This window comes from Camelina sativa, chromosome 6 (genome assembly GCF_000633955.1).
Source record: "Camelina sativa cultivar DH55 chromosome 6, Cs, whole genome shotgun sequence".
Taxonomy (NCBI): domain Eukaryota; kingdom Viridiplantae; phylum Streptophyta; class Magnoliopsida; order Brassicales; family Brassicaceae; genus Camelina; species Camelina sativa.
Window position 1 is genome coordinate 13,759,226 of NC_025690.1, and position 72,089 is coordinate 13,831,314.

A 72,089-nucleotide genomic window follows, 5' to 3' on the forward strand; every position below is an offset into this window, starting at 1 on the left:
TTTCTGTGTTTCCTCATTTTTGAGGAATTAAAATGTATTTGCAATTTTTGCATGTAGCCAAACAGAATAAGTTAAACATGTATTTGAGGAATCAAAAATCAAAAAATCAAAAAAGCAAGAAGGACAAGTTATACAATTGAAGAGAATAGGTATAGTCAAGAAGCAAAAAATCAAATAATCAACAAAACAAGAAGCATGCGAGTTTATGCAATCAATTAAGCAAAGGAGCTAAGCGACATGGAAGAATTGAAGTGTATGCTCAAGAAAACAAGAAGCATGCAATCACAGAAAGCAGTTAGAATCAAAAGGAGCAAGAAATATGGACTAAATGAAAAGATATATATATGGACTAAATGACTTCTATGTACGTACGTTTTGTATATGTCAACAATAAAAAGAAGCATGCAAGTACAAAACAAGACGCAAGCACAATAAGCATAAGAAGCAGAGGGGAAAGGAAATAAGAAAGAAATGAATAGATGCATGTATGTATATGTGTGTCGTGTATGTCAAGTTTTGTATGTATCAAGTTTTGAGTGTGTGTCAAGTTTTGTGATACTAAGATTTGAGTGTCTATTCTAGCAGGTTCAATTAACCTTATGTAGTTGTAATACTTAAGGTGTCAATCCAAATGAGATGATGTTATCACTCAAGATGCAATCAAAGTATCACAAGTCAATTCAAATAGTGAGTTTATATCTAACAATCCTAGAATGATCAGAATGCAAAACAAAAATGAACTACATAACTAGAAACGAACATGCATGACAAGAAGCGAACATGAATAAGTAAAAGCATAAACGATTCTAAGCATGAGCTAAACAACAAAAACAAAAACAGTCTCAGAAAGATAGAAGTCCTAAGGATGAGAGTAATTGATGTCAGCGGAGTCTCCTAGTCTACAGAGTATTTAACATGCCACAAGCAAACTATCCCTAGACAATGAACATCACAACTTAGCTAATCCAACCTCTTGACAGAAGGTACTCAGACTTAACCACTTCCAAACCTAACTCTCGCTAGAGAAACATGATCAAGCAGACATAACAAACAAGTTCATTCACGTCAACAAACACCCTAGACAACTAATCTCTTAGGTTAGGAATGTAAGTCTCTAGCACTAGCTGGGTCAGACATTTCTCAAACACCTTTCGGGTGTGGAAATGTCTAAGAACTAGTTCCAATTGATCATAGTGAAACTAGAATTTCTAACTCTAGTCCAGAAGGGAAATATACGAATCTAAGCTTAAACACCCTATATACTAAGATTCTCCACCTAATCTATCTCATCCTCAAGAACACTAACACTACTCAAACCCATAAAACATGATACTCAAGAACACTAATCCATAAAACACTAAACCAAGCATGATAAAGTGCATAGAGATGAGATAAACAACTTTTTAGAAGAAATCAAATGCTAAAACTAAAAAGATTAAGAGAAATCTTGTTTACAAACTCAGATAGTGTTTTGGTGGCTACTCATAAACCCTTGTATAAAAGCTCTGTCTCTTGGGTAAAGACTTAAAAGAGTATTTATAGCAAAACATGGAAGACTTAAAAGAGTATTTAAAGTGTTCGGGAATCTTATGAAGCGTGCGAGACGGGTCGTTCTAGTCGCATGTCTGGCATGGTCAGTCGAGTAGAATGTCATCTCTTCCAGGCATGGTGGGTCGAGTGGGATGATATCCATTCCAAGCGTGATGGATAGATTGGGATGACATCCATTCCAGGCGTGATGGATCGAATGGGATGACATCCATTTCAGACGTGATGGGTCGAGTGGGATGACATCCATTCCAAGCGTGCTTGGTCGAGTCGCATGTCGTCTTTTCCGGGAGCGTCGGTCGAGTCGCATGTCTGGAGTAGCATGACTTGAATCCTGCAGTCGCATGTCTGGAGTCTCATGACGTGAGTACTGGAGTCGCATATCTGGAGTCGCATGACATGAGTCCTGGAGGCGCATATCTGGAGTGGTTGGTCGAGTGGATGTTGGTGTTTCTTCCTGGGAGCGCGTCCAAGTTGCATGTCTGGCGTGGTCGGTCGAGTGGAATGTTGTTGGTCCCTTATGACAACTTTCTAAATTTTAGATTTTACATTTTTTTCTATAAAAAATATGGTTAGACTCCCTTATGGGGTGGTATAAACTATTGGAGATGGTATGAGTGTAACAAAACAAAGCATGAGAATCTTTTTTCTATATGAGTAAAACGTTTGAACTTTTAATATATATATATATATATATATATATAAATATATATAAAACGTTGAAACTTAAGGTACTATTTGTTAATCTGTTACGTTGTAGTCGGTAAGGTTACTGATTTTATCTAATACATATCCACGGTCGTCGTGTGATATATGATTTGCTCTTTTAATAAACTGAAATTTGTGATGCATCCTCCTGGTAATGGAAAATGTAGTTTTTGTGGTTTCTTCGGCTCTTCGGTGAAAAAGCTAGGAAAGGATTGTGATATCTCATGTTGATGATGTTTTGATCTTCAGGTAAACCAAAGGATTGTGAAACGTTGGAGCCTTTTAATCAAACAAGAAGATGGACACATGGAGTTACAGGCAGCTTCTCTTTGTCACAAACACTCTGCATTTACATAGGATGCATTTCAAGAATAAGTATGTCCGAGTTATCGATTTTATTTCTCGACCAAATTAATTATCTTTGATAAAGGGTCTTCAATCATAAAATATATTTAGTAATACAAAAGAAGCCTATTGATTTCCAGTCACCTTTAGTTCAGGAATCCAAACCTCTTTCGTCACATATGAGTAGTGATGTTAAAACGGGCGGCCTAGGCCCGTTTAGACCCTGCCCATTTTATTAATTGCCTATTTAAACCTGTTTAAATTTGATGCCCATTTGTTTAAATCAGTTAAAATTACATTGGTCCGTGTACACCCGTTTAGGCCCATTTAACTTATATGTGTTTTTTAAAAATCAAATCAAAACACATAAAATTCGTCGTTGCCAAAAGTCCCAAATAGAGAGATCATAAAAAGGTTAAATCGGCTTCAAGATAATTAGGGTTCCTCAATTTATGTTTCTCCCTCATTCATCTTAGATCATGTTCGTTTGGTGAACCAGATGCAATATCTGGATGCAAATGCTTATTATTGTTTGTTTAGTAACAATTAAGAACTCATCTAGATACAGTATCTGAATACATTTTAAAAACTCATCCAAAAAAAAACTGAATTTTTGGATGAGATTTTTTAGAGAGTTTGGATGAGGCAAACTCATCCATAATTTGTAAAAGTCAAAAGTACCCATATTTTAATTAAATAATTACAAAATATTTTTTCTCAGTTCCAATATACATACAATTCTAAAATTCCAATTCTTCACCCACCAACCCGCAAAATCTCGTTTTCCTACCAAAAACACAAAAACATGAAAACTCGTTTTCCCGCCAAAACTGCAAAATTTTGTTTTCCCGCCAAAACTGCAAAATTACGTTTTCCCGTCAAAACCGCAAAGTTAAGTTTTCCCACCAAAACCGCAAAATCTCGTTTTCCCGCCGAAACCGCAAAATCTTGTTTTCCCGCCAAAACCGCAAAATCTTGTTTTCCAGCCAAATCCATAAAATCTCATTTTCCCGCCAAATCCGCAAAATCTTTTTTTCCCACCAAATCCGCAAAATCTCGTTTTCCTGTAAAAAATGTAAAATCTTGTTTTCCCACCAAACTCGCAAAATCTTGTTTTCCCGCCAAAACCGCAAAATTACGTTTTCCCGCCAAAACCGCAAAATCTCGTTTTCCCGCCAAAACCGCAAAAAAAAATTCCCGCAAAAATCGTAAAATTACGTTTTCCTGCGAAAACCGCAAAATTACGTTTTCCCCAAAAAAATTCAAAATTTTATTTGTTAGCCAAACTCGCAAAATCTTGTTTTTCCGCCAAAACTGCAAAATTTTGTTTTTCTACCAAAAACACAAAAACTCATTTTTAAATATTTATTTAATATATACATATATTAAAATAAGCAAAAAACATAAGTAAATTTAAATCACTAAAACATATTCAACATAAAATAAAGGATTTTTTGGTATTTTACATATATTGTATCCAGATATAGATATCAAATTACAAAACAAATATAATTGAATCCAGATACAATTTATGGACAAATAAATGTTGCGTCCTGATACTGTATCTTGATATTGTATCCAGATATTTTGTCTGGTTCACGAAACGAACAGGGCCTTAGTGTCTTCATCTTGAGCATCTTCCTCTCAAGGGTTCTTTAACCATTCTCAAATTGAATTGAGGGATTAGAGAGACACCTTTGAAAGTGGGATTAGAGAAAGAAGACGTGACTTTCTTCTTCTGATCTCGCCGGTCGAGAGGATTCATCGGGATCAACGAGCAAACGATTGAGTTATCGTGAGTCTCGTGACTCGTGACAGTGGAGAGGATTTGTCGGGATCAACGAGCAAACGATTGAGTCGTCGTGAGTCCGTGACTTGTGACGGTGGAGAGGATTCAGAAACATAAAGAAAAAAAATCAAAAACGTAATCGTTTTAGTTCGAGAATTCTGAAAAAAAAATATCGGACTATCCATTTAAAAATAATTAAGACCCGTTTATAAACGGGGTTAAAAAGATATACCTATCTAAAATTTTTTGTTTTTAAAACAGGTTCGGATTGAAAAGCCCGTTAAGGTCTGCGGGGTTGATGCCCAATTTAACGTCACTACACATGAGGATTGACCATCATATTCATGGGATGGGAGTTGTATCGTATTTACAAAAAGTTAATTATTGAAGGATTTAAGGAGAAGACATGCACAGTCACATGACAAAACTTGAATATATACGCACTAGTTTAAGTAAAAACAGGTGACAACAAAATAAACAAGTAAACATATAATAAAATTCGATAACTAAACAAAAGATTCGTTTTTATTTCTTAACCAATCAAATTATACATTAGCCAGGAATTCCACGTCGGCTAGTAGTTTCACAAGTATGTCGGACAATAGAAACGCATGAATATCAATACTGCCTTCTTCGATCCCACGGAAAAGCACGAGTTTGCCAATAATACTATTGCTCGGTCCAGCACGAACTGCGATCGGTTTGCCCCAACCGAAATCATAATCGTACACTTCAAACCGGGGATAGCTTGAGACAATTACAGAATCCCTAATCATTTTACTTCCAAGACCTAATTTTTGGATCTTCATTTCTCTAACCCAATTATCTGCATAAGTTGTATAGTCTTCATTCGTTAAAGATCTCAACATATTATTTATTTGCAAAAAAGCCCACCCGAGCCCATGATCCTGCAACTCCCCAACTGTGGTAGTAGCTAGCGCGTTATAGATCACATGACCAAAACACTCTTTCACGAGCGGAGGGTTTAGCCTCTGCCTTAGATCCACTGCTACAAAGCAACGCGTCTTTTCTTCTCGGTTTACACCACAGTGTCTAATGATTGATCGCCACATATGCGCCGAGACCGCTTGCAAGGACGAGACTATATGGTCACTCGAGCCAATCTCGTAGTTGACTTTAGCTTTGAGATCAGAAATATTCTATCGCGGGTTAGATATCCCTCATGTGTGATTAGTATATTGTATAGGTGTTTAAGTGCAATATATGTAAAGTACTTAGGGTTTATTCACATGTATGTATAAAAGGGTTATGCCTCCGAATGACTAAAGTAAGCAAATCATTATACAAACTATCAGAGCAAAACATAATTTTCTAGGTGATATGATCCTTTGATTTCTCTTTCGTTTTTATTCTTCTCTTCTTTGACCTTAGTATCATCGATCTTTTCTTATCGAGATACTCTCTAGTTCAACACCATGTCTGGTGGCGACGATGTTTCCTCTGTCACTAAGGAACGACCTGTCCGGGCTGAACCAACACGACGACGGATAGATCCGTATGATCTCTCTTCGGAGGATAATCCAGGTTCAGTTATTTCTCAACCACAGTTGCGGGGTCCTAACTATGACGAGTGAGCACTTAACATACGACTTGCGTTACGGGCAAAGAAGAAGTTCAGGTTTGCGGATGGCTCCATCCCTAGACCTGCTGATGATTCTACGATCTTGAAGACTAGTGGTCGAATAACGCCATGGTCGTCTCCTGGATCAAACTTACGGTGGCTCCGGATTTGAGTAGCTCACTTTCTCATCATGAGGTTGCTCATGATTTATGGACGCATATACAAAAGCGTTTTTCTGTGAAGAATGGACAAAGAGTCCAACGGTTGAAAACAGAGCTTGCTAATTGTTTACAAAAAGGCACCGCTGTGGAGGCTTACTACGGGAAGCTTACAAAGCTTTGGACGAGTCTTGCTGATTTTCAGAGAGCAAAAACAGTGGAGGAGATTGCCAAAGAGAGGGAGGAAGACAAACTTCATCAGTTTTTAATGGGACTTGATGATTCTCTGTTTGGTGCGGTGAAGTCTGTCTTTGCTTTCACGAGATCCTTTGCCATCCTTGGATGAGGCGTATCAGGTGGTTACCCAAGATGAGGAATTGAAGAAGGCGAGTCGGTCTATGAAAGAACGACACGATGGAGTGAGTTTTGCGGTGCAATCATCAACCCGTCCATGATCTCCGACAGTTCTTTGTGACCCAACGGCAGTGTGTACGAGCTGCGGCAGGACTGGACATTTAGCGGAGAACTGTTTCCGTAAGATTGGATATCCTTGGTGGTGGGGTGACCGTCCTAGTTCGAAGGTTCTAACATTCAACCAGTGGCTACTAACGGCATTAGTGGTGATCGTCCTGGTGTGGTCTCTGGTTTGGTTCATCCAAACAACCACTTACTGCTCACGCAAACCAGCTTGTGACTACGGCACCGGTGTTTCACGCGAACTCTGCTATTACCAAAGCTGATCGTTTTGGTGTGAGTGGTTTGACCGACAAACAATGGGAAGCTTTGAAGCATATGTTGAATGAGCGGAACTGTGGCCAGTGTGATCGTCTTTCGGGTAAGATCTTTATTGAATCTTGGGTTATTGATACAGGAGCTTCAAATCATATGACGGGAAGCATTGATTTTCTTGTTGATGTTTGCGATATGGCTCCGGTTTTTATTAAACTTCCTGATGGACGTTATACTACAGCCAATAAACATGGGAAAGTTTCACTCGGCTCTCACTTGGAAATGACAAACGTGCTTTTTGTGGATGGATTACAGTGTCATCTTATCTCTGTTTCTCAGTTAACTAGGGATAGAGGTTTTATCTTCCAGATATCTGACAGACTTTGTGTTGATCTTCCAGATATCTGACAGACTTTGTGTTGTCCAGGACCGCATCACACAGATGGTGATTGGAGCCGGTGAGCAATTGAATGGACTCTATTTCTTTCGAGGAGTGGAGGCTGCAGCAATGGAACGGACCTTGGATACTCAACCCCTGGATCTGTGGCATCGTCGTTTGGGACATCCCTCTAGTACTACTATGGAGATGTTGAAATTATCTGATAGTTCTAGTAATAGTAGTTTGGATTTCAGGTCTTGTGACGTTTGTATTCGGGCTAAACAGACAAGAGACCCTTTTCCTTTGAGTATTAATAAAACTTCTATGGTTTTTGAATTAATTCATTGCGATTTATGGGGTCCTTATCGGATAACAACGATTTGTGGTTCCCGGTTCTTTCTCACCATAGTGGATGATTTTTCCCGGGCTGTTTGGATTTATTTGTTACCATCTAAGTCACTAACTACGTCTACCCTCCGCGATTTCATTTCTCTTGTTGAACGACAGTTTGATAAGAAGGTCAAAACAAATCGAAGTGATAATGGAGCTGAATTTTTGAGTCTTGCTAGTTTCTTTCGGGAGAAAGGGATCATTCATGAGAATTCTTGTGTTGGGACACCCCAACAGAACGGACGCATAGAGCGCAAGCATCGCCATATACTCAACGTTGCAATAGCTTTACGATTCCAAGCTAATTTACCTGTGGAATTTTGGAGTTTCTGTTCTCTAACCGCAGGCTACTTGATTAATCGTACACCGACTGCAGTTCTTAAGGGCAAGACTCCTTTCGAAGTTCTGTATGATCGACCACCACCATTGGCTCATCCACGGGTCTTTGGATGTCTATGTTACGTCCATGATCAACGTCATGATCATGATAAGTTTGCTGCTCGGAGCAATAAATCAGTTTTTCTTGGATATTCTTACGGGAAAAAGGGTTGGAAGGTTTATAATCTTGAGAGTGGAGTTATTTCAGTTTCTCGTGATGTTATTTTTATGGAGATAGAGTTTCCGTATATTGTTGCGTCTACGTCTTTGTCGCAGCTTGTGCTTCCTTTGGATGTTTCGGCACCACCTCCTGCTGATGATTGTTTCGATGAGTTTTTCTCTTTACTGCCTAATGTACGATCCTCACATTCATCACCTTTGGAACTGGTAGTTGTCGAACCTGTTCTGGAACCGGATATCACTACTCCATCTCGTCTCGTTGTTTTGCAGGATACTTCGACGACGATTATTGATTCCACTCCGACTCCTATTGTGCCTCCCTTGGTTACCTCGTCGTCGTCCTCACCGTGTTATCTCCTGTTTTGCCTGCACACGAAACAGAGATTGTCGACTCTGCTGATCCTGCAGCCGAGGTTCCCATGGGGAGAGGCTGTCGTCAGAAATCTGCTCCGGTTAAGCTACAAGATTATGTGACTAACACGGTGTTTGTTGAGTCCGATGGTGACTTTACTGATTCGAGTTGGTATCCAATTGATTCTTTTGTGGATTGCTCTCAATTCTCGGAACACCATCGTGCATTTCTTGCTGCCATTACGGCATGTGTTATTCCAAAAACATATGCGGAGGCCTTCCTGGATGAGAATTGGCGCAATGTTGTACGTGTGGAGATTGATGCTCTCGAGGAGAGTGGTACTTGGACTGTCGAGAGTTTACCTCCGAGAAAGAAGGCTTTAGGGTGTAAGTGGGTGTTCACCTTAAAGTATAAGGCGGATGGGACACTTGAGCGATATAAAGCACAGTTGGTTGTTCTTGGAAATAATCAAACAGAATGTTTGGATTATAAGGAGACTTTTGCACATGTGTGTAAGATGACCACAGTTCGTTCTTTTCTTGAAGTGGGTGTGTTTCGAGATTGGGAGGTTCATCAAATGGACATTCATAATGCTTTCTTACATGGGGATTTAGATGAGGAAGTGTTTATATAGTTTCCTCCAGGTTTCCGTACTGATGATAAAACACAAGTGTGTCGGTTGCATAAATCACTTTAGGGTCTTCGTCAAGCTCCGCGGTGTTGGTTTGCCAAGCTGTCTACTGCTTTGAAAGAATATGGTTTCAAACAGTGTGTGAAGGATTACTCTTTTTTCACTTTTGTTGATGCTAGTACACGGTTGCATGTTCTTGTCTATGTTGATGATCTGATTGTTACTGGAAGTTCACCGCAGGTTATTGATGGTTTCAAGGCTTATTTGAGCTCTTGTTTCCGGATGAAGGATCTTGGCATTTCGAAATACTTCTTAGGTATTGAAGTCGCTCGTAACTCGACCGGGATGTACTTGTGCCAACGGAAGTATACGCTTGACATCATCTCTGACACGGGTTTACTTGGGGCTAAGCCTGCCACTCATCCTCTTGAACAAGACAATCATTTGGCTTCCGATGGTGGTGTAAGTCTTCCTGATCCTTTTCCATATCGACGTTTGGTGGGCCGTTTAATCTATCTAAGTGTTACACGTCCGGATCTTTCCTATGCTATCCATCTTCTTTCTCAGTTTATGCATGCTCCCTACCGAAGCTCATTGGGCCGCACTTCGTGTGGTTCGTTATCTCAAGAACAATCCTGGCCAAGGCATACTCCTGCGTGCTGATTCTGATTTATGAATTACGGCGTGGTGTGACGCTTATTATGCTACTTGTCCTCTCACTCGTCGTTCGCTTACTGCTTGGGTAATTCAGCTTGGTGGTTCTCCGGTTTCTTGGCGGACACGGAAACAAGAAGTGGTCTCTCGCTCCTCGGCTGAGGCCGAATATCGGGCAATGGCTGAAACGGTTTGTGAACTGCTTTGGTTGCATGAGTTACTTACTGCTCTTGGTGTTGATTGTGCCTATCATATCCCGTTACATTGTGATAATCACTCTGCTATCTATATTAGCATGAACCCGGTGTTTCATGAAAGAACAAAGCATATTGAGACGGATTGTCATTTCATTCGTGACGAGATTGTTCGTGGTGTGATTGTTCCGCAATATGTTTCTACGCGGGAACAACTTGCTGACATACTTACTAAGGCTCTTGGTCGCAAGGAGTTTGATGTTTTTAACGGCAAGTTGGGTATTTGTGACCTCCATACTCCAACTTGAGGGGGTATTGCGGGTTAGATATCCCTCATGTGTGATTAGTATATTGTATAGGTGTTTAAGTGAAATATATGTAAAGTACTTAGGGTTTATTCACATGTATGTATAAAAGGGCTATGCCTCAGAATGAATAAAGTAAGCAAATCATTATACAAACTTGGTTTCTTCACATATTCCTCTTTGTGAAGTGAAAAACTCTCTATGTGAACATCGGAGAAACTTCACGGCTTGGTAGTGGTGGCGTCTCTGTCTCTGAAACCGGAATATGGATAGGGTAATCCATTGCGTCCAAGAACCATCCTTTTCGGGCTAGAGGCTGATCAAGATTCTCTCCTTGACCATCATTAGAGCAAATCTTTGACCAAGTGATGAAGAAGTTCCACATCGAAGCACCGTGACAGATTTAGCTACGGCATCAAATCTTTGACCGAGACAGATTTAGCTACGGCATGAATGAAACTAGCACCAGAGCCGTTGCAATCGATGTGAAACGACACCGTATCGTCTTCATGATTTTCCACTTTGCTAAGACGAGCAGAAGAAAGAGACGTTTTTAACCGAGAGATGAAATGGGTTTCCGGGTCGGGTTTGCGGAAGAGAATACCTCTTTGAGTATAATCACCATAGAGAAGATTAAGATCAAATGGAGTTAGATGGATCTTTTCACGACCCTCTTGGTTTATGATTTGAGGTCGAACAATGTTCGAGGAAATAAGAGTTACGTCTGCCATTTTTGGTCTGTAATCTGAACCCAAAGCTCAAGATTAGGAAATTGAAAACGTAGAATATTAATGTAATTTGACACCATCGCTGAGTAGTGAGCACCATCATTTATCATAGAATATATATATATTTTTTTTTGTCTATTTCACCATGCGGATAGTACACTTTTTGTTTGATAATTGTCATTTATGTAAAGTTTTTCTAACCTGGCTCAATCAGTAACAACCCACAACTTACAAGATTCAATTTATTTTATATAATTTAACGACTTATGTGCCCTTTTATAATTTTTGTCGTTGTTGTTGTCCTTTTCGATGTGTGCGTATTGTACATAAAAAACGTGTTTAAAAATGTCAATTATTGAAAGGCAGATGAGTGTTGTGAGCCTGTGACCTGACATGACGTAAACGACACCATGCGTCTTGTAGAATGGAGGATTCACACAATCAACTTGTTTAGGGAAAAAACAAATTCACTTAACATTCTCTCTTGATAACAAGATTCAGCTTGAATAGAAAAGAAACTGAAAAGCTAACATATTTTTAATAATTTTTGCCGACGGGGAGGCGATCACAAAGGCGATTAGGATTTTTTATTTGGCAGCCAAGTTTGATGGTTCTGGCGGATCCGCCGCCTCCGACCACTGTGGCTGGTACGCGGATGGTGGATTCAGCTCTTCAGTTGGATGTTGAGGGGAGTCAGGAGAGTTCTGTTAATGTTATGTCCTCTAAGGAAGGGATCTCAGCTAAGGTTTCCACGGGGTTGGTTATTGGTGATCAAAAGTTATGGCTAAAGGCGGCGCAGAAACATACGTTCACGAAACAGGCTTTCGTTGTTACAGAGGTAGAGGGAAAGCAACGTGTTGTGGTTATGAGGGATGTGTTTATTGATGCAAATCCACTATGGGAGGATTTTGTCATTGGCAAATTTCTTAGTGAAAAAGCTTCCCATGTGGGGAAGATCCATATGATTGTAAATAAGATTTGGAGATTGGGTGATAAATCTTCACTTATTGATGTCATAGTCGTTAATGAAACCACTGTCAAATTTCGTGTGTGTAGTGAGAGTATCAGGAATCCAATTCTAAATCGTGGGATGTGGAATATTGGTGGTATTCCAATGATCCTCTCTAAATGGACGCCTTTCGTCGAGGAAGCACAACCAGCACTGAAATTCGTTCGATTGTGGGTTGTCTTGAAGAATGTACCACACACCATGTTTACTAACAAGGGATTGCAGTTTCTGTCTAGTGCAGTGGGTACACCCCTACGATTACACCCAAAAACAGAGGCTTGTTCTAGCTTTGAGGAAGCACAAATTCTGGTAGAGGCTGACCTAAACAAGACCTTACCAGTTGAGTATCACTTGGCTGGTGAAGAGGAGGTGGAGTAAGATATTGTGGTTAAATACTCGTATCCTTGGCTGCCTCCTCAATGTAGTCAGTGTCATAAATGGGGCCATGTGCAGACGGCTTATCTAACAACAGCGGTATCGACTGATCTACCTGTTTCTCCAAAGGCTCTGGTGGAGCAGGAACGAGTTATTCCTCCTCAGGAGGTTACACGACAGTCTGTAGAGGCAAATTTGAACAGAGTCGAGGCTCTTGTGATTGACATTATGGGAGCAGGGGGAGATCAGGAGTGGATAACGCCACAAAAAATGGGTCACAAGCATTTGTCTAGTCCGAATAAATGATTTTCCTGTTGCAGTCTAGGGAGGGAACTCTGTTATCTAACTCTTACTCGGTTTTGAGTGAGAGGGATGAGGCAGAGGCGATAGAGGATGAGGAAGAAGAGGAGGTAACAGATGTTTCTAAGGAAACAGAAGTGAACCCCCCAATCTATGCTTTCGCTGGTAGTTCTCTCACAGCTCCTGTTGTCCCTACTTTACCTGGGCAGGCTGACTCTGGTGCGCCTGTGGTGGGAAAACATGGACGAGTAGCAAAACCTATTGTCGCTATGCGGGAATCTATCCCACGTGCTTCAAAAAATGCTCATAAATTTGTTACCAATCCTTCTACTCAACCTCTACGAGTCCAGAGTAGGACGGGACCCCAACTATAACTTATGTCAAGTTTCTTTTGAAATGTTCGTGGTTTCAACAAAATGTCTAAACATTCCGTCGTTCGAGATTGGGTTAAGAAAGGTACTTTTCAGTTTGGTTGTCTCTTCGAAACAAGGGTAAAGGAATCTAAAGCAGCAGATATACTTGCTTTGGTTTTTCCTAATTGGTCCTATTTAACTAACTATCCCTATAATCGAAGAGGAAGGATCTGGGTAGTATGGAATTTAAATGTTCGTCTCACACCGTGTTATACAAGTAGTCAACTGATCACTTGCTCGGTTCTACTGGAAGGTGCTGAAAAGGAGTTTTTTGCTTCTTTTGTGTACGCAGCTAATGGTGTTGAAGATCGAAAAGCGTTGTGGGAGGATTTAAAATATCACCAAGACTCTCCATTGTTCCGTAACAAACCATGGATGGTCTTTGGTGATTTTAATGAAATTTTGAAGGGGGATGAGCACTACCTATCAGATATCCAAAATACTATGTCACAAGGAATGCATGATTTTTAGGCGGTCGTGTAGCATTGCTCCTTCAGTGACTTACACTCTCACGGTCCGCTGTACACTTGGTGTAATAAACGTGAGTTTGGTCTTATATGTAAGAATCTTGACAGGGTTCTTGTCAACGATGTTTGGCTGGCTGAGTATCAACAGTCGTATGGTGTCTTTGAGGCAGGCGGCTGCTCAAATCATTTACGATGTCGCATTAAAAAGGGGGGAGACAAACCTCGACTGCGACGACCATTTAAGTTCTGCAATGCTTTGGTAGAGGATGAAAATTTTCTGCCAATGGTCAAAGAGTTGTGGGATGATACTGAGAGTTTGTTTCACTTGACTTCAACACTATACCGTTTCTCCAAAAAGTTAAAAGCCTTGAAACCGCAGGTAAAACAGTTAAGTCGTGATCGTTTGGGTCATATGGAAAAAAGAGCTCGTGAAGCTTTTGCACATCTCTGTACTTGTCAAACAGAAACACTGCAAAATCCTACTAATCAAACAATGCAGAGGGAAGCCACTGCTTATAGTCGATGGCTGTTTGTAGCAGGGTTGGAGGAAAAATTTTTGAAGCAAAAATCTAAGCTACATTGGCTTAAGGTTGGAGATGGGAATAATAAGGCTTTTCATCGTGCAGCTAAGGACCTTGAAGCACGTAATGCGATAAAGGAGGTTAAGTGTCTGGATGGTAGCATAGCGGATACGAAAGAGACAATCAAGCAGGAGGCGGAGAGATTTTTCTGTGAATTTCTGGGACATCAGATGCCTAACTACCAAGCAATTGATAAGACTGAGCTCTCGACTCTGTTACTATATTGATGCTCGAAACTGGATCGGACAATGTTGGTGAAAGATGCCACGGAGGAGGAGATACGAGATATCGTATTCTCTATGCCAAGGGATAAGAGTCCTGGTCCTGATGGATATAATGTGGAGTTTCTTAAGGCAACTTGGTCCGTCATTAAGAGTGATTTTGGTGCTTCGGTCCAATCTTTCTGTAAGTTTTGTTTTTTTACCAAAAGGTGTAAACACAACCATTCTAGCTCTGATTCCCAAGAAGAAAGAAGTGAAAGAGATGAAGGATTATAGACCCATTTTTTGCTGCAATGTGACATATAAGGTGATCTCCAAGCTTCTTGCTAACAGTCTTAAACGGCTTATGCCTGAATTCATTTCCCCAAATCAGTCTGCATTCGTCAAGGACAGACTTTTAATGGAGACTGTCCTCCTAGCTTCCAAGATCGTTGCCAACTATCATAAGGATATTGTGTCACCTAGAAGTGCTATAGAGATTGATATCTCTAAGGCATTTGACTCTGTTCAATGGCCTTTTGTGCTTAGTATTTTTCGCACTCTGCACTTCCCGCCACAATTTATCAAGTGGATTGAGCTCTGTATTACCACTGCATCCTTTTCAGTTCAAGTAAACGGAGAGTTTTTTGGACTCTTTCGCAGTGCAAGAGGGTTGAGACAAGGCTGTTCTCTATCTCTCTATCTCTTTGGGATGTGCATGCAAGTCTTGTCCGCTTTGCTTGATAAAGCAGCAAAGGAGAGACGAGTTGGTTATCACCCGCGATGTAAGAATATTGGTCTCACACACTTGTGTTTTGCTGATGACTTACTAGTGTTTACTGATGGGACAAAGACGTTTATTGAAGGTATTCTTCAGACTTTTCACGATTTTGCAGGCGTCTCAGGACTGAATATTAGTCTGGAGAAATCTACCCTGTACATGGCTGGAGTCACAGACACTGATCAGGCTGCGATTCTTTGTTCCTTCGCATCAGGAACTCTACCAGTCCGTTATCTCGGGTTGCCTATCTTAACCAAGCGTATGACAACTTCCGACTATACACCACTACTCAAGCGAATCAGAGAAAAAATCAGCAGCTGGACAGGACGCTATTTGTCTTTTGCAGGTTATCTACAGCTCATCAGTTCAGTCATTCAAAGTCTCATAAACTTTTGGATGTCTGCTTTCCGCTTGCCAACAGCTTGCACAAAGGAGATTGATAGTATGTGCTCTGCTTTTCTGTGGTCAGGTCCCTCTCTTAATACCAAAAAAGCAAAAGTATCATGGTCTGATGTTTGTATACCGAAAGAAGAAGGTGGTTTGGGTTTGCGTTCATTAAAAGAAGCAAATAAGGTTAGCTGTTTGAAACTCATCTGGAGAATGTTGGCATCGAACTCTTTATGGGTGAAATGGCTTCGAACTTACCTACTTAACAAGGGTTCTTTCTGGTCTATCAAAGAAAACACTACTTCAGGTTCATGGATGTGGAGAAAGCTACTCAAATACCGAGCATTGGCTGTGGATTTTGTTAGGTATGAAGTTAAGAATGGAGTGGGAATCTCCTTTTGGCATGATTATTAGTCGCCACTGGGCTGTTTATTCACTATTGTAGGCCCCCAAGGTACCATAGATATGGGGATTGGTCTCCATGCCACTGTTGCGGAGGCACTCACTCATCGTCAACAACATCATAGAGCAGACCACTTGAATCAGATAGAAGGAGTTCTCATGACAATACGAAACAGAGGACTTTTGGAAACAGAGGACGTGGTCCTTTGGCGGGGGAAAGGTGATCAGTTTAAGCCTAAATTTAGCACAAAAGAAACTTGGGAGCACACACGGATATCTCGACAGAGGCAGCCATGGGCAACTTGTATCTGGTTTTCCCACAGTACTCCTAAGTTTTCCTTTATAGTGTGGTTAGCAACACTAAACCGTTTGACAACGGGCGATCGCACGTTGTCCTGGAACTCACGGGTAGACGCTTCCTGTTCTTTTTGCTCTACGGCACAAGAAAAAAGAAACCATCTATTCTTCGAATGTTCTTACTCTACGGAGGTTTGGACATGTCTAGTTTCTAAGTTACTTCTCACCAAGTTCTCCACAGACTAGGACAGTAACCTGCATCTCCTAGTAGACACTTCTTTGGGATCTGCTACTCTGTTTCTGCTCCGCTATGCTTTCCAGGCCTCGATTTACTCGCTCTGGCAAGAGCGAAATAGACGTCGCCATGGAGAGACACTAATCTCATCTGCTCAGCTCATCCAAACTTTAGACAGACAAATACGGAACAGGCTGCTCTCGCTTCAAGCTGGAGGGAGTTTCACCCGCTATATGGAGAAGTGGTTAGAGTCACGCTAATGACACCATATTATAAAAGCAATCTCTAGTTTCTTATTAACAATAGAATTAACTACATGTTGTACTTGATGTAAAACCTACTTTTTTGAAATAAATTTTACATTTTATTCAAAAAAAAGAAAAGAAACTGAAATCTCTTAAGGAACAAGGTAGGTTTCTCTAAAGAACAATTGAAAAACTAGAGTTTTTACTATTAATTTTCGGATCTTTTTTCACAAGGAAATAAGCGTCTCTATTTACAGTATATGAATTAGCTAGGTCACAAGATAAGTAAAACTTCCAAAAAGAAATCTTCCTCTTCTGTTCGATCTTGTGTATTTTCCTTTTCTGTGAAGGAGGTCACAGACTCACAGTAAAAGTTGTTTTTTTTAAAATCTGCTCAATCAGTAATCATGTGAGCGTCGGTCGTGCAATGTTTTAGATAAATCGATTGCATGTTGTCCACCAATTTAAATAAGTTTCCGACTTCTACCTTTCAATAGTTTTTTTTTTCTTTTTCTTTTGTCTTATTTAACATGTGAACATCGATGGAGAGCGATCGTTGACCCAAATTCCAATGAGATGCTGCAACATGTCCAGACACGTTTAAACAACTATTCAAGCGTATTGGGTAAAATCCGATCCGGCCTAATGTACCTTATATGGTATGGCTTTGATCTTTAGGTAACTGAAATGTTCGAGCTTTTGATAGAAGAATATGGTGGAACATGGGGTGGGCATATATATGGAATTGTCGGCAGTTTCACCTTGTCCTGTTTGTTTTCGTTTGCTTTATACACTTTCTGTGTTTCCTTTCCGTTTTGGATATCAATAAAATGCATTTCAAATAGCAATGATCAAGACCATAACCATAGCCAGAACCTTACATTATACAACAAAAGAGGCAAATATTGGAAGCCAAAGAGTTTTTATGTCCCTAAATCAATCAATTATGCTCTAAAAATTCCATATAAGCTAGTAGGTTCACTAGTACATCCGACCGTAGGGTAGCCTGAATATCAGTACTTCCTTCATTGATACCTGGAAAAAGTGTAAGCTTTCCATTGAAACTACTCGACGGTCCAGATCGAGCTGCAATAGGTTTGCCCCAACCAAAATCATTGTTGTACACTTCGAACCGGGGAGAGCTTGCGATAGCTATAGTATCACCGTCTACTTTACTGCCACTGAATAATTTTAGGTTCTTAACATTTCTAACCCAATCATCTGCAAAACTTTTACAGTTTTCACTTGTTTGCGAGCCCACTAATTTTCTTATTTCCAGAGCAGCCCAACCTAAGCCACGATCCAACAGCTCTTCCACGGTGGTTACGGCCATTGCAAGATAGATCATATTCCCAAAGCAATCTTTCTCAAGCGAAGGATTTATCCTCTGCCTTAAATCAATCACTAGTTTAAATTGTGTCTCTCATTCTTGGCTCATACCACTGTGTCTGATGATTGATCGCCACATATATACTGAAACCGCTTGAAGAGATGGAATTACTAGGTCGCTGGAGACCTCGCTGTTGGCTTTAGTTTTGAGATCTGAAATATTCTTCTTTGTGAAGTGAAGCATCAAATGTTTCGTACTGTGCACGGAAGAAGATTCACGGCTTGGTGGTGGCGGCCTCTCCGTCATTGATGATAAAAAAAAGAAAAAAACAAGAATAGAAGAGAGAGACAAAAAGTATTTTGCTTTATTGCATATTGCTTCGATGTATACAAAGAGATACAGAGGTTTGTTTAAATAGACTAAGCACACATTGTCGTTGCCCTATAGCTGGCAACCCTATCACTGTCACGTAGAGTCTGCAATAGTCCAAAACAATTGTACAAGGCAGGTGGGAGCTTCCTGAAGCCTTCACTTTTGGCAGCTTGTACAGCACACACCATATTACCGTTGCTGACTGCAGATTGAACATTGGCATTGGGATTTGCAGGTTTGTTGTTGGGCTTGATAACACTTGAGGCCTTGGTTGCAGACTCTGTTTTGCTGGGAAGCAAAGTGATCTTGCTTTTACCCCCCTTCAAACTTGAGATGAGTGGAACACCAACTCCAAGTTTGTCTCTCAGTAAAGTGAACGCCTGCTTGGGTAAGGACTTGGTGAATATGTCAGCAATTTGGAGAGCTGCAGGGACGTGGCGAGTTTCAATGTAACCAAGAGCGACTCTCTCTCTGATGTAGTGCCAGTCGGTTTCAAAATGTTTGGTTCTGGCATGAAAGGCCGGATTGGTTGTCAAGTGAACTGCAGAGAGGTTATCACAGTGAAGAATTGCAGGACCTGTTTGAGACACATGAAGGTCTTTGAGAAGGGAAGCAATCCAAGTGAGTTCTGCAGCTGTTTCCGCCATTGCTCTGTATTCGGCCTCAGTCGAAGAGCGAGCAACGGTTTGTTGACGTTTTGCACTCCATGAGATGATGTTGGTGTTGAGAAACGTACAAAAACCAGTAGTAGACCTTCTTGTTTCTTTGCAGCCTGCCCAATCACTATCACTATACGCAAGCACTGGAGGAAAGCTTGTTTTGTTGAGACGCAATCCAAACGTGGTTGTGCCTCTTATATATCTCAGTATCCTTTTGAGAAGACCAAAATCTGCCATTGTTGGTGTATGCATTCGTTGACACACAAAATTGACTGCAAATTGAATGTCTGGCCTTGTCAGGGTGAGATACTGTAATTTACCAGCAAGACTTCGAAAATACGAAGGTTCAGGGAAGAGTTCATCCCCTGTTTTATTTGCTGGCAATTGCAGAGGCAGTGGTGTTGCCATAGGGTTACACGCAGCCATCCCTGCTTGATGTAAAATGTCTTCAGCATACTTGGTTTGGCTGAGAAACATCCCCTCTGAAGTGATCTGCACTTGAACTCCAAGAAAGTAATGCAAACATCCGAGATCCTTCATGGAAAACTGTTGTCCAAGAGTTTCAACAAGATGAGCTAAGAGTTCCTTATTACTTCCTGTTAGGATGATATCATCCACATATAAGAGAAGCACCAGAGTATCACCATTATGATGATAGACAAACAAGGATGGATCAGCCTTGCTACAAGTAAAACCATATTCAAGTAGAAAAGTACTGAATTTATCAAACCAGGCCCTTGGAGCTTGTTTGAGGCCATAGATAGCTTTGTCTAGTTTGCATACATGGGAAGGATGCTGTGGATCTTCAAAGCCAGGAGGCTGCTCCATATAGATGTCCTCATGAAGATCTCCATGGAGAAATGCACTCTTGACATCAAGTTGAGTAATTGGCCAATCTTTTGTTGTAGCCACACTAAGAAATATCCTTATTGTTGCAGTTCGAACAACAGGACTAAATGTTTCAAGGAAATCCACACCTTCCTCTTGATGATACCCTTTGGCAACCAATCTGGCTTTAAATTTGTCAAGAGACCCATCTGCATTAAGCTTGATGCGAAACACCCATTTGCAACCAATGATGTTCATAGTTGGTAAAGGTGGTACCAAGTGCCATGTCCGACATGCTCGTTGATTAGACATCTCCTCACCCATTGCATTAGTCCACCGTGGGTCTTTCAAAGCCTCAGCTACTGTTTTTGGCTCGCTAGGTTTGTGAGGGTTAGCCATGAGTAAGTACTTTGGGTTTGGCTTTCTGATCCCTTCTTTGCCTCTTGTTTCCATCGGATGAGCATTTGCAGGTTGAACTGATTGTTGAGTAGTCTCCTGATTGTCTTCGAGTTGTGCTTCTTCAGAGAAAATCTCAGAGACTTCTGCATTACTGTTATGCTCAGTGATCGATTCCTCTGTATCACTTGCAGAGGAACCCTCAAAAGTTTTTGTAATGTCGTTATGCTCTGACTCCTCTGTTGAGTTTGCAGGCTCCATTTCCGCAACTGATGATAGAGGCTTTTGCAAGAATATTGCCGAAGAATCAGATTGGGGAACAATCATAGTAGTCTGAGTAGCAGCTTTCCAGGCTTGTAACAATGCAGATGAGTAAGTGGGCAGCAGGTGATTATACTTACTCTGAAATGGGAAGAAGCTCTCATCAAAAATCACATGACGACTAATATACACACGTCCTGTTGGAGGATATAGGCACCTATAGCCCTTGTAAGCTGCATTGTAGCCTAAAAACACATATTGCAATGAACGTGGTTCAAACTTGTGAGCCGTATAAGGACGTAAACAAGGATAGCAGGCACTGCCAAACACTCTAAGCGACGTATAATCCGGTTTTTGTTGAAACAGGATTTCATAGGGTGATCGAAGACTGAGTGAAGCAGCTGGTAGCAGATTGCAGAGATAATTAGCTGTGAAGAAACTTTCAACCCAGAACTGAAGTGGGACATGACTATGAAACATCATTGATCGACTCAGTTCAATGAAATGTCGATGTTTGCGTTCTGCAACTCCATTTTGTTGTGGAGTGTGAGGACAGGAGATTTGATGTTTGATTCCACACTGACCAAGATGTTGCTTGAATTTGCCACTGATGAATTCACCCCCTCCATCACTTTGAAAAATTTTAATCTTCTTATCAAACTGATTTTCAACTTGTTTTTGAAACAACAGAAATATGTTGTAGAAATCAGACTTGAACTTGAGTGGGAAGAACCAGCTGAATCGAGAAAAATCATCAATAAATACCACATAGTACTTGAAACCTTGTACAGACTCAATGGGAGAAGGTCCCCAAAGATCACAGTGAATCTTAGCTAGTGGTTCAACTGAAACAGACTCTGAAACTGAAAACGATAAATTTGAACTTTTCCCCATCTGGCAAGGTTCACAAATGGAGTTGATGCTGCTCTTATTGATTGAAATAGCCTTGCTGTTGTGAAGATGCTGGAGAACTCCTTGACTAGCATGACCTAAACGATGATGCCAAATTGAGTCGTCAGTGGCCTTTTGTCTATTTGAGTAGAAGATCTTGTAGTCTTGATTCTCCAGCACATACAGCCCCTCACGTCTTGGTCCCTTTGCTAGAACCCTCATGGTTTGCAGATCCAGAATGTAGACCTTGTGAGAGTCAAAAAATACACCACATGGGTAATCATCACACAGCTTAGATATAGATAATAGGGATTTCTTGACTGTTGGACAAACCAGAACATCATTAAGAGTCAAACTACCTGTAGAAACTGGTAGACTAGTGGAGCCAACATGCGTAATTGGAAGATAATTTCCATCTGCTACCATGATAGAGTCAGTACCTTGATATGGTGTAGCATGTTGCAGAGCAGCTTCAGTTGTGGTAACATGAGATGTAGCACCAGAATCTGGAATCCAGTCTCGACCAGAGGAGTCTGAAACTTGTAAAGCAGCCAGAACTTGAGCCAAATTTTCACCTTGATAGTTGTTGTCAAAACAATTCCAGCATTTAGCAGCCGTATGGCCCACTTTGCAACATATCTGACATGTTGGACGAGTGTTTGTAGCACCAGATTGTTGATTTGAACCAGAACTGACAGCTTGCTGATAGAACCCACGTCCACGAGAAGAGTAGCCACCTCTTCCTCGGTTTGAACCAGATCTATTGTTATAACCCCCACGACCTCTGTAGTTGTTGGTTTGGGATGCTTGAAACACTTCTTGAGTCTGAGCAGCAGGAGTATGGAACACCATTTGAGTAGCAACAACATCATCATCATACGACTGCAGACGAGTATCAAAACCTTCAATTTCATACAGCACTTCAGTAAACGTTGGTGTAGGAATCCGAGACATGGAGTTCTGAATAACCGCAACAATAGGATTGTATTCTCGTCCAAGACCAACCAGAAAACCACAAATTTTTATAGATTCCTCTACTGGTTTCCCAATAGAACTCAGTTGGTCACACACTGCTGTATATTCTCGCACATAAGCAGAAAAGGTTTTACCTTGTTTCCTGATAGCATGAAGCTTGCGTTTGAGCTCAAACTCTCGACTTATGGAGCTTCGGTTGTAGGTGTTAGCCAAGGAAGTCCAAACAGCCAGAGAGGTGGCGAGATTGCAGACACCACCAAGTGCTTCTTCAGTCAGAGTACCATAGATCCAGGAGCGGACTAGTTGATCCGTACAGAACCAGGCTTCATAGGCTGGATTTTCAGTGGCTCGAACTGTGTCACCAACTGTTCTGTCAACGAACTTCGGCGGAGCTTGATATCGGTCATTTATGAAACCAAGCAGTTTTTGACTGCTGAGAAGAGACTCCACTTGAGTTTTCCAAAGACGGTAATTTGAATCATTGAGTTTTAGAGTTACAGAACTTGCAACATGAACATTGGAAGGGAACGGATATGAATCTGGATATTCAGCCATTCTAACACCTGTTAAGGTTTTAATGCTCTGATACCATGATAAAAAAAAGAAAAAAACAAGAATAGAACAGAGAGACAAAAAGTATTTTGCTTTATTGCATATTGCTTCGATGTATACAAAGAGATGACAGAGGTTTGTTTAAATAGACTAAGCACATATTGTCGTTTCCCTATAGCTGGCAACCCTATCACTGTCACCTAGAGTCTGCAATAGTCCAAAACGATTGTACAAGGCAGGTGGGAGCTTCCTGAAACCTTTACTTTTGGCAGCTTGTACAACACACACCATATTACCGTTGCTGACTGCAGATTGAACATTGGCATTGGGATTTGCAGGTTTGTTGTTGGGCTTGATAACACTTGAGACCTTGGTTGCAGACTCTGTTTTGCTGGGAAGCAAAGTGATCTTGCTTTTAGTTGAAACCGGAATATGGATCGGGTAACCATCCTTTGAGAACAAGAGGCTTACGTTTGAAACCGGAACCACCACTCGAGCAAATCTTGGACCAAGTATGAAAGAAATCCCACATAGAAACTCCGTCTGCCACCATGTGGTTGTAACTGTAACCGATGAATACTCCATCGTTCATCTCGATGACTTGTACAACAAGCAATGGCTCGGGTGCGCCATCACAGTTTTTTAAACCGTTGCGGGGAAAGAAGTCATCTAGGAAACAAGGCACAGAACCATCAGGTTGAAGAATATCACTCACCGAGACAGATTTAGCTTCGGCGTGGAGAAATCTAGCGCCAGAGTCATCACAATCTACAAATAATGACACCGTATTGTCTTCAAGATTCTCCGTCTTCACGAGACGACCCGCGAAAGGGAAGTATATATCTAAGGCAAGAGAGAGAGAGAGGCCTTTAGCTCATTAGCTGAGAGATGAGATTGAAACTGGGATCGGGTTTTGGAAAGAGAAGACCTCTTTGAGGACTACTGAATTGAAGAAGACTGAAGTCAAAAGGAGTAAGATGGATCTTAGTTCGACCGGATTGGTTGCTGTTTACGGGTCGAACAATGCTCGACGACACTAAAACTACCCCTCCTGCCATTTTTAGCCTGTAATATAATGTGAAGCTATGAAGGAAAAAAATAGTTTAACATGGCCAATCTATAAAATTACTACCCACATGCCAAAAGCAGAAAGCAAATCTTATCGAATGTATATATTATTATTTATATTGTTGTTTATAAAAAAAAACTACAGAGTTATCTTATTCCGAACACACAAAAAAACATTTTTTTCATGGTTTGACAAAGTCAATTACACTTTTCATGAAATAGCCACAAGGTCATTTCTTGACAATAATGTCCATATAACCAAACTATATTAGTTTGTTTTCTTTTCCAAATGTAATGTAATTTTATTTTAGCTGGTTTTTTTTAATTATACATAAACAAGTTAAAAAAAATTGAGGAGAAAAAACAAAAGGTCGAGATATTTTGTGGTGAAAAACCAATTGTTCTTCATCATAGAGAGAAGTGGAAACCAGAAATTGTTCATGGGCGAGTAGAGTTCTAGTCGGAGTGTTAAAGTTCATTCATATTTAGACCTATGTAACTGACTTAAACATCCTAATAATTAACAAAAAACTTAAAATTATAAGCTTATCAAACTTAAAATATGTTAAAATATGTTAGATTTACATGATTTTTGTGTAAAAAATATTAAAAAGTAAAGAAAACAAAGGATTATGAAAAAACTGAAAATGAGGGCAGCAAAATTAGGGTGTAGAAGAGAGAGCTTAGGTTGAAGATGACTAAAAATTACAATTATACCCTTCATTCGTTGTAGACTTATGGACGTACACAAAAAAATATTATGTACGGACACAAAAAACATTATGTACGTATATGACTATATTGACTTAAACATATATAGAACAACTAAAAACGAACTATACATCATATATGTACATGATTATGTTGATTCAAACGTACACATTCATACCAAGTCTTGCAAAATAAAAGCGCTAAATATCTTGTCATTTTATATTACCTATATATATATATATATATATATATATAGAATGTAATATTTTGTATTATGCAACTAGATATATAGAAATGTTAAATGCACAACGAACCTACCAATGTCATCTTCCTAGATGTTACGCATGTGAACAAGTTTCTGGTTGAGGGTGTTGATCCACACCATAAGGATGTACTGTTGTAGCAATTATCAATGGAAAACCAAGTTTCCACCAAAGGTTTAAGAACTTGATGATTTCTGTAAGACATCTATGGCTGGAAAAAGAGTAAAATTAACCCTAAGTGTTTATGGATTTATTATGTGGTGATAAATTGGAAATCTAGTACACCAATTATTTTGTGTCATTGTATTTATTGTTGTGTACGTATGTTAGAATTTTTACGATGCTATGTATATACAACAAAAACTTAAGTTATAGATCGGATCCGGATTTGGGTTTTCGAGTCTAGAGATTTTGAATCCGTTTGAGATTTTAAAATTATAGATTCAGGTTCGGATTGGATCATGGGGTTTGGATATTTTACCCATGTCTACTCCTACGAAAGAATATGATATGTTAACATGAAATTGGTGATGATGATACAGAAAGTGGAATTGCTCATATTCATAAATATCTCTTTTTTGTTTTGTTTTTTATTTCATTGTCGACAAATATTTTAATGTTAACTCAATTTCAAACTATCAAGTGAACCAAATAAAATTATATAAAATATAAGTATAACTTTGACTTAGCAATTAAATAAATCTATATATATAAAGTTACCTTTTTCTCTTTTCTTGTGCAGCCACGTCAGGTCGTCAGCATATCTTTCTATTTAATTATGCCATATTTTCGAAATTATCCACTAACCATTTCCTATTTTAGTTGGCCCAAATCTCTTTGAAGGCCCAAATCTCTTTAAAATTTACAGATATTGTATTTGGCCTAATAAGCATACCCTTTCCCAAACTCCACTCCGCCGTCTTACGATCGCCGACTCCAACCGTCTTCCCCTTCTTCATTCTTTGTTCTTCCCGTTTTACTTACTAAAGCTCTAATGCATAGAAACGCCACTCCGCCACTCCTTCTCATTGCCTTCCCTGTCTTCCATCTCCATAGTAACGGCTCAGTCTATAACGGAAATTCATGCCGTTCAATGTTCTCTCTTTTAATTCACGACCCACTACCCTTTCTTCAATTCGCGTAAGTTGCAGGCTTATATAATCTTATCTCCTGCAATTTCATGCTGCTTAGATTTAACTTGGTTTTTGAATTCTTCTCTGACTAACATGAATTCCACTGTCTTCACCAACAGATCGTCGAAAGAATGTTCCGTCAATGGCCTGCCCGCAACGTCGGAGGCCAACTCATTGGCGTCGATTTCCTACTCTCATTGATGAGAAGGTACTAAACATCTCAATTTCCCTCTTCCATTATTCTACCTTATTTACTTAATATAATTTAAAGTTGTTCTCTAGAGTACGGTCATGCAAGGGTCATGCAAGGGTCGATCAAAGTCACCCACCTTCCCAAATTCGAGAATTCTCTGCTTGAAGGGGCAATATCGGACTTTGAAGTCACAAGAAGCAATGCCCGTTTAAAGCTCATTGATTCCCCTTTCTCTATACACTTCACACATTCCACTGTTTTAGATGAGGTTGACGAGTCTCTCGGTCTTTTTCCGAATGAGTTTTTTTGGTTTCGGACTNACCGCAACACAATGAATTCCCAATAAGACAACTTGAAATATATACTTTTTTTTCCATTGCTTAGTACTACTTCCTGCAGCAGTACCACTTTAACCTCTTTTCTTTCCAACTCTAAGTAAACCATGGTTCTTACCTAGAGTAACATCAACTTTTCTAGTTGATGAATAATTGCAGAACCTGTCAATATGACTGGTGGAGATCTGGTTTCTATCTTTCCGTCAAAATTATTTTTATTTTGACGAAAGTTATGATCTTGAGGAAGAAAACAACGATGACCAATAAAACAGTTTTTTCCCATGCTGTAAACATTGTCCAGTGGCATCAAAATTGCAGTTTGGACAAGCTGATGTAGTATATGTATTCCAACCCGACAAATTTCCAAGACCAGGAAAATCACTAATTGTCCACAATTCCTTCAACTCTTTTATAAGTGGTTGCAAGTAGACATCAATATCATTACCAGGCATGTGCTTTCCAAGGATAACCATAGAGAGAATCATTGATGTTTGCTTCATTGACATCCATGGTGGAAAATTATAAGGAAATAATATCACTGGCCATATGCTATAACTAACACTCATTGTACCAAAGGGGTTAAAATCGTCAGTCGCCAAACCTAATCTGACATTTCTTGGATCAGATGCAAATTCGGGATATCTTTGATCAAATGCCTTCCAAGCCTCTCCGTCTCTTGGATGTCGAAGCTTACCATCATTGTTACTAGCTGTTGCATGCCATCTCATGTGGGTAGCAGTTTTTTGATGACATGAATAAACGTTGTAGTCGTGGCTTTAGAGGAAAATAACGCAAAACCTTTGTAGGAGCTTTACTTTTTCTCTTCTTTGATCCTGCAGATCCAGCAGATATTGTAGACCCAGCAGGTGTTGCAGACCCATCAGGTGTTGCAGACCCAGCAGATCATGTACTCTTTGTCTTAATCTTTTCTTTCCAACGAGATGCTTTACAAACTTTGCAGATTTTCCTTTCTGCATCTTCCCCCCCAAAACAACATGCAATCATTTGGACATGCATGAATTGACTCATAGTTCAATCCTAATTTGCGAATAACCCTTTTCATGTCACTAAATGAAGCTGGCAATTTGGCATGTGTAAATGCTTCTTTCAGCAAATCAAGCACCAAAGATATCCCCTTGTCGGTAATTCCACACATACATTTGATATGGTACAGCTTCAGTGCATCCTGCATATAGCTCTTGATTAAAATCAGCAAGCAACTCATCAAAACCTTCTCCTTTTTCACAATTTCCACTTGAAGTTGATGGTCTATCAGTGTCCATAGGTTCCTCAGAAGATCCAGGTTCATATCCACCATCAATATTTGTAGTACTATCTGGAAAAAGATCATTCAAGAGAGTCGAAGTTGAATCTACTTCAACCGGAGCAATATCAGAAGCTACTCTTGCATTACTTGTGACACATATATCCTCACCGTGTAGTACCCAATGTGTGTAAGAACTTAAAAAGCCATACTGCATCAAATCACCATCAATATCTTCTCTCGACTTATATTTCACCAGAGAACAACGGTTACATGGACATTTCATCATGGTTGTTGTTAATGTACCAAATGCAAAATCCAAAAAACTTTTCACCCCTAATATGTAATATTGAGATAAACGTGGTTTTTTTTATCCATGACTTATCCATCAAACCTAAAAAATAGATTAGTCTAGTCTGTAAGCTTTAGAAATTAATCAATCAATCAACGAATGAAAACAAAAGGATTATTTCAAAACTAACCATGAGATTTGAGTTTCTAGAACATACCTTAGATTGTGTTAGACAAGAGGAACAAACCCAATTGTTCTTCTACAATAATTCTTAGTTTATGAACTTGAATAAATTTGCACAAAAAAAAAAAAAAAACTTTGAAAAGATGAAGAAGCGTGAAGAGCTGAAGAAGAAGACGATGGGGAAGTAGGGTTCTCAATCGATTTTGAGGATATTTGATTTTTGTTTTAAAAAACCAATATATTTGTATATTCATTTTTAATATAATTAATTTTAACATCAGTTTTTTATTGATGTAAATTTTTAATCGTTTAAAAAGTGATTTCACCAGAAATAAATAAATACATCACTTATCTAAATAATGTAAATTTAAACTTTATATCAATTCTAAGAAACGATACAATTTAATAAAAAGTAAATCAATTTTAACTAAATAATGTTAAATTAGATAATTATAACATCATTTATAGTTAATTGATGTTATGTCATATATATTTGCTTCACTCGTAAATAAACAATTTAAAATTACTTCATTTAGTTGTGTGATGCAATTTAAATGATACAATACAACTAATTTTTTGTAGTGACATGCCAAAAAGTAGAAAGCAAATCTTATCGAATGTATCTATTCTTTTATTTTTCGCCGTACGTTATATTTATTTAGGGCGAATTTGGTGTCTAACCAAAATTAAAAAAAAAAAAAACAACAACAACAACAAAGAATATAGCATACTAATTGATGAAATTAAATGAGTAACCATTGGCAGTTGTAAAAAGACTAAAAAGGACAGCAGAAAGACACGTCCATGGAAGAAGAAAAAAGAAGCATGGTGATGACATGGCAAAAACCTTGATTTTACCCCTTCTTAATTTTGAATGGTAAATTAACCTCTTCAAATAACTGAGTAAATCTTACAATAGTTTTATAAAAAACATAGCTTTTTTATATAACATGATTGGAATTTTTAAAATCAGCTAAAAATTAATTTTAATATTAAATAGTGTTTAGTTACTCCACTTAAACTATATAGTATAGAATAAAAGTATATATTATAAAATGAAACAAATTTTATATAATAAATCTATAGTAGTGGTAAACATGGTATGGTGGTACTGGTAGTACTAGTAGTGGTGGTAGTTACAATGATAAATAGTATTAGTACGAAAAAAACAATGTTCTATATAGAACCCCATAAAACAAAATAATACTATATACTATTTAAGTATTTAACATAATTTCTAATAATTCAATGATAGTGGTAAATGTAGTTGTGTTAGTACCTATGGTAATGAAGATTGTGGTGATGGTAGCTATGGCAGCAGTAGTCGTGGTTGCGCAGTGACATGGTTGTGGTGATAGTGGTGGTTGTGGGCTAGTGGCCGTGGTGAGAATACAAAACTTTTGAGAGACGAGATAAAAAATTAAAAAAACTAACCATTGTCGAGTTAAACAGATGTTGAAATAAAAATGTTATACCCTAAGTGATACAACATACAGAACCCAAACAAATAGTTTAAACGCATAACGACTAAGAAATTTATATTCTAAGAGATACAATAAAGGCACCTCAAACGACCGAATTAATTGCATACCGAGTATTTTACGTTATATCCTAAGAGATAATAATTATGAAAAAATTGGAACTAAAAATAAAGACTATAATCTAAGAAATACAACTTAAGAGAATTTATAAAATGTTCATTTGAGTAATAGCAATTTTCAAACCCAAAACATATGTTTAAAAGAAGTAAAAATAAATTCAAAATTTGTAATTTCTTTTTAAAAATAGAATAGAATATGTGTTTGTTCTATATAATAAGAGACTTCATCATAATCAAATTAGTTTGTTTTAAAAAAATACTTATCATAGTATAAACAGAAAAAGATCTATGTTTTTAAATGAAATTACATAATTTAAATAATTCATATGAAAACTTTAGTAGTATATATATGTATTAAATCAAATGGGGATGGGAAAAAAAAGAAAAAAAATAATGAAAAAGATGTAGAAGAAGACAAAAATGACAAAACTGTCATTAATACATATAATACAAGGAATATGGTAGTTTGATGGTTAGAGTGGTTAGACAATGAATTATAGTTTTTTTGTTGGTTATGCATTGCAATTCCTCATTTATTTATGGGCGAATTTGCTGTGTAACCAATAAAAAAATGAACAAAAAATATAGCATACTAACTGGAAAAACAAAGCAAATAACCACTAGATGTGGAGAAATGACCAAATTCACCTTGTGTGAATTACACACGCAAGGAGCAACAACTAAAAGAAAGAGAGGGTGACATGGGAGAGAGGAGAGAGAATATACTGTAACTATTTTTTTAAATATATGTTTTGGTCTTTTACCTTTTCAGTGGATTTCATATTTATTATTTTAAATGTTGTTTTCAATTTATAATCTTTATAAAAATAAATCTAGTTTTTTCTATTCTATATATCATGATTTGAATTTTTTTAAACAGACACAAACTTAGCAAAGTAAAAAAATAATAAAAGAAGTTTTGATTTACACATATGACAAATGAAATAGTATAGAACTATATAAAATAGTAATAAATGTATTATGGTCGTGGTAATGTTATTTAAAAAGTGTTAAATGAAACAGACAACGTAAAGAGAAAATTTATACCCTACAAGATACATAAAGAACCCAAATAGACAAGTTTAATATATTTTGAAAAAGAAATGCTATAACATAAAAAAAATTTGGCTTAAGTAACTCAACAAGCCAAGTTAAACACATGCCGAATAAGAAACATTATAATGTAAGTAAGATACAAACAATACTATATAGAATCTATCTGAATATAAATGTTATACTATACTACTTTTTATAGAAATCTAAACTAAATTAAAATAATAACAAAACAGAAAATATTTATAAATAGAACATATGAAATGAAATAATATAAAATAAAATGAAAAATGTGAAACAAGCTGTTTTCTAGGAAACATATAATATATGAAACTTAATTTGTCGAGTTTAAAAATTTTCGAAAAAAATGATACTATACCCTAAGAGATACAATATTGAGAATCCAGACTATCAAATTAAGTGTATGCTAAAATTAAATTATTTAATAGAATCTATTTAAAAAAATATAATAAAATGTTGTTATATTCTATATAGTAGAAATAAATACATAATGTTAATTATATATTGCGTTAAAGTTGTTCACTTAAAAAAAAATCAGATAAAAACATAAAAGAAAAAGTCAATTTTTAAGTGAGATTGTGAAATACAAATAATTTGTATAAAATAGATTTTATTGTAAACTATAAATAAATTAATGAAAGATAGATAAGAAAATTGAAAAAATAAAAGAAGAAAGATAAAGGTTAAGGTAGAAGAGAAAATGAGAAAGTATATAACGAGAAGAGAATGGACGTGACTATGTATGTGAGAGAGAGGGGTAGTTGTTCATAGTGTACAATGGGCAAATTTGTCATTATTATAGAAAATACAAAAAAAACTATAAAGTCATGGATATAATGGTTAATAAATTAATTAAAGCTTTTTTTTGTGTTATTGCCAATTTCCCTTTTTTTGTTCCAAACTCAGTACATATTTTTCAAAATGACAAAATTAGCACAAATTTATATTACTAATAAACAAAGGTCAAACAAAATGTTGGAATTGAAAAAATTAGAGAATTGGTGTTCGTTCAACCGGTGAGAGAAAAGTGAGAGAGAACCAGAGCATCGACGGTTTCTATTAACACGACGGCGGAGACTAGACGGATGTCGATTATATTCAAAGAGAATACATCCAACTTTGATTACCCTCAAAGCAAATAGCTTGCGAACGGTGGTGTTGGGGATGTCGGTGGCGCAAAGAAGAGATCTGAGCCACGGTGAGGCTATCATTTGATCGATCCCAAAACCAAGATTTGGTTCCCGTGATGAGAAGGTCTAGTTCTGCCGCAACAGGGACTAATACCACCGCCACAAAGCACTCGACGCGGAAGGTAATCTCAATTTTGGATAATGTATATGAAGCTCTATTGTCAATTCTGGATTATGGTCCTCGATTTTGGATTCCATTCTTAGGTCTCATAGCTTTATTTATTCGATTAAATCATATGTTGTGATTGAATTCCCTTTCTCATTTCCAAAAGTTTCAGATTTCCAGTAGATTGTTGATTTGTGATATGGGTCTCTCAATCATGAACTCTAGTCATTTCCTTGTTTTTGTTTATTTGGTTTCTGGAATTGATAAAATTGTGTTGGTGAAGTGTTTTGATATGGTTGATGCCATCTTCAACCATATCTCTATGTGTGGCTTTCTATGTGTTGTCACAAATTCCATTTTTGTGAAGAAGTTTTGCAAGCAAGGAAAACTCTATGATGTTGAAGCTTATATCCATGTTTTGCTCCCCAATGATCATGTTGGATGCGGTTTTAGTTTAGGCATTTTGGTCGATGCTCTATGTTGTTAGATGGTATCAAAGTGGTGATGATGGTACAGAGACGACGGAGGACGTGACTGAGAGACATGGTGGAAGTATAATAATTTAGAGGTTTAGAGGTAGAAGAAACAAACCAAAGACAATGGTAGAAGTATAATGATGTTTGATTTTTGAATATGTGATTGTATTTCTATTAGACAAGTTAATAGTTGTTGAGGTAGTTGTGATTGAGTTTGCTACATGTTCTCTCTTTAGTTTTCAGAAAATTCAAGAAAGGATTCTACGAAGTTCAGGAAGGATTCCTCAAACTTCTTGAAAGATTTCTTGAATTTCAGGATGACATTCATAAAATGTTTAGAATTCATGATGAAATTCAAAAAGACCTTCGTAAAAAGTGTGGACATTAGTAAACATCAGAATATGCACAAAAATGAAATCTTTACTCTTCATGGATAGAGTAATCTTTGTCATATTAGGCTTTCATAAATGAAATTTATTCATGAAAGATTGAGTGATGTTTAGGAATGGTCCTTTAAAATCCAGGATGGCTTTCATAAAATAAAATAAAAGTGTGAGCTCTTTAACATCTGCCAAGATTCAAACCTGAAGCCTTTATAAATTGTCTAAGAGAGTGTAACCAGTAAGCCAATATGTTCATATGCAAAAAGTATAACAAGAAACATTAATATAGGTTAAATACCAAGCTGGATGCAAACAAAATTATTTAGGTAGAACTAAATGAAGTTTAGGAAAGATTCTTTAATATTTATGATGACTTTCATAAAAAAAATATATATAAAGAGATGGTTAGGACATTGATGAATCTTTGATACATTACCCTTAGTAATGGACTACTCTGTGATTCATTAGGACAAAAGATAAATAAAGAGATTTAAAAACACATTTTTCTAAGTTTAGGAAGGAATTCATAATGTTCAGGAAGACGAACTTGAATTTTATGAAAGTCTTCCCAAATATCTGAAACCAACATCTACATGGCCAACTTTGGATTTGCAATTTGTATGTCTGAAAATGTAGCAAACTCTTGAAGAATATAATCATTAGATGTAGAAAGAGTTGAGAAACTGAATAAGTTGAGCTTGAGTAGTCTTAATCAAATCAATCTTTGTAATCTCCATCTCCTTGTGAAGCATCATTATAACATACTTATAGATGTTTTCAAGCCTTTATTCATCAGTTTATGCTTCTCTTTCCCCATTTCTGCAGCTTCCACCACTGACAATAAATCTTTTCTCTTCCTCATCAAAACAACTTCACCATATCTCTTTCTTCCATCAACCATCACCACCAAATCTTTTTCTATAATGTTTTTATAAAACAACGCACATGCATCTTTCATCAAACCACAAATCACAAACATCCTAACAAGATTACTCATCACAAAATCATCACAGATCAGAGATACGAAGTCACCAGACTCTGTTTCGTCGTACGTTCTCACTGTAACGACAAAGCCCCCGTTGTTGAGTTTGTTTTCCATGGCTCTGGCGATGAGAATTCGTGGGGCTGAAGCGACGATGGTGAAGGAAGGAGGTTTGAAGATGAGGTTGAAAGGTGAGATCTCAGATTTTGATTTAGTGGAGATGGAGAAGCTTCCGTCGATCAATTTAGCAATTGATTGAAGCTTCAGTAGATAGATTTGGCACTTAATTGAAAAGATCTCAGATTGAAATCTTCACCGCAAGCTTCACCATCTCCACTAAATCCAAATCTTTTCAGGAAAGCCTTCAAGAATATGAATTATGTACCAATATGAATTTCAGGAAAGCCAATATGAATTTCATTAAAGCCTTCACGAAGCCAAAAAAAACAAGTATACACACATCCTCACAAAGCATTGATTTCATAATTCATAATTGGAAAGGGAGGTTTTACGTGGACATGTGCTTCCATTATCTCTGCATCACATACGTACACATCAAGACAAATAAGATGAAACTTATTAGCATCATACCCAATACACACATAATTAACTATCTTTTAAGTATGGAAAGAGATCAGTCTATTTGCTGCCTAGTTCATCAATTATTTGAGCCATGAGATGTAATCTTGGTGACTGCAAAGTTCATAAGCAAGCTCGGATAGTAAAAAGCATACAAAAGTCAAAAGAAACGAACCACAACGTTGTAAGAATTTAACTTGATAAATTTTAGAATCAGGACAAAGGGAAGACATATCTCAAGCCTAGAATATGAGCCAGTGTATCAAACATTAGTATACCGGGAATTCGCCGTGCTCAACAAACACAAGGTTTGTTCCCTGAACATTATCACCACCTCAGAATCACCAACACAGGTACATATACAGTAGTAAATTCCAAAATGTTTGAGAGCAGTGTATAACAAAACACTGACGTTATCGTGATTGTGTTTTGCAATGGAACAGAGCGTCATTTCCAATAATCAGTTCCTCGGTGCTCCATCGTAAGGGTCACAAAGATTGAAAACGTAATTAAATTTATCCCTCTCAATTCTGAAACTTTAAACCATAACAATTCCAACAAAACAGAGAGCTTAATACACATATAGATATAACAATCCAACAAAACAGAGAGCTTAATACACATATAGATACAACAATCCAACAAAACAGAGAGCTTAATACACATAGATTATGAATCCAAGAATCATAGATTAGACGGTTTGGTGGTCCGTACAGTCCCACTATAGCAACGAAGCTCACCTTCGCTGAGTCCATTTTCGCGGTCATGGCGGTGGGAATTCGCAGGGCTGAAACGACGGTGGCGGTGGCAGAGGAAAGAAGAGGAGGTTTGACGATGAGGTCGGAATATGAGATCTCAGCCGTGGATCTAATGGAGCTGGAGAAGCTTCAGTCAATCGATTTGGCAAGTAATGAAGTTTAGTCGATTGTTTTGGCACTTAATTGAAAAGATATGAGATCGAAAATGAAGATCTCAGATCAGAATCTTTATCGCAAGCTTGGTCGGAGCTATGACTCTAATAATATCATGAGTTTGATTTTGAAAAAATGAATTTTGTTATTTAAATTAAATAATAATTTGAATATGTAAAAATGCTAGTTTTGGAAAATTTGAGAGTTGTGCTAATTTTGGAAGAAAAACCTAGAATTGTGTTATTCTAAGGTATTTTTCTTTTTATATTGTTGTTTAAAAAAAAAAAAACACTATAGACTTATCTTATTTTATTTAAGGAAAAAAAAGTTAAAAATACCTCATTTGTTTCTATTTTGGGCAAATAATACCTGAATTTTTTATGTTGGAAAAATAATACATCATTTAATTAACTAAGGTAAATTAATATCTCAATTTTTAAATGTTGTAAGTTTAATACGTGTGATGTGTTTTATTATTTTAAAATTACAATTTTATCCTTAAAAAAATTAAATTTCTATTTTCTAAAAAATTAAATAGAAAGAAAATCAATAAAACACAACATTTTTAATTTCCATATTTTTAACTTTATATTTTTTTATTAATTTTATATCTGTTTGATTTTTATATGTCCAAGACTTACGATATTGTCATAGTCGGATTATGTAGCATGCCCAAGACTTATGATATTGTTTTTTAAATCATGGATAAAGTACACATCTGACATTACTCTTGGCTTCCTATTCATAGCAATGAAAGCTATTGTCCATTTTCCTTTAATATCAATATGTGAATCGTCTCCAAATCTCACTTTTCCAGTAATAGAGTGATCAAGCTTGTAGAAATATTGTACATCTCCGGTCATGTGATTGCTAGCTCCATTGTCAAGATACCTAATATTATCTTCAATTGTGTTTATCTCAAACTTACTAGGCACGCAACACTTCTCATTCAAGTAGACTACTTCATGCATCATAAGTTTGTCTGCATTATGTGTATCTTTGTTATCACCTTCTTGCGTCTCTTGAAGCTTAAGCAATTGGTCTGGACAATGTGAAGCATAATGACCCGTCTTGTCACACCTAAAACATGTGATTTGTGATAAATCTCTTCCACCATAGCGTCCACAAACTCTACCTCTGTAGTCTCCGTTAAAATCTCGATTTGGTTGAACCATATGAGTTTCTGTATTTGTATACATTAACTTACCCTCATGTACTTCTTCTTCAAAGATTTGTTCTTCATAGGTTTTCAGTCGCCCCACAATATCTATAAAGCATGTGGTGTTAAGATTTAGAACTTGTTCTAGATACGCCACTATGTGTATATATTTTCTACGAGGAAGACACTTGAGAAATTTTTTAACTATCTTTGATTCTTCTATGTTTACACCCAAAGCAATTGACTTCGAAGAGATTTCAGACAGCTTTTTCATGAAATCATCAATTGTCTCAGAGTCCTTCATCTTTAATCGATCAAATTCACCCATTAGGGTTTGTAATCTAGCTTCTCGAACCCTCTCTGCTCCCACATGTCGAGCTCTAATGGCTTCCCATACTTTCTCTGCCAAATCAAGCTCTCCAACTTGTGAGATGAGACTCTCTGGTATTGATTGTTACAAAAAGGCAATAGCCATGTTGTTCTTCTCGCCATCGAGATCGTCTGTAACAACTTCAACAACCCTTGATACCTTATGGACCTTCAACGCGATCTTCATCTTCATTGCCTATACAGTATAATTGATTGTATTTAACATTGGACATGTAATGGAAAAGATCCTCCTACTTCCTTTGGTTTCGTCGTTGCCATGGTAAGCTCTGCCATAGTTTTTATGTGATCTTGCAAGGCTATGGTACCAAATCTAGAATTGAAAGATTAGAGAGAAAGCAAGTTTATAAAAGAATACTTCTTTTTTATTAGCTTTAGAAAATTACTCAAAACTTAAGCTTTTAAACTCTTTCTCAAAACTCATAAGTTGTGCAACAACCTTGCACCTTCTTATATAGAGAAAGATCTAGACAATTTCCTAATTCAAACAGGCAACTTAACATATTATCAAACCAACTAATCCTAAGCCCATATCTCGGTAGAAATGAGATAACTTCTATTTTAAACTTTTTTCAAGCTTACTCCAACACTAACAACATTGATTAAATAACTTTGGCTTTGATTGGTAACATGACTTAACATTGAGTTAAGTTGAGTTATGGACTTAACTCAAAGTTTATTCAAAAATGTTACCAATTAAGAACAAAACTAAATTTTTTTAAGTTGAGTTTGAATAATCATGTGTTATGATTGATGTACAAATTTGAGGTATATCCTTTGTAAAATTGTTAACTCAAAAGATTATTCAACATCATGGAAATTTTCATGAGTTAGGATGTGGTAAGTTGAGTTAGCTATTTTTTTAATTAAAAAAACGAAAATACAGTTATATAAAACAAAATTTTATTTTTTTCTTTAATTCATATATCAATAAAAAAATACTTTTTATTTTATTTAATGACTTCTTTATTTAGTTATTTTGAATTTCTTATACTTTGCCAATTTTTTTTTTATCGTTTGAAATCAAATTAGGCATAGTTTAAATATCATAAGATTGTAAATATTATGAAATGCATGTAATTATTTTTATTAATATAACTTATTATTAATATATTTTAATTTATTTTATTAATATATATTTTTTATTTTTTTAAATAATTTTATAAAATGTATTCACTAATACTTTTTAATAGTTATAATTATTAATCATTTTCAATTAAAAATATGAAATAATACATACTGCAACATCTACCACAAAAATGTCACCAGTCAGTAATTTTGGTAAAATTGATAAATCATATTCTTACAACAATTCATTACATCAAACTGCTGTTTTTACCACATATTATTTACTGCAAGTTACATCAAATTATAATATTTTGTGCAACTCAACTTCAATAATTCATGTCACCAATCAGAGCCTTTATAGAGAGATTAATCAACTGTGTTTGGCAGTTGGAAGTTTGAACAACACAATAATTAACTGTATTTGGCAGTTGGAGTTTGAACAACATGATACGTAAATAATAAATGTAATATTTGAAAGCAAATGTGTTTTGACTTTAACTAAACATCCACCCATCCCTATAGTGCCGGGGCTGCATCCACCGTCACAATTTATGAGTGTAACAAAAAAGAGCATGCGAAATTTTTCTTGTACGTGAGTGAATAAAACGTCAAAACTTAAGATACTATCGTTAAATCTCTATTACGTTGAATTAGTCAATTCAGGATACTGATTTTTTATCTAATACATATCCATTGTCAAACTTAAATAAACGTTAAGACTGCAACAAATAAAACAGAGCATGAGAATCTTTTCCTGTTACATTCCTATAAATAATCGTTAAAAAATTAATAGTACGACTATTATTGTGTTAACACGACAAAAAACATAACGATTGGTTAATAAAACAATAATAAATATAATGGAAATGAGCCGCCCTCGTGTATAATAACCAGCACGTCGTAGCCTGCGTTATGTGCCGACCGACATGCGGAGCCCGCAATACGCAATACCAAAACTCTCCCCTGATGCTACGAACGTACTGTCGCTGTTACAGAGAAGCTTCCAGAGGCCTCTACAGATACAGGGGACAAAACGGACAATGTCTTGTAATACGTATCACATCATTTACGTAAACACGTAAAAAGTCAATTACTAACGGTATCCAGCCACCGACTACCGACCAATACCATAGGGGGGGGCCTGGGGGCCACTGCCTGTCCTCGTCTCCTTTTGTTTTGTTTATATGGGGCGTGCGTATACGTACGCGTATATGTCATTATGATATGATTCGTCTATCCAATAAACAAATTATTACACGTAAATGAGATCTTGCACACACACACACAAAAAAAACGTAAATGAGACCATTCGATGTTTTTTTTTTTGTTTAATCTCAAATTTTGGATTTTGGATTTTGGTTGGCTCATGCAGTCATGCTGGTAATATATAGTTTTATATAAATGATTATAGATCAATACATTTTATATTTTTGATCGTAGTTCGTTCATCATAAGATGCAAAATTTGATTAATAAACATATAGTTTTGTGTTGCCATCGTGGAAACAAGCTAGCTAACAAACAAAATCAGACGATTGGTGTATATATAATACGATGATTATTTTCATCATTATAGTGAGACAGACGTTATTTATATCAATAAACACTCCAAAAACTGGATCGTACTCAATGATTTAATTTTATTTTTTTTCGTCACTCAATGATTTAATATTCGGTACTAAAAGACGAGTCGTCTATTCTTCCACGACTTTTCTCGAGCTTATCACAAACAAAGCTTTCGGATCTTTTTTTATTTATGAAATAAAATTTTCACCTAGGTTTAGGTTTATACTTTATACTATAGTCAATTATATGTTTAATAATCGAAACAAAATTTCAACTTTAACGCTACGTCGTCATTGATTTTGGGAATTTTCTCCTCCAACTACAAATGCAGCCTCTTTTCAACTCGCATATATATATAAGAGAATCTTGATCAAGAAATCAGATAATTTCCTTGAACCCACTTTCTAAAGTCCTCTTCTTGGAAACTCAACTCCGAAGCCGCCATGGATGGTGGAGTAGCAGCCGCAGCAGTTGACGTGGGTGGCGCAAGGAAGAGAGAAAGACCATTCAAAGGGATAAGGATGAGGAAATGGGGTAAATGGGTTGCGGAGATTCGTGAACCAAACAAGCGCTCAAGGCTCTGGCTAGGCTCTTACTCTACTCCTGAAGCGGCTGCGCGTGCGTACGACACGGCGGTTTTTTACCTCAGGGGACCAACCGCTACGCTCAACTTCCCCGAGCTTATACCGTGTATCGAAAATTCCGCAGCAGAGGACATGTCGGCCGCAACGATCAGGAAAAAGGCGACGGAGGTCGGAGCTCAGGTGGATGCTATTGGGACGACGGTGGTACATAACAACAAACGCCGCCGCGTTTTTAGTCAGAAGCGAGACTTTGGCGGCGGGTTACTAAAGCTTGTTGACTTGAACAAGCTACCCGACCCGGAATATCAAGATGACAATTTGGTGACAAAATAAAGTTCTTATTACATCTTACAGTTACAACCGTGACCGTGACTGTTGCTATCGTACGTGGGGCTTGTGTTATATGAAACGTGATTACGGAAAGATTCCTCTGTTTCGTCATTGTATTGAAACTCAATTTCAACCCGCAAGACAAAACTCTGTGACTGTACATATTATTCTGAGTAGCTAGTTAATTATGAGATTCTTGTTAATATCTATCAATTGTTTGGTAAACACCAAAATTATTATTGTAACGACTGTGTAATACTTCGATTATAATCACATCAAGCTAGTAAAAAAAGTTTGATATTTTGTGAAGAAAACGTGAGTTGATTGGGAGGTTCGGGGGATTAAAGGTTACTCGAAACGTACTAGGCACAAATTTATGTATATACTACCACCCAAAAAAAAATCTAAAATATCTTTAAATTGTGTGTTTGGATAGGTTTATAAGAAAATCTAAACATTAAAAATTGTTAGCAAAGAAAACAAAATAATTTCCCTAATGTTAATTGCATGGAAAAATATCAAAAACATAGACATACACATGATTTATGTCCTTTATACACACGTAAGTACTTGGATAAGATTTGTTTTCTGTCTTGTGGTATGTGGATATCATCTCAGATTAGCCTGAGGTTTAAGATTATATAAGCTGAGCCTGAGGCTTAGTTTCACAGAACAGTATCACACTAGTAGTAGCTAGAAAATGGCAGATTTGGTCCTAATCTCCTCGAGCATTGTTCAACCCGTAAACAGCAGCCAATCGGGTCGGGCAAAGATCCATCTTACTCCATTTGATCTCACTCATCTTCAATATGATTATCCTCAAAGAGGTCTTCTCTTCCCCAAACCCGATCCTGACTTCCATCTCATCTCTCGACTAAAGACCTCCCTCTCTCTTGCCGTAGAGATCTACTTCCCTTTCGCAGGTCGTCTCGTCAAAGTGGAGAATCTTGAAGATAACTCGGTGTCGTTTTACATAGACTGTGATGGCTCAGGCGCTAGATTTCTCCACGCCGAAGCTAAATCAGTCTCGGTGAGTAATTTTGTTCAGCCTGATGGTTCTATTCCCGGTTTCATACAATACTTCTTCCCCGCTGACGATTTCAAGAGCAGTGATGGTATCTCGGAGCCCTTGCTTGCTTTACAAGTCACGGAGATGAAGGATGGAGTTTTCATCGGATTCTGTTATAACCACATGGTACCAGACGGTGCTTCGATGTGGAGCTTCTTCCACACGTGGTCCAAGATTTGCTCGAGTGGTTCGGGTTCAGATCATCAGCCTCTTATTCTTAAAGGATGGTTCCTCGACGGGCTCGATTACCCTATCCATATTCCAGTTTCAGAGACGGAGAGGCCACAGCCAAACCGTGAACTATCTTCCGTAGCCGTTACGAAAGAGGGTTTTTCACTTCGCAAAGAAGAATATTTCAGATCTCAAAGCTAAAGCCAACAGCGAGCTTCGCTTAAGTGACCTGAAAATATCATCTGTTCAAGCTGTTTCTGCGCATATGTGGAGATCTATCATCAAACACGGTGTTCTGAGTCGAGAAAAAGAGACGCATTGCAAATTAGCAGTGGACTTGAGACAGAGGCTGAATCCTCCACTCGAGAAAGAGTGTTTTGGGAATATGGCCTATCTTTCATCAGCTATAGCTACCGTGGAAGAGCTTCTGGATCATGGGCTAGGGTGGGCTGCTTTGCAAATTAATAAAGTAGTGAAGTCACAAACTAATGAAAACTGTAAAACTTTTGCAGAGGACTGGATTAAAAACGTAAAGAACCTAAAACTAGGCGTTGGTGGTAGAGTGGCTGGTGACACTATAGTTATTGCAAGCTCTCCCCGGTTTGAAGTGTATAACAATGATTTCGGTTGGGGAAAACCGATTGCAGTTCGAGCTGGACCGGGCAATAGCATCAGTGGCAAACTTGTATGTTTTCCGGGAATCGATGAAGGAAGTATAGATGTTCAGGCGACCTTATGGTCTGATGTACTAGTTAATCTACTAGCCGACGTGGAATTTGTAGAGAATGTAACTACTGCATGATTTGATTTGGTTGAGAATAAAACATATCATTTGGACATGCACACCAAAAATACTATATAAACCAATCTGGACGAGCAACGATCCAAACTAACTCCATTTTCACATGGCTGAATATTCATGGATCATCCCTTTCATTCCACTTCCAGTACCTATTTTACTAGGAGTTGGATTTCTACTTTTTCCGACAGCTACGCTAATAGCAGTATACCTAATCCAACTCGGAAGAGTCCTTCACCATGAAGATTGTATGCTTTCCTTTTCACTTGAGTAGACAAATTATGTTCTAATTGTTGGGAATTAGTTCGAATAATATTTGATCTAAAGTTGTCGATTTATTATTGGATGATTTTTCTACCTTTTTTTGTTGTAAAACTAATCCAATTTTTACAGATTTAATTTCAAAAAGTTTTTTTTTTAAATCATTTTAATTTGAACATTTGTAAGTTACAAATTGTAACCCAGTAGTAAGTAACAGTAATTTAATTATTACTCATAAATTTAAGTGATTATGACATGATCGTAAACAATTATTTTAGAAAATGTTTGAGACGGGACTGCTTTGATATACGGTATTTTCTTTTTGAAAATATTTTGTCCACAAAGAATTATACTAACGAAAAAGCTAGCTTTGAAAATAAAGTCATAGTAATTTTGATGGTGAGTTTATAGATAGATTTGGTACATAAATCATTCAAACTAATCACTTATGGACATCTCTAGGTAATAATAAGATATAATTACATTGTGGAATAATTTAATCCTTACATACATTGGATAGGATTTGCTTTCTTTCGGCATGTGGTGGGGTGCTATTTTAGATTGGCCATGTTTTATTTTTTTTCCTTCACAGCTTCACATTAGAGACTAAAAATGGCAGGAGGGGTAGTTTTAGTCTCCTCGAGCATTATCCAACCCGTAAACAGCAACCAATCCGGTCGAACTAAGATCCATCTTACTCCATATGACCTTAGTCTTCTTCAATTCGATTATGCTCAAAGAGGTCTTCTCTTTCCCAAACCCGATCCAGATTTTAATCTTATCTCTAGGCTAAAGACCTCTCTATCTCTCGCCTTAGATATCTACTTCCATTTCGCGGGTCGTCTCGTCAAAACGGAGAATCTTGAAGACGAGACAGTGTCGTTTTACATAGACTGTGATGGCTCTGGCGCTAGGTTTCTCCACGCGGAAGCCGAATCCGTCTCGGTGAGTGATTTTCTTCAGCCTGATGGCTCTGTTCCCGATTTCACGAAGCACTTCTTTCCCGCCGACGATTTTAGGAGCTGTGATGGTGTCACGGTGCCCTTGCTTGTTATACAAGTTACCGAGATGAAGGACGGAGTGTTCATCAGTTACTGTTACAACCACATGGTGGCTGATGGAGTTTCTATGTGGGGTTTTTTTTCACACATGGTCCATGATTTGCTCGACTGGTTCAGGTTTCAATCATAAGCCTCTTGTTCTTATATAAAGGATGGTTCCTCGAGGGTATCGATTACCCAATACCAGTGGCGGAGCTAGGAATTCAATTCATCAGAGTCAAAATATAATTTAAGAGGTCAATTATGTTATTAAATTTTTTTATAGGGGTCAATTCTGCTATTTTATCATGGTCAATTTGATTTTTTTCCTAAAAATTTAACTAAATTTAAAATTTCACTAGGGTCAATTGATCCACATGCTTCTACCATAGCTCCGCCCATGCCCAATACGTATTCCGGTTTCACAGAAGGAGAGGCCACCACGGAACCGTGAGCAGAGAACAAAAGAATGGATTTTTCACTTCACAAAGGAGAACATTTTAGATCTCAAAGCTAAAGCCAACGGCGAGGTTGACTCCAGTGACCTGGGAATAGTTTTATCTCTTCAAGCGCTTTCTGCACATATGTGGAGATCAATCATCAGACATAGTGGTGTGAGCAGAGAACAAGAGACGTATTGCAAACTAGTGGTGGACTTGAGGCAGAGGGTGAATCCTCCCCTTGAGAAAGATAGTTTTGGGAATATGGTCTATATTACATCAGCCACAGCCACCGTGGAAGAGCTGCTGGATCGTGTCTTGGGTTGGGCTGCTCTCCAAATAAAAAAACTAGTGAGCTCGCAAACGAATGAAAACTGTAAAAGTTTCGCAGAGGATTGGGTTAAAAAATTTAAGAACGTAAAATCAGGCCTTGGCAGTAGAGTAGATGGTAATACTGTAGTTATCCCAAGCTCTCCCAGGTTCGAAGTGTACAACAAGGATTTCGGTTGGGGCAAACCTATTGCAGTTCGTGCTGGACCGTCCAATAGTATCAGTGGCAAGCTTACTCTTTTTCCGGGAATCAATGAAGGAAGTATTGATGTTCAAGCCACCCTATGGCCGGATGTCATAGCGAATCTACTAGCTGATGTGGAATTTTTAGAGCATGTAACTACTGCATGATTGACTTATTTAGGAGCATACCATCTGGCTTCCGGTATTTGTCTCTTTGATTGTCTAATGTACGAACCTGGCGAAGGTATTATGGTTAATTAGCTTGCCCTTGATTGCTTCTTGAAATGCATTTTATTGATCTCCAAACACAAATAACATAAACTACGAAAGTGTATAGAGCAAAAAAAAAACTTGCATGATAATTTATCTCGTTAACCCCGAAATTATCTGGAAATCCCCAAATTAACAATGAAAAAAAAAAAAAAAAAAAAAAACTGTTTTCATGTGACTGTCGTCTCCTCAAAACCTTCAATAATTAAAATTATGTACTTATGATTTGGAAATATAGTACGCAATGTTGAAAAAGAGAAAAAGAAAAGGAGAACATCATCACTCATTGTATACTACATACTAGATAATAATGAAAATGTGTGAAGCCAAGTTTTGAAGTGCATGTAGTCTGACAACCAAGTTTTTGTGGTATACTAGAAATTAGCCCACGCGATGGGTGGTATATGTATGCAATATTAACTTGAAATATAAAATAAAGTTTCTATTCAATTATATATGAAATGTACAGATGTAATTGTTAATTGTATATGTTTTAAAAAATAATATTCATAATACTACGGTTCAACTACAATTTATAATATATATATGTTATATAGTGTTTTATATAAGGGTCATGAAAAAGAGGAAAGTTAAAAGTACATGTTACAAAATATTTTTGATTATAATATATTATTGAAATTATTTAAACAGTATGTTACTATAGTAATAAGACCGTTACTTATAGCAAAGTCAACTATATATGGTATTTTCGCTAAATAGTTAAGATAAATTATATTTTTTTTCTTTTTTGGAAAATAAAAAACCGATAAATAGTATAGAAAGAAAAATGTAAGATCTTACTTAATTATTTTGATAGATAATTTTATGTTGTCCTATATATTAATTTTATTGTCATCTTTAAAAAGTAATAATTAACAAAATATAGTTTTATATATGATAATTCAATTTTAAAATAATTTATTAAAACAATATCACAAAACAAAAATCTTATACTATAAGTTTATTCAGTTTTATAAAAAAAATCATGAAAAGAAAAGTGTGTGAAATTTAATCTATTTTTTATTTTCTATATATTGTCTCTATTTCTAATCATTTTAATATAAATAGTATACTTAACAATAAATTAATTTTTGAAATTATTGTTTTCTGTTATATCATAGGGTGATAAATCAATTATGTTATGATACCATTATGTTTTTTTATAGTACATATGTTTTAAAGACAATCAAACTGTAACTTATAAATTACTTTTTTTTTTTTGACAACTGTAACTTATAAATTACTATTAAATACAAATTTGAGTTGTGTATTTAATACAATATATATGATTATTGAATATAATGTGATTTTTATATATATTAGAAAATCTTATATATTTTTAAATTAGTCTATCATATATTAATTTGGTTTCAGTTTTTACTTAAAAAGTATGAAACCATTTTCTATTTTTATTTGGTTTCAATTTGTTTATATTTTTTAGTTGGGTTGATCAGTATATTTTTTTAGGTTCTATGGTGTATGATTTCATTATGAAATATATTAGATGCTAATGGAAGGAATATATTTTCGTAACAATGTTGAAAAAAAAATCTAAAAAGCAAACTATGCAACAATTATCTTCTTTTTTTTGAAATAAATTATACACTACATAAGATACAAATAAAATAAATTCAAATCAAAAAATAGAATGTTAAATTTAAAATTAATGAGAATGGCATGTGTCACAAAAGTAGAGTGTCAAATGTCATTATGCAAAGTTAGAAATTAAAAGTTTTGATAGAGTTATATTATTTTAACTCTTTCAAATATTTGCCTTAAATAATATAACTCTATCAAATCTTTTAAAAAAAAAATTCATATTGTTTAAAACTTTGCCTTAAACTATATCTTATAAAATTTTGACACCTCTAATTATTTACAAACATATCCCTTATGAGAATATTTTAAAATGCTAGTTTTGATATTATAAAAATATTATTGGATAATGGATATATGCACTTTTCTAGTTTGCACAAGTGGTTGGTTGAAATTCAAAAGAAAGAAAAAGAAAAAAGGACAAGAGAAAAGTTTTACAACGTGTAACACGCGCAATATTAAAATCCTTACCTTCTCCTATTGGCAAGTGGGTATAATTTTAGCCTAGCCGAGGTTCACTTTTTCTTTCTTCACAGCTTCAAAGACTCACATTAGAGACATAACATGGCAGGAAGGGTAGTTTTAGTGTCGTCGAGCATTGTTCGACCAGTAAACAGCAACCAATCCGGTCGAACTAAGATCCATCTTACTCCATTTGACTTCAGCCTTCTTCAATTCAGTAGTCCTCAAAGAGGTCTTCTCTTTCCAAAACCAGATCCCAGTTTCCATCTCATCTCTCAGCTAAAGTCCTCTCTCTCTCTTGCCTTAGATATATACTTCCCTTTCGCGGGTCGTCTCGTGAAGACGGAGAATCTTGAAGACAATACGGTGTCGTTATTTGTAGACTGTGATGACTCTGGCGCTAGATTTCTCCACGCCGAAGCTAAATCTGTCTCGGTGAGTGATATTCTTCAACCTGATGGTTCTGTGCCTTGTTTCCTAGATGACTTCTTTCCCCGCAACGGTTTAAAAAACTGTGATGGCGCACCCGAGCCATTGCTTGTTGTACAAGTCACCGAGATGAATGATGGAGTATTCATCGGTTACAGTTACAACCACATGGTGGCAGACGGAGTTTCTATGTGGGATTTCTTTCATACTTGGTCCAAGATTTGCTCGAGTGGTTCATGTTTCGATCATAAGCCTCTTGTTCTTAAAAGATGGTTTCTCGAGGGGATCGATTACCCGATCCATATTCCGGTTTCAATGACGGAGAGGCCACCAACAAGCCGTGAATCTTCTTCCGTGGACACTACGAAACATTGGATGCTTCACTTCACAAAGAAGAATATTTCAGATCTCAAAGCTAAAGCCAACAGCGAGGTTGGCTCAAGTGACATGGTAATTTCATCTTTTCAAGCGGTTTCAGCACATATGTGGCGATCAATCATCAGACACAGTGGTATTAGTCAAGAACGAGAGACACAATGCAAACTAGTGGTGGACATAAGGCAGAGGATAAATCCTCCGCTTGAGAAAGATTGTTTTGGGAATATGGTCTATCTTGCATCAGCAGTAACGACCGTGGAAGAGCTGCTGGATCGTGGTTTGGGTTGGGCTGCTCTGGAGATAAGAAAATTAGTGAGCTCGCAAACAAATGAAAACTGTAGAAGTTTTGCAGAGGATTGGGTTAAAAATGTTAAGAACCTAAAATTAGGCATTGGCAGTAAAGTAGATGGTGACACTATAGCTATCGCAAGCTCTCCCCGGTTCGAAGTGTACAACAAAGATTTTGGTTGGGGAAAACCTATTGCAGCTCGATCTGGACCGTCGAGTAGTCTCAACGGAAAGCTTACACTTTTTCCAGGTATCAATGAAGGAAGTATTGATGTTCAGGCTACCCTACGGTCGGATATACTAGTGAACCTACTAGCCGATGTGGAATTTTTAGAGCATGTAACTACTGCATGATTGATTTATTTACTTTGGCTTTCAATATTTGTCTCTTTGATTGTATAATGTATGAACCTGGCAGAAGGTATTATGGTTAATTAGCTAGCACTTATTTGCTTCTTGAAATGCATTTTATTGATCTCCAAACACAAATAACATAAATGAAACACAGATAACTCAAAAAGATGCTTCACCTAGTGAACGCAGTGTTTATGTGACAAGGGAAACTGCCTACATAATTCCATAAGTCCATCCCAAGTTACATCACCTTTAAAGGTAATTAAAAGCTCGAACTTTTCGGTTACTTAAAAAGATCAAAGCCATACCATAAGTCTCGACATGTACTGCATCTCATTGGTACGAGACGATTGCACGATCGCTGTTCACATGTTGTTCAATGAGACAACATAAATAAATTATTGAAGGGTAGTAGTATTATTTAATAAGTGGAAACGTACAGTCGCTTTAAATTATTGCATGACCAATGCTCACATGGTTACCAGCAGGTTAGAAGAAGGACAGCTTTTTACTGTTAAAAGGAACTTTATTCTATTCACAGTACAAATAATTGGTGTCAAAAACAAAATTAAAAACATTATAACATACGTTTTCAACTTGTTTCTCTTAATAATGATTTTAACAAAAGTCTACTCTTCCCCAAACCTTACCCGGAAACCCATTTCATCACTCACACCTCACTATTGAAGATGCAGTTGCAGAGCACTATTGGAACAAGGAACTGTGAGAATACAGGAAGTTGTACCAGGAAACGGATGAGTGAGGTGTGATTAGGAAGCGTAGCTGACGTGTCACTGTCCGTGTATGAAGATAAAGCTGGATTGGGAGAGGAGATATTCGGAGAATATCTCACTCGACAATTAAGGAATGTGAGACCTTGGCGCACAAGTATTTGCCTTAGACGAAGATTCGAAGATCTTTATGTTAGGGTTTTGAGTGTTTTGTTATAAAAGACTAAGAGAAGGTAGTCGTGGTTTTTCTAACACTTTGAGAAACCTTTTGAGAGAGATTGTATACTTCAAAGCTAATCAATCAATAGATAAGGAGGTGAGTGTTGTTCTTCTCTTAGATCTAGACTAAGGGTTAGTTAGATAGAAAGGAGAAGAGAGCTTAGATTTATTCTTGTACTCGTTAATCTGTGTTATAAAAATAAATAGAAAAGCGTTAGCTTGGCGTTTTCCAAGCAGAAGTTTGTGGTGTAAACCTCTATACCTTTACAATTGGTATCAGAGCAGACACCTGATAAAAGTCTGTTTTGTCTTTTCAACAGGTGAGATCTTGCGACAAGAGGTATTGAGAAAACACAAACGTATGTTGCCATTTCGAAGGTTCTGAAACTGGATCCGGAGCACTATGGACATTGGAAGGTGTCAGTCAAACAGGCGATTCAAGGCATTGATATGGAAGCCTGGTTTGCATTTGAAGATGGTTGGACTGAACCAACAGTGAAAGACGACAAAGGTGTGTTGGTGCCAAAACCTCAGAAACAGTGGACTGCTGAAGAAAAAGCTGAATCCAAGCACAACTCACAAGCCTTGTCAGTGATTTTCAACTCTCTGCCTCTGGATCAATTCAACAGTGTCCAAGGATGTGTGGCAGCTAAGGAAGCTTGGGTTATCCTTCAAGTCACCTTCGAAGGAACCAGCAATGTGAAACGCACTCGCCTGGATAATTTGGCATCGGATTTTGAGAATCTGTCCATGGAAGAAGGTGAAACCATTGCCAGCTATAGTGGTCGGTTGAGTGCCATAGCACAAGAGGCTGTAGTTATGGGAAAGCGCTACAAAGATAAGAAGCTAGTAAAGAAGTTTCTCAGGAGTATACCAGATAAGTTTCAACCACATAGATCTGCCATTGATGTCTCTCTGAATTCTGATGAATTGACATTTATTCAAGTTGTTAGAATGATGCAATCATTTGAGATACAACTGAAAAAAAAGAACAACGAACGGCTGAGTCCTTTGCTTTGAAGGCTGTTGAAACTCAGAAGACTGTTGTGGCACAAGACTCTGCGGATGAAGAGAAGGTTGGGTTACTGGTTAGGAAAATTTTCCGGAAAATGGAGCATGGTCAGCGTAAAGGATCGACGTTCGCAAGCAGAGCTGATTCAGAAAGAGATGTTAAGAGAAGTGATAAGCAAGACCGTCAGTGCTTGGAATATGAGGGATTTGGACATACCAGGGTGGAGTGTCCTAATAATAAACGCAAGGGGTCAGTACAGTGTTATGGATGCAAAGGATTTGGACACACCAAGGCTGAATGTCCAACCAAGGAGAATAAATCCAAATCACTTGTTTTCTGGAGTGATAGTGAATCCGAAGATGATGTGCAAGACGGTGATATTCTTAACAACTTTGTGGCTCTGCTGGGAGTGATTGAAGACAATGAAGCTGAGGAACCGACTGTAACAATTTAACCTACTGTGGTATCTGACTCAGAGGACAATGAAGCGGACTTGTCAGTTGAGGAACAAGTCACTTTGCTCATTTTAAGTCTTGTTCAGAAGAAGAAGGAGTATGATGAACTGTTGTCTGAAAAGGAGGCTCTAAAGTCCCAACTCACATAGTTGTCCACAGATCTTGAGGAAGAAAGGACCAAGTCGCAGAGACTTGAGAAACAACTGGATGACCAGCTGAAGAATATCAGGATGTTGAGCAAAGGAACTAAAGACCTTGACACTATTCTCAACAGTGGGAGAATTGGAAATGTGAAGTGGGGACTTGGATATCAAGGCACAAATGCCTCAACATCGACTCAGTTTGTCAAGGGTCAGCCTTCGGTATGTAAAGAGTCTGCACCTACTAAGTCATTTGTCCATGTGACGACACCTGCAAAAGAAAGGTCCTAGCAAACTAGACGGATTCCGCCAACTGCTAAGGCCCTGTACAGAACAGCTCCAACAGCGAATCAGTTCAATCCTTTTCTTGGTGCACATAACCCCTATTCCGGTCATCAAGCATATGGACCAGTATTCAGTGTTTCTCGCAGTCGAAGGAATGGATGTTGGTACTGTGGGAATCTCAGCCATTTTAAGGCTCAGTGTTATGAGTATATCAATCGGATGTCAAAGGCGTCTTAACAAGGCTTGTATCACAGAGGCATGAGATCTACCAATCCGCTGTATGTTCCGAGAGGAGAGATGTACTGTCATGTGGCTCAGGCTGAGAGTCACAATGGTTGTGACCAAAAGAAGTGGTACTTTGATAGTGGTTGTTCTCGGCATATGACTGGAGCTCACACCAATCTGTCTGATTTTGAAGATGTGTCTGCTGGTCGGGTTACTTTTGGCGATGGAGCAAAAGGGTTAATCAAAGGTAAAGGTGTTACTGGTGGAAACACACAACCCAATCTCAAAGATGTGTTCTTGGTAGATGGATTAAAGGAAAATCTCATTAGTGTCAGCTAGTTGTGTGATGAAGGTTTGGATGTCACTTTTACCAAGAAAGACTGCAAAGCTGTTGATCAACTAGGCTCTGTGAAGTTGGAAGGCAAGAGATCCGGTAACAACTGTTACATGTGGAAATCAACAGAACAGTGCTTTCTTGCATCAACCACAACGGATACTGAGTTGTGGCACCAGAAGTTGGGGCATCTAAACATTCACACTATGCAAAAGCTTGCACATCAAGAGATCGTTCGTGGGATGCCTAAGCTACAGTCCGATCAACGCTTTGTATGTGGATCGTGTAACAAAGGGAAACAGGTCAAAGTGTCACACAAGGCTGTTTCTGACATTCGCACCAGTCGTGTTTTGGACCTGGTTCACATGGATCTGATGGGTCCCATTCGTGTCAATAGCTTGACTAGTAAAAGCTTCATCTTTGTTATGGTTGATGACTACTCTCGTTATACTTGGGTTTGTTTTCTTCGAGAGAAGTCCGATACACTTGAGTGTTTTCGGATTCTGGCATTACAAATCAAAGGTGAGAATTGGGCTATCAAAGTAATACGAAGTGATCGTGGTGGTGAGTTTCAGAATGAGCAGTTTGATGGATTCTGCACAGCTCAGGGTATTTCTCATCAGTTCTCTGCACCCAGAACACCCAAACAGAATGGTGTGGTTGAGCGCAAGAACATAACTCTACAGGAGATGGCTCGTGCAATGCTATATGGGAATCAAGTTGCTCAACACTTCTGGGATGAGGTTGTCAACATCGCCTGCTACATCATCAATCGGGTGTATGTTCGGCCTGGGACTTCCAAAACACCCTACGAATTGTGGAAGGGACGAACTCCCTCTGTTAGTTACTTCCATGTCTTTGGATGTGTCTGTTACATCTTAAATGACAAAGATCAGTTGGGAAAGTTTGATTCAAAGAGTGATGAAGGGCTGTTCATGGGGTATTCTGGGAATAGTATGGCGTTTCGGGTCTACAACAAGCGCCTGCGTTGTGTACAAGAGACTGTCAATGTGGTTTTTGATGATATTTCTTTTCAGCGTGTGACATTCATCCCTATGTCCCATCCCTATGATCCAGTCACTGTCTCTCCTGATGCCTCTTCTAATGAATCCGAAGTTGTTTCCTCTGCTGATTATGCAGCTGTTTCCTCAGAGGTCTGACCTCTTCCGGTTATATCTCAGGTTCATCGGAATCACTCCATTAATGATGTTATTGGTGAGATTCAGGGGGGAAGAGTGACCAGGGGTAAGCAAATCGACTTCCTTCATTTAGCCGGGAAGAAACAGCGATCGATCATTGAGCATATGCCACAAGACTCTGAAGTAGTATAGTTTGCCTGCTTTGTTTCATCAATAGAGCCGAAGAACCATAGAGAAGCCCTGGCTGATGAATTCTGGATAGCGGCTATGCAGGAAGAACTTGAACAATTTGCACGCAGTGATGTGTGGGACCTCACAAGGCGACCGGATGATGTCAATGTTGTGGGGACAAAGTGGATCTTTAAGAACAAGAGTGATGGAAATGGGTGTGTTGTGAGAAACAAAGCTCGACTCGTGGCTCAAGGCTATTCCCAGGTAGAAGGGGTTGACTTTGATGAAACTTTTGCACTTGTTGCAAGGTTGGAATCCATTCGGTTTTTGTTTGGAATGACGTGTGCTTTGAATTTCACTCTACATCAAATGGATGTTAAGAGTGCTTTTCTGAACGGAATTCTTCAAGAGGAAGTGTATGTTGAGCAACCTAAAGGGTTTGAGGATCCACAACATCCCTATCATGTGTACAAACTGAAAAAAGCTCTATATGGTTTGAAACAAGCACCCAGAGCCTGGTATGAGAGGCTTACAACATTTCTGATGGATCAAGGCTATGTTCGTGGTAGTGTGGACAAGACTCTGTTTGTTCTGAGTCTCGACAAAGGCCTGATGTTCGTTCAAATTTATGTGGATGACATTGTGTTTGGATCAACCTGTCAGCAACTTGTTGATCTGTTTGTACGGAATATGATTGATGAGTTTGAAATGAGTATGTGTGGTGAGCTGACTTATTTTTTGGGTTTGCAGGTGAAACAGTCAGCTGAAGGCATTTTTTGTTTCTCAAAGCTCGTATGCAAGAAGCTTGATAACCAGGTTTGGTCTCACTACTAGCAAGGAAGCCAAGATACCGATGGGAGTGAATGACAAACTATCAAAAGACGAAGCTGGGGAGGATGTGGATGAAAAGCTATATCGGGGAATGATTGGCAGTCTTCAGTACTTGACTGCAAGCCGACTAGACATATGTTTAGCTGTTGGTGTGTGTGCTAGATATCAAGCAAAGCCTAAGAAGTCACACTTACTAGCTGTGAAGAAGATCATTAAGTATATCAAAGGGACAGTGGAACTGGGGATCTACTACACCGAGGATACAACCACCAGTTTAACAGGATACTGTGATGCAGACTGGACAGGTTCTGTGGATGATCGCAGAAGTACAAGTGGTGGCTGCTTCTTTATGGGTAACAATCTAATATCTTGGCACAGCAAAAAGCAGAACAGTGTATCACTTTCAACAGCTGAAGCAGAGTACATTGCCCTGGGTAGCTGATGCACTCAACTGATGTGGATGAAACAGATGGCTGCTGATTATGGTATTGTTTCTGATTCTATCTTAATTCATTGTGATAATCAGAGTGCTATTAATATTTCTAGAAATCCTGTTCAACACTCACGAACCAAGCATGATGATATTAGACATCATTTCATTCGTGAATTGGTTGAGGCGAAACTGATTGAGATTGATCATGTGCGCACCAAATTTCAGCTAGCTGATTTATTTACCAAACCATTAGACTTTAACAGATTCACTAATTTGCGTAAGTCCATTGGGATCTGTGAAATCTAACTCCTTGTCTAGTTGTGCTGATTGCTTGATAGGGACACACATCGAATCAGACCATGGAAATCCTAGAATATATAAAAGGCTGATGGTTGCTGTTTGCTGAAAGACCATGTGGAAAATAGCTGTGTGTCATGCCGATCCATGCTCCTGTGAAATGTTGTCATGTCTTAGGAAGTCAAAGAGCTGAAGAGAGATAAAGTCATGTGGTTGCATCAGTGACTTGAAATCGATTCAGAGGTTGAGAAGTCAAGTGATATCTCTGAATCTCAAAAGATCTGTGAAAAAAAAAAACAATAAAAAAGGTCTGTTACTTTTGGTCTCTCCAAAGAAATTCCAGCTGCATATACATGTTTGGATGGCATTAAAAGGATTGAAGGCATGAAAGTGTGAAAGTCTATCCATTGTGTCAACTATTATCCTTTGACAATTCAAGAGGTTATAGTAGTGTTCGATGTGGATTTCTTAAAGAAGGTTGGCATGACTTTGCAAGTAAAGGTTTCTTGGTATGTTCTGGTTGCATTTAACTTTTTAATATTTGCCATGAATCAATCTCTCTCTAGGTCCCTGAACACTGATCTGTGAAGTCTGAATGCATCGATCAATAGGTTGTAGCTTGTGTTGTGAGTAAGCATTATTGCATTAAATGGTTGCCTAGCGTGTGCAGTGAATTGGGTCGACTTCTAGAGATACATGCATCAAAAACTCTCTTCAAGGCCCAATCCGGCCCATTTTAGTGGTATATATAAGAGGATCAAGGGGTAGGATTTTCACACATCACCATCCTTGAGAATTTGAACAGTCAATTGCTCAATCCTCTTTGTTTCTACTCTCAATCGCTTTGAATTTCTGTGTACTAATCACACTGCAACAATGAAGTCAATCCTAAGCGGCTTGCAGCGTCTCGTCCAGACCAGGCAGGACATTGCTCCGGTGGATCATCAGATGGGTGGTGGTGACTCGTCTTCGTCGGAGGCGACTCCAGCAACTCCACCGTGCACAACCATGGTCCTCTATAATCCAAACGAACATGAACCAGAGGGGATTCCTGAGGATTTCGCCACGGCCTCTTCTCGTGATGGTCCTGCTGTCTCCCGGTCTGAGCCTCCACAATCCCATGTTGCATGTGACTTTTCCTCTGTCTCACCTCCTCCGAAGCCCATTAAAGTTGACTCCCCGGTGGTTGAAGTCTCCGACACTGATCCGTCAGTCGACATTCCTGGATCGAATGTGTCTTCTCGACTTCGCAAGTGTCACACAGAATCCTCAGTCTCCGGTGCAGAACCCAAACGATTGTGTACCAGCAGACCCCGGGTTCGTGGTCATGTTCTGACTCCCTTTGACCGGAAACGGTTCATCTCTGCCGAGGCTGCACGCAGGTATGCTTCTTTCTCCACTCGTATTCTGGCTCCGGAAGCCGGTGTTGTGTGTGGTGATGATGGGACGGTCAAGTCCCTTCTCAAGCAGTCCGGGTTGCTCAAAACTGTCACGGGAATAGGTCCCTATGTTGCTGAGGTGGTCCATGAATTATGGGCGAATCTGCCAACCGTCAAGGTGGATACTGATTCGGTCGATGTCCTTGTGCGGGACTGGGTGTACGACTTCTCACCTGCTCAAATCAATGCGTTGTTTGGGCTCAAATCAGTGGATCTACGTGAGCAACGACAACAGACTGCAGCGATTTTGGAGGAGGATTTGGCCTTGTTCCTGTCGGATGGGAAGGTGAAACATTGTAAGCAGTTGGTCCAGGCGGTTTTCCGGAACTCAACAATCAAGGAGCTGCACAAGCTCTGTTGCAGCAACTGGTCCCCTACTGCCAATCATGGTTACATATCTACAGGTAGGGCGATGATCATCTATATGATTATGCATCAGATACCTTTCGATTTTGGTCGATTGGTTTATGATCAGATCCTTCAGCTCGGTCTGCAAGCTCAGTAAACGTTCCGGTTACCGTTTCCCAGTTTGATCTACCAGCTGCTTCAGGCCCAACATCCGGTTGTTGTTGAGCGTCAACAATCTCCACGCAAGGCTGTTGCAAAGAACAAGCGATCTGAATCTTCGCAGGTGCCGGTTAAGTTTGATTCGGCAGCTGAACGCAAAGCCATGCGTCGGGCTATTCACATTTTGCAAGAGGCTCTTGCTGCAGGTAAGTATTCTCTTGCCTCAATCATCTGTCAATTCCTCCTTTTGGTTTGTTTTTGACTGATGTATGCTAACCAAGCAGGGAGAGATAAGGATTCGGAGTCTGATGATTGAAGGGGTGTGGCTTTTGTGGGGGAGCAGGATTTTGTTGTTGTGGGGGAGTGGGTGTTTTTTGTTTCCCATTTTGTTTTTTGAACTTGTTGGTCATTGACCTGATTCTGTTTTGTTTGGTTGTAATAAGTTTGAACCAGGTGTTGGTCCTTTTTGTTGGATTTGGGTTTCTATTGTTATGTGTTGTACCTTGTGTCTCTGTGTGTCTTTTGTTTTTCAGGGATGGATACATCAGTTGCTTGATTATCAACCTGTGTCAAAAAGGGGGAGATTGAAGATGCAGTTGCAGTAGCAGAGCACTGTTGGAACAAGGAGCTGTGAGAATATATGAAGTTGTACCAGGGAACTGATGAGTGAGGTGTGACTAGGAGGCGTAGCTGACGTGTCACTGTCCGTGTATGAAGATAAAGCTGGATTGGGAGAGGAGATATTCGGAGAGTATCTCACTCGACAATTAAGGAATGCGAGACCTTGGCGCACAAGTATTTGCCTTAGACGAAGATTCGAAGATCTTTATGTTAGGGTTTTGAGTGTTTTGTTATAAAAGACTAAGAGAAGGTAGTCGTGGTTTTTCTAACACTTTGAGAAACCTTTTGAAAGAGATTGTATACTTCAAAGCTAATCAATCAATAGATAAGGAGTTGAGTGTTGTTCTTCTCTTAGATCTAGACTAAGGGTTAGTTAGATAGAAAAGAAAAGAGAGCTTAGATTTATTCTTGTACTCATTAGTCTGTGTTATAAAAATAAATAGAAAAGCGTTAGCTTGGCGTTTTCGAAGCAGAAGTCTGTGGTGTAAACCTCTATACCTTTACAACTATTTCGTCCAAGAGCCCTTGCTTGGTTTACAAGTTACTGAGAGTAGGGATGGAGTCTAATTGGTTTTGGTTTAGGATTACATGGTCACCGACGGTGCTTCGACCTGGAAATTTTCAGAACATGGTCAAAGCTTTGCTTTGATCGGGATTTCGAACTGTATTAACAAATCGATTACACATAAAGAATAGGGATAAGTTTCATTGAACTTAGATCTTAACTAGGTGTGTTAAAAAAACCTAGCCTTCTATAACACTCCCTTTACTGGACGGTTACCCATTCTCCGCCGATAGACCAATCAAGAAACGATTCACAAAACAAACTCGCAAGTCTCTCCACCGGAGACTTCGACAGGGTGTGAGAATTCGATGACATAGATTCCCAATCGGGAAATTCGAATGGACACTTTGGTGAAGTTGGTACTTCTTCCTCCAAAACATAGTCTTCTCGTTCATCGTCATTACAATCAACGGCTACGAACGAATGGTTCCAAAAGCATACTTGTTAATCGTTATAGTTAACATAATCCGGCGCCATATATAACGGCGTCCCTCTAATCTCATCCCCTTCTCTTGACGACGTTAAAACTCCCAGGTTATTCTCTCACAACTCTCCTCGCCAATCCGAAATCGGCTATTTTATGGGGGCCGAGCCGTCACTAAATTTGGGCTGCTTTGCAAGTAAGTAAAATGTTGAGATCATTGACTAATGAAAACTATAATACTGGAACCTTTTTGTAAAGATTTCAAAATTAGGGTTTGGACGTAGAATTCTGGAACCTTTTTTATTTTGTAATTACTCTCATTTAATTTTTTTTATTTTGTAATTACTTTCATTTAATTACTCTCAATTTATTTTGTAATTACTCTCATTACTGACTAGGGATGTCAAACGGGCCAGATGCCCGCAGGCATAGCCCAATAAGAAGCGTAGCGGAGCGGGCATGGGCCTAGTTATTGAAGCCCAAATTTTTGCGGGCATAGCGGACCGGACCCGTTTGGTCGACGGATTCAAGTGGGCATGCCCGTCGCGGATTGCGGGTCTGTGGATTACCCGATGAAACATTCTTCATCTTCTTCTACTTACGTTCTTTGTCTTCGTCTCCCACAGATATACATCTGGTGATTAGAGATTGGCCATAAAAATCAGTTGTAAATCATCTTACCATGTCTTCTCAATTTCTAAAAATAACAAGTCAATTAGAGATTTACAACTGATTTTTATGTCAAATCATCTTACCATGTCTTCTCAGTCTCTAGCATTTGGTCAAATTCGTCTTCTTGGGATCACTTAGAGAAGCACAAGTCGAGAGGCTGAATGAACAAGCTTGGTATGCTCAGAAAAGAGTTGAATTCATTGAGACTACTCCTTCTGTCTAAGCTCTCTCATTTTCATATTGTCACTTTTATGGGTTTCCTTCTTCTTGTCGATAGTCTATTTATGTACAATTCTATTCGCCACTTGACTCAGAATCGCCAGGCTTTGGTTTCTCTCTTCTTCTCATTCGAGTAAGTTGCTTATGTTGTTTTTCATTGTAATGTATGTTTCTTTTTGAGATTCAAGAAGACTAGTGTAATAATTTTTAGTGCTAGTGTTTGCTCTCTGATCCTTAGTATGACCGGAGGGCACTTGTACTTGTGATATTATGTATCTGATGATGACTTTTCTGTTACTGATATGATCATGGATGGTCACACTGTCACACTGTCATGGTACTCAGAAATAGCTTTGATCCCTGCAATTCCCATATCATGGTACTATGTCCACACGTCACGACATGTGTAATTTGGAAAACTCTGACCTTTGACCGCACCCTTCACCAAGTAAAATGTATAGATTATTCATCACCTCATCACAAACGGTACATGGTTTATACGATTTAAATGTGCTTACTCGAAATCAATATTATTAATCTCAGATGGTGCAGCCTCTGCTATTTCTATCCCAAAAGATATCATCCTTCCATAGTTTGCAGGCTTTCACCTGCTTCACCACAAGTCTCGTTTCTCTTTAGCTTTTTCCCACAGCAGGTGTGGCCTTTCTCAAGCGACCATATATATTTACCTTTACCTTTTTCTATTACTTTGCCATATGTAGAGGAAGATGAAGAATTTGATAAAGATGAGACATTACCTTATTTCCAATCAATTGTTGAAGATGAAGCTTGATTTGGTTGAAGAGACATCTTGACCTTGAAATTTATGTTTTCAGATTTCAGTTTAATACTTTGGTTAAATGTTTCATTTTAATACTTTGCTTTAATGTTTCAGTTTAATACTTTGGTTTATTGTTTCAGTTGACTATTTATTTGATTTAAAATTCAATTTAAACATCTTCAGTTGTTGTTTATGGTTCTACTTGTTTTGCTATGTTCCTGCCTCATGTGCGATTGAAGGGTCTTGGGCACTGATACGTCGCCCGCTGCCCGTGGCGGACCTTTCTCCGACGGATCACTAAAAAGACGGAACCGCCACGGTCAGCCCGTTTGGGCGCGGGCATGCCCGTTTGACATCTCTATTAGTGACTAATGAAAACTAATACTAATGCAGAAGATTATGTTGAAAATGTAAAGATTTCAAAATTAGGTATTGGAAGTAGAATTCTGGTAAAATTGTGGGGCTTTGCATATCAATCTATGGATTCTGGAAAATTTGTCTTAATTTTGTGTTTCCTTTACTTTATTTTTGCGTTCCAAGTTTGGTGACCCTAATCGACATTTCATGATGCATCAGGGAAAATTAATTATTTTTCCTTTTTTGTTAACGAGAAAAACTCTCATTTAATTTTTATGTGTTATAAAAGTAAAACTTGTTATTCACTATATTTACTTTTACATTTATTTTAAAAAATTCCAATATTGACGTGTAGCTACAATATTAGGGATCATTGATTTATTGCTGGATCCCGGATTTATAGTTGCAAGGTTGTTTGAGAGAAAAATGATGTGTTACGAAAGCATATAAAATCCAATAAGAAAAGATATTGGGTTATATAATATATATATATAGGATTTGTTTATGTGATTGTCTTTTGACTTGAGCATGAATCATCTTGTTCGACGATCACCGGTGGGTAGCTTGTTGAGGATTCTTCCTTGTAGGTTTTCCTTTTTTCGCTTCCCCAAAACAGTATCTTTTCCGTTTGGGGAGTTCAAGAATAAAGAAGATTTGCTCTCAGAGAAGGAGCAAGAAAGAAAGAAAAAGATGAAAGAAAAACTTCAGACATATTTGGAACTCAGAAGCATTTATAAATCAGAAGAGAGGGGCGGCCAAAAGATGGAACCTGAAGGAATACCGATTTACAAGATGTTAATCTTTAGCTTGTTACATATCAGCATCTGACTTAAATGGAATGGAAAAGTTTTTGAACAAGTTGGAGGAGAAAAGACCAAAGGGGTTTGGTTTAGCTATGTTGCGTAAGTCAGGGCCATTATTGGTTAATGATGGATATTACGACGTCCTCGGACCAAAAGTCTATTGGTATCTCATGTTAACTTATAGGCGTATAGGAGAAAAGGAAGACCGTCGCCGTTTGTGGAACTTAGCTAAGGATAGGAAAGTGTTTGATACAATCGGTCAATATACTCGCACGATTGCGATCTTTTGGGTTAAAGACGATCTCGAAGGGGTTCACGAGGTTCTTGAAGAGTGGTATTCGGGGGAGCATCGTTTTTCCGAAGTCAAGATAAAAGATATTCTGGAATTTGATCATTACAGAAAATTCGCGATACAAGACACCAAGTCAACAGTGAACGACATGCTTGAAGATCATAAGGAAGAAGAGGAGAGGAATAAAACGGCGATGGAAGTGAGGCAAAACGGATGGGACCCAAACAAGAATCTTGCTTTGTCTGCATACGCATGTGTTCAATATGTCGAGGGTCGGACAGACATTGAGAGTGCAGTTGATGTTTTAAGATTATTGGGGAAGCGTGAGCCGCAAGATCCTATCAAGCCTTTCATGGATAAAGATCAGTTGAGTAGGAAAATGGTGGAGGCAATGAGAGGAGGAGGATATGTTGGTGACGTTTGAAAAAGATTGATGATAACAGATTAGCATTAACTAAAACACTCTACGTACCAGAAACAAATACCAAAAAGAATGTACGACGTGGTTTTATTAATAGGTGAAAAAAATAAAATATATGCGTTTTATCAATAGACAGCTGTTCTAACATCATTGTTTGGTGCATAGTCAAGGTTTCAAGATATGGCTTTGAGTTTGCTTTTCGTGTGGCTATCAATGAATCATTTTGGTATTACCAAAAAAAAAATTGTATTCCTTTCTTAACGGAAGAGTGACCGTGATTTCTTCGAGCATTGTTAAACCCGGAAACATCAGTCATTCGGGTCATGCAAAGATCCATCTTACTCCATCTGATCTTAGCCTTCTCTATCTCGACTACTCTCAAGGAGGTCTCCTTTTCCCTAAACCCGACCAGCAAACCCGTTTCATCTCTCTGTTAAAGTCCTCTCTGTCTACAACTCTAGAGACCTACTTCCCCTTCGCTGTATCAACAGCAGAGCTTAAAACGGCAACGTTTTGCAAACAGGCTCTGAGAGATTCAAGTCCAGCTCAAGCCCAATCCGCACCAACGGATACCTGCAACAACCTGCAACATTCTTACACAACCTGCAACAAGAGACAAACAGAATGCTGCAGGTACGGAGCTGATCACGCAGAACAGGTTTGAACTCCTTGAATCATGCGACAATGATGCCAGCTGATTGACATCACAATCACCACAGCTGGACAAGACCAGAATATTCTAGACACTAGGTTAAACCCTTGTGTATCTCTGTAAAAGAGCTTGAGCTTTGTAGCAACAAACTTAATGATTGTAATAAAAGAAAAACAATCTTTCAAATTCTTTTACTTTCTTTCATGGTACCAGAGCAATACGGTTCATGGGTTTGCCGGTTCTACTAGTTCCAAAGTCAGACCAGCAGTGACGTTTTCTAATCGTCTCGTCCATTGCTAGGGATCCATCAAGGTCACGAGCTAAGAGGAAGTCAACTAAGAGAAGATAATGATTTCTTCAACCGTTGAAGCTTAAAGCAAAAACAGAACATGGAGCTTGAGAAAGGGGAAGAAACGGTTTAGAGTTATAGGCTTGGAATTTTGCTGGTTGTCGTTTCTATGGTGGTTTGTGCTGGCTAGTTTAGATTATAAGATTGAACTCATGAAGTTAGAATGCAAACAGATGGTCTTGGATTTCATAAGGATGGGTTTATGGCTGAATTTTTTTCTGGTTTGCTGAGAGCACACAAGGTGTTTGTTAAAATGTCAAAGAGATAGACATTGGTTTTATGCAAATTGTGGTTGGTAAATGGATGAGAAGCAGATAGCAAGTAGGATTTAAGTAGTTTGTGGGAAGCAAATTCTTCTTTTTCATAGACGGCTTAGGAGAGTTAAACGAGGTAAAGAAAACCCGAACTCTTTGTGAGACAAATAATAGGTCAAAAGAACCTGAAAAGTTCTCACACTACTCACTGGTTTTATGGTGAAGAGATGCTGCTATCTACATCACAACGATCTTGCTTCGACGACGCATTCTCATGTCAAAGCCATTGCATTTGCGGTTTCAAACTTGTCATGTTGCTTTCACACCACGCCAAGTTTCCGGGGGAGTATTAGAGCAAGCCACAAAGCCCAATAGTATGATCCATTACTAGTCTTAAAGCCCATGTAACTAGGGTTTCCCAAGTGAGATAAGTTTCATATATATATATGTGTAATGACTCTAAGAAATGTAACCTTGAGAGTTGTATTGAGACAACTCTCCTTCTTCCCATTTATGAAATATAAATCTACAATCACTTTGTTCTTGAAGACAACCTAAAGCTTCTCTCATTTTCTTTGTTCTTTACATTTGAATAAAGCTCCAATGAGCTATTGTATTTTCAGTTTTAGATTTCTCTTTCAATAAGCTCTTTAAGAGCATTATCTATCTTGTTTGAGATTGCTTTCATGGTATCAGAGCCATGGATGGAACCATGGATCTCTACTCATCTCCTTCCTTACACATCTCAAATTGTTTTACCATCAAGCTCACCGAGCAAAACTACATAATCTGGAAATCACAATTTGAGTCGTTCCTGCGGACACAAGCCTTACTGGGTTTTGTCAACGGCGCCTGCAAACCACCACGTGAGACGATTCATATCCGCAACGAAACTGGTGACAAGCTTGAAGACATCAACAATCCAGAATTTGAGATTTGGTCTAGATCTGATCAAGTTGTCAAAGCATGGCTGCTTGGATCCATGAGCGAGAATGTCCTGCGGCTGGTCGTAGGAGCAACAACCGCTCAAGAAGTATAGGAGACTCTCATTTCTCACTTCAACCGTACCTCCTCCTCTAGACTGTTTGAGATGCAAAGACGTCTACAGAACGCTGAGAAGCTAGACAAAACCATGTCAGACTATCTCAGAAGCATCAAAGACATTTGTGACCAGCTTGCCTCTATTGGAGATCCTGTGAGTGAGAAAATGAAGATATTTGCTGCCTTGAGGGGTTTAAGTCGTGATTATGAACAATTCATCACGGTTATTGAAGACTCCATGGATCGCAGTCCTGAACCTACTTATGAGAATGTCATCTCTCGCTTAACTAGCTATGATGATCGTCTTCAAGGATACTCAACTACTTCTGATGTCTCACCTCACCTGGCGTTCAACACTGCAAGATCTTCAGGTTATCAAAACAGAGGCCGCGGTAGCAGAGGCAGGGGATGCGGAAATTACTCAACCAGAGGAAGTGGCTTCCATCAACAGTTCACGTCTAACCCATCTTCTCGAAGCAGCGACTTGCCAGTGTGCCAAATCTGCAATAAAAAAAGGTCACAATGCTATTGATTGCTGGTTTCGTTTTGATGAAGAGTATCAACAGAAACCTACTCCAGTAGCAGCTGCTTTCTCTGCCCTGCACATGACTGATGTCACTGAGGACAATGCTTGGTATCCTGATTCAGGAGCAACGACTCACATCACCAACAATATTCAGCGACTTCAGAAAGCTCAAGCCTACCATGGCAACGACACTGTGATGGCAAGTGACGGCAAATTCCTTCCTATCACTCACATCGGCTCAACTAATCTACCATCCACGTCAGGTAATCTTCCGTTAAATGACGTATTGGTTTGTCCTGACATAGCAAAATCTCTGTTGTCAGTCTCAAAGTTATGTAAAGACTATCCATGTGTTGTTACATTCGATTCTGATGATGTTGTTGTGAAGGACAAGGAAACTTACAAGGTTCTGACAAAGGGAAAGGAAAATGATGGTCTCTATAAGTTGGAGGATCAAAAGTATAAGACGTTCTACTCTACGAGACAAATTAAGACATCAGATGAAGTTTGGCATCGAAGATTAGGACATCCTAATGGTCAAGTTCTCCAACTCCTATCTACTAATAAGGCAATTCAGATAAATAAAAGTACCAGCAAGATGTGTGAATCATGTCGGCTAGGGAAGAGTTCGAAGTTGCCATTTATTCCTTCTGTCTTTCATGCTTCTAGACCTTTAGAGAGAGTACATTGTGATCTCTGGGGTCCTTCTCCTGTTTCTTCCATTCAGGGATTCAGGTTCTATGTAGTCTTTATAGACAAATTTTCAAGATATTGCTGGTTTTATCCTCTAAAGAGAAAGTCTGATTTCTGCTCTATATTCATCAAGTATAAGCTTCTAGTAGAAAATCTTCTGCAAAATCAAATTGGTACCTTTCAATCAGATGGTGGAGGAGAGTTCATAAGTCAAAGTTTTTTAACTATCTTGCACGAATCTGGTATTCAACACTACATCTCTTGTCCTCACACACCAGAACAGAATGGCTTAGCAGAGAGGAAGCATAGACAACTAACAGAAATGGCACTCACTCTCCTCTTTCAGAGCAAGACACCTCAGAGTTATTGGGTCGAGGCCTTCTTCACTGCAAACTTTCTCTGCAATCTCTTACCAACTACTTCTCTTGACAACAATCGCAGTCCATTTGAAGTTTTAATTGGTAAAGCCCCTGAGTACTCTGCTCTTCGAATCTTCGGTTGTGCCTGTTATCCTACTCTCCGCTCCTATGCTCACAATAAATTTGATCCTCGGTCTCTCAAATGTATTTTTCTCGGTTATACAGAAAAATACAAAGGTTATTGATGTTTTTATCCTCCCACTGGTCGTGTCTACTTGAGCAGGCATGTGCTATTTGATGAAGGATCCTTTCCTTTTGTCCACACTTATGCTTCTACACAACGATTTGTTCCCACACCGGTGTATACTGCTTGGCTTAAAGGTTCACCTATCGCGACTCCTGATCCAGCAGAGTCTGAAAGTGTTACCCCTACTCTCAGTAATATCGAGACTCCTGCACTCACTACTGATCCTGAAACTCCTGCATTGCTTCCTGCTGATGAAATTCCTACATCATCAAACGATACTGAGATCCCTGCAACACCATTATCTGAGACTCCTGCAACGGTTTCACTTGATTCTCCTGCTGAAACCGCCTCCCCTGTTGTCATGGTTGTTGATGATGAGGAATGTACTGGGTGTACGGAAAGCTTAAACAACATTATCTCATCACCAACTCTGCCATTCACAACAGACTTTGCAGTTTCAAATGAGCACACAACTGACTCCACTCATCCCATGGTCACACGATTAAAAGCAGGTATCAGTAAACCAAATCAACGTTATGCTCTTCTCTCCCATAAAGTATCTTATCCAATGCCTACAACAGTCACTGAAGCTTTACAAGATGAAAGATGGACAAATGCTATGGGTGACGAGATGGGGAACTGTAAAGCAACTGGTACATGGTCCCTTGTTCCTCATACACCTGATATGCATGTGTTAGGCTCCATATGGGTATTCAGAGTTAGGTTCCATATGGGTATTCAGAGTCAAACTTCATGCTGATGGTAGCTTAGATAAATTCAAAGCTCGATTAGTAGCTCAAGTCTTTAACCAAGAAGAGGGTATCGATTATCTTGAAACATATAGTCCAGTGGTTCGCACTCCTACAGTTCGAGCAGTTCTCCATGTTGCCACACTTTTGAATTGGGAACTCAAACAAATGGATGTTCAAAATGCATTTCTTCATGGAGATCTCACAGAAACCGTTTTTATGAAACAACCAGCAGGTTTCATTGACAAAGATCATCCTAATCATGTCTGCTTACTTCACAAGTCACTCTATGGACTAAAATAGGCTCCAAGAGCTTGGTTTGATAAATTTAGCAATTTCTTGCTTGAATTTGGTTTCTTCTGCAGCATTCCTGATCCTTCTATCTTTATATGTACTAAGAATAACGATGTTATTTTTCTACTCCTCGATGTTGATGATATGATAATCACAGGAAATCCCTCTAGTCTCCTTGACAGCCTCATTGACGAGCTCAACAAACAATTTTGGATGAAAGATTTGGGTTGCACTATTTCCTCGGCATTCAGGCTCACTTTCATCCTGGAGGGCTGTTTCTTTCTCAACAAAAATATGCTGAAGACCTTCTCCTTACAGCTGGAATGTCTACCTGCTCTGCAGTTGCCACTCCTCTTCCACAACAATTAAGCAGAGCTCCTAATCAACACAAACTTTTTGAAAATCCAAAGTATTTCAGAAGTCTTGCTGGGAAACTTGAGTACTTGACTCTCACAAGGCCGGATATTCAGTTTTCTGTCAACTATATGTGTCAAAAAATGCATGCTCCCACAGTCTCTGATTTTCAACTTCTCAAGCGCATACTACGCTACATTAAAGGCACCACCACGATGGGCATATCCCTCAGCAACAATACAAATTGCAAGCTGCGAGTTTGATAGTGATCACAATGGTTGTCACACTACTAGTCGCTCCACTGGTGGTTTTTGCACTTTTCTTGGGAATAATATCATCTCCTGGTCCTCACGAAAGCAACCTACAGTGTCCAAAAGCTCAACCGAGGCAGAGTATAGAGCCATGTCCGAAGCTACATCAGAAATCACTTGGCTTGTGAATCTACTCAAAAGCCTTGGCGTTCCTCAGTTTGAAACACCAGAGCTTTTTGCGATAATCTCTCTGCTGTGTACCTGACTGCAAACTCAAATTTCCATGCTCGCACAAAACATTTTGCCTCTCACTACCATTATGTTAGAGAGCAGGTGGCTTTTGGAAATCTCATTGTCAATCACATCCCTGCTGAGTATCAGATCGCTGATATCTTCACCAAATCACTTCCACAACACGCATTTAACACTCTACGGACCAAACTCGGTGTAGTTGTTCCACCTACTCCAAGTTTGCGGGGGAGTATCAACAGCAGAGGTTCAAACGACAATGTTTTGCAAACAGGCTCTGAGAGATTCAAGTCCAGCTCAAGCCCACCAGCATTCAAGCCCAATCCGCACCAACGGATACCTGCAACAACCTGCAACATTCTTACACAACTTGCAACAAGAGACAAACAGAATGCTGCAGGTATGGAGCTGATCACGCAGAACAGGTTTGAACTCCTTGAATCATGCGACGATGATGCCAGCTGATTGACATCACAATAACCACAGCTGGACAAGACCAGAATATTCTAGACACTAGGTTAAACCCTTGTGTATCTCTATAAAAGAGCTTGAGCTTTGTAACAACAAACTTAACGATTGTAATAAAAGAAAAACAATCTTTCAAATTCTTTTACTTTCTTTCACGCTGGTCGTCTTGTGAAAGTGAACAACCACGAAGATAGGACGGTGTCGCTTTATCTTGACTGTGACGATGGTCGTGGTGTCAAATTTGTTCATGCCATAGCGGAATCTCTCTCGGTAACTGGTATCCTTCAACCTCAAGGCTCTTTTCCTGACTTTTTAAGGCTTTTCTTCCCCATGAACGGTGTTAGAAGCATCTGGGAGCCCTTGCTTGCATTACAAGTCACCGAGATAAAAGATGGGATCGTTATTAGTTTCGGTTACGACCACTTGGTTGCTGATGGTTCTTCGATGTGGAAATTTATCCACACCTGGTCAAAGATTTGCTTGACTGGTGGAATAAAAACTATATAATTGTTATATGGTTTCGTGGATTCCAATTGAATACTTTGCAAATCTGGAATTCATATCTTCCCTTATTTATATGGGTAAATTTGGAAAGTAGTACATTTTTAAAACATAATAGGGTTTTTAGTACAATTATTATTTATAATTAGAGAAATAGGTGGGTTTTACTATTTATGTAATAGAAGAGATGTGAGATAGATGAAAAAGTGGGGTAAAGTGTAGTGGTGTGAAATTACAAAAGGGTAGTTGCATCTGTACAGCTCATTTAGTATACGGAAATACAAAAATATAATTTATTTTATTTTATTTATATTTAATATACTTTATATCAGCTGTACGGATGAAAATGTGTATATTAATATACATATGTATACTAAATGACTTGTACACCTTAAAATGTATGTATTAATATTTATTTGTACACTTAATAAATTGTACGGATTACATCTGTACAGTTATTTAGTTGTACGGATAAAAATTTATGAAACTTATTTTACGTAATAAAAACAAATCTTTGAAAAAAATAGATATCAAATATTAGATGCAAAAATATAGAATTTTATATAGCTAAAAAATTTTAGAAAACAAATTTATATTGATTCTTATTTTAATTACTAGTTAAAGGGGTAATGTAATAAATAATAAATAATATTTATTTTTAATGGCATATTTGTAAATAATAAGATTTTTTGAGGTTTAGAAAGTAATGTAAATAGTAGTGAATAGTGAAAGGTAATTGTTTTGCAAATTATAAATAGTAAATGTATTAATTTCCTAATTATGTTTCAATAATGTACTATTTTGCAACTTATCTCTATTTATAAAAGGCACATTAACCAAACGAACTGATCTTCCCTTATTTATAGGACACACATTAATTCTTATATCATATATTATTAATATTTTTCCTTATTTGTAGGACGATTTTAATGTTTACATTTAATCTGAATTTTTTTTTTCTTTTTCGTTCAGACGGATTACAATTCTTATCAATTCTTATCACGGATTAATGTGAATTTTTCACTGCACTACTTTACAAAAAAGAATATAGTAACTAAAGAGAAGATTAAGGAAGATCCGTAAATATAATTTGGGGTTATACATTCTGATTTTTACCCGGTCTCTAAAGAATATCTAGAGAAAATCCGATTAGTGTAATCGGTTTAGATTTTTTTTAAAAAACCCGACTCGAGTAAAGGAAAAAAAGTGGCACAAAATTGTACACTAAAAATATTAATATAGATATCGTGATACGACAATAGGGTTTTAGGTTATACGCTAAATTTATTAATAGACCGATAATGGACATCCACATAATAAAATATATTCATAACATCGTTTAATTTTTACTATTTGTTAGAAAAGTAAAAACTTCTTATTCAATAGATTTACTTTTTCATATTTATTTTCAAAAATTCCAATATTGACGGCTAGCTAGGGATGTGATCATTTTTTTTTGGTTTGGCTGCATCCCATATGTATAGTTGCAAGGTTGTTTGAGAAACAAATGATGTGTTACGAAAGCAAATAATTCCAATAAGAAAAAAGATATAGGGTTTGTGTATGCATGTGATTGTCTTTTGCCTTGAGAGCATGAATCAATTTGTTCGACGATCACAAGTGGGTAGCTTGTTGAGGATTCTTCCTTGTAGGTTTTCCTTTTTTCGCTTCCCCAAAACAATATCTTTGCCGTTCAGGGAGTTCAAGAATGTAAAAGCTTTGGAACTTAGAAGCATTCATCACCGCCAGAGGGACGGCGAAAAGATGGAATCTGAACGAGTACCACCAATTTACAAGATGTTTGCTTCATACATATCAGTATGTGACGTAAGTGGAATGCAAAACTTTTTGAACAAGTTGGAGGAGAAAAGACCATAGGGATTTGGTGTAGCTATGTTGCGTAAGTCAGAGCCATTATTGGTTAATTATGAGTATTACGACATCCTTGGACCAAAAGTCTATTAAATTCTCATGCTAATTTGTAAGCGTATAGGAGAAAAGGAAAACCTTCGCCGTTTGTGGAACATAGCTAAGGATAGGAAAGAGTTTGACATCCGTCAATATACTCGCACGATTATTGATATAGTAATTCAGTAGCTCATATATAGAGACACGTGGAGCTTGGTGATTTGTGGAAGCAAGAGAATTGACGTGGAAGGACGTAATTGGATCAAGCTGAAGTTGTTAAAGACTTAAGAGGGAGCTGTTCATCCTCTTCTTCATTATGTGAAAATCTTAGAATTGTAATTTTTCTTCTTTCTAGTTTGTTGGTGTGTGTTCCTCATTGTTAGATTGAGATCCTTTCATGGATTCTAACATGAGAAGTTGAATCTGCGTTTTATGAACGCCAATTCAAATATATTGCTTGATTCTGTTCTTAATCGAGAGATTTGTGGTTTAACCGTATCAAAGGTATCAGAGCTGTGTCATCCTCGGAATCAATGGAGGAAGCAAGAGCTATGACGAAGGTGGAAGAAGCGATGGTTAGTGAAACGGCAGAATCGTTAGGTTTACGAGTAAAGAAGATTCATCGGAGAATTTCGTGGGAAGAGTTTAATGAGAGATGGTTCAAAGGACTTTGTATGTTCTGCGATGAACTAAAAACTCCATATCACCATCTGCATCACAAGAATTCAGGTATTCTCATGATGGATTGTGATGAAGATCAATCTCTTAATGATAAACAATCGATTGAAATGGAGGTTGTAATGGAATTCATTGGAAGCCAAGGTATCAGAGTTGTGTCATCCTCTGAATCAATGGAGGAAGCAAGAGCTATGACGAAGGTGGAAGAAGCGATGGTTAGTGAAACGGCAG

At 38.0% G+C, this 72,089-nt stretch overlaps 2 protein-coding genes, 1 long non-coding RNA gene and 4 pseudogenes across 3 annotated transcripts; 5 read left to right on the top strand and 2 right to left on the bottom strand.

Moving 5' to 3' along the window:
• Positions 4,936-11,127, bottom strand: LOC104699030 (annotated as a pseudogene).
• Positions 17,683-24,065, bottom strand: LOC104699031 (annotated as a pseudogene).
• Positions 32,082-33,162, top strand: LOC104791251. The gene is made up of 2 exons (XR_002038519.1): positions 32,082-32,434; positions 32,786-33,162. It is a non-coding gene; the product is annotated as an uncharacterized LOC104791251 (long non-coding RNA).
• LOC104791252 (ethylene-responsive transcription factor ERF011-like) lies at positions 40,182-41,156 on the top strand. Its single transcript, XM_010517086.2, has one exon. It carries the CDS (start codon positions 40,372-40,374, stop codon positions 40,843-40,845), a length of 474 nt encoding a protein of 157 aa, XP_010515388.1. The 5' UTR covers positions 40,182-40,371; the 3' UTR covers positions 40,846-41,156.
• Positions 41,530-43,208, top strand: LOC104699032 (annotated as a pseudogene).
• LOC104699033 lies at positions 43,690-45,424 on the top strand (annotated as a pseudogene).
• Positions 47,505-49,020, top strand: LOC104791253 (uncharacterized acetyltransferase At3g50280-like). The gene has a single exon (XM_010517087.2). It carries the CDS (start codon positions 47,566-47,568, stop codon positions 48,910-48,912), a length of 1,347 nt encoding a protein of 448 aa, XP_010515389.1. The 5' UTR covers positions 47,505-47,565; the 3' UTR covers positions 48,913-49,020.

What these genes read in the sequence shown, in the direction of transcription:
- LOC104791252 (XM_010517086.2), top strand. Translation starts at nt 40,372, where the DNA reads ATGGATGGTGGAGTAGCAGCCGCAGCAGTTGACGTGGGTGGCGCAAGG.
- LOC104791253 (XM_010517087.2), top strand. Translation starts at nt 47,566, where the DNA reads ATGGCAGGAAGGGTAGTTTTAGTGTCGTCGAGCATTGTTCGACCAGTA.